General features: G+C 44.1%; 2 protein-coding genes across 2 annotated transcripts in view; both read right to left on the reverse strand.

Moving 5' to 3' along the window:
• Positions 1-4,480, reverse strand: part of cdk1 (cyclin dependent kinase 1) — a 9,498-nt gene extending 5,018 nt beyond the window's left edge. The window contains exons 1-4 of the mRNA XM_076085534.1: positions 4,401-4,480; positions 3,745-3,787; positions 2,978-3,134; positions 2,761-2,884 (exon numbers count right to left, since the gene is read on the reverse strand). Coding sequence (XP_075941649.1) covers positions 2,761-2,884; positions 2,978-3,134; positions 3,745-3,781 — 318 coding nt within the window. The 5' untranslated portion in view covers positions 3,782-3,787; positions 4,401-4,480. The remainder of the gene's footprint in view (positions 1-2,760; positions 2,885-2,977; positions 3,135-3,744; positions 3,788-4,400) is intronic.
• Positions 4,481-8,372: 3,892 nt separating this feature from the next.
• On the reverse strand, positions 8,373-47,249 carry LOC142943981 (heterogeneous nuclear ribonucleoprotein L-like). Its single transcript, XM_076085538.1, has 13 exons — positions 47,117-47,249; positions 45,563-45,672; positions 45,329-45,456; positions 43,229-43,314; positions 43,039-43,135; positions 40,008-40,080; positions 26,369-26,440; positions 25,698-25,915; positions 25,207-25,328; positions 23,535-23,736; positions 19,267-19,324; positions 14,395-14,493; positions 8,373-12,694 (listed from the first exon to the last, which is right to left on the reverse strand). The coding sequence occupies exons 2-13, from the start codon at positions 45,663-45,665 to the stop codon at positions 12,639-12,641; spliced, it is 1,314 nt and encodes a 437-aa protein (XP_075941653.1). The 5' UTR covers positions 45,666-45,672; positions 47,117-47,249; the 3' UTR covers positions 8,373-12,638.
• Between the last annotated feature and the right edge of the window lie 7,690 nt (positions 47,250-54,939).

The following is a 54,939-nucleotide window of genomic DNA, read 5'->3' on the forward strand; positions in this document are numbered from 1 at the left end:
CGGCAGCGTCTCATTGTTTGTACCATATGGTTTACACGCACACATTTATACACATAGTTTGGTCCGGTCTCTATTGATATGAGGTATCGTAGAGCTCTGGGTGAACACAGACGGCTACGGTATTTATTTCCTGATTCAACAACGTAAACATGTTGGAGTCCTTGAGGAGGAGGAAGGGAGTTCAACAGCAGGGTTAGTCACTACAGAATCCTACTTTTGTTCTGAAGTGAGGAACGTAACGTCCCTCCAGTAGCTCTTCTGGTGCTGGTGTTTACTCGTTATCCAGCTTGACAAGTTAGCGTCAGCTCGTTAATAACAGTAGTAAAGCAGGGGTGGTATAGTTTGCAAGACTAAAGACACGTTTTTATTCACTCGCCTTTTTTGGCCCATTAATATCCGATTCATCAAAAAAAAAATAATCGCCAGATTAATCGATTATTAAAATAATCGTTAGTTGCAGCCCTAGTTAGAGTTCCACAAGATTCTGTGCTTGGACCGATCTTATTCACCGTCTATATCAGGGGTCACTAATAGGCGGACCGCGGTCCAGACCCAGGACCTAAAACCGATTTTATTTTGACAGAGCGCTTCTATTTTAACCGCCTTTATCAGCCTTTATGGCACTTGTTCAGCGGTGCAGGAAACACACCGACCAATGCGTTGTAAATCACATCACGTGATGCAGCTCATCCAATCAAATATGGGTATTCTGACAAGTTTCCTGACTCGAGTGAGATGTACACACACCGGGGGAGAGACGAGGAAAGAGAAGGAAGAGCAGGAGAATAATACGTGAGTCAGAGAAGTTATTTCACATGACGTTCTCCAAAAAGAGAAAAGTGGTCAAAGAGACCAGAGTCTTAAGTTCATTCTTGCCACGGGCAGTTTAATACCAGTGTGTCTCATATGTTCAGAAATCATGATGATTAATAAAAGCAGTAATGTGAAGCGCCACTACGAGACAAAGCACAACTCTTTTGCGCAAACGTACCCACTCACATCTGAAATGAAGACACTTAAAATAAACCTAAGAGCCCAATATGATCAGAATACCAACACATGGATTCACTGACCAACAATGATGTTACCAGAGAGAATAGAGCTGAAACAAGAGGTTTAATAACCACAGATAAAGTCCTGAACACTGATTTATCTTGTTAGAAGATGAGAAAAATATAATATTGTGGCTTTTTGATTGACATCACTTCACACCTGAATGAACTGAATTTAAAGCTGCAGGACAATTCAGGGAAAATAATTTTTCTAAAATGAATTACTTTATTTTAAGATGCACATTTTTCAAAAGCTTTCTGTTATGTCAGTTATTCTTTAATGCAGACCTTATTGTACTTGAAATGAGAAGAACATTTATTTATGTATTATTTATAATCCATCCAGTTAAATTTGAAAACTGAGAATAATAATTGATGTGTTCTTTCGATAGATAGATAGATAGACAGACAGACATTTTCTCAATCTGGACCTTTTAGAATTTGAATTGAATACCCCTGTTCTATATGCTTCCTTTAGGCAATGTTATCAGAAAACACTCCATAAACATAGTTATGTAGAGGATACCCAATCATAGCTAGAGGGATCCCTCTCTTGGGGAGATGTGAGGGTCGAGGGACAGAGGATGTCGTATGTGTACAGATTGTAAAGCCCTCAGGCAAATTTGTGATTTTGGGCTGTACAAAATGAATTGAATTGACGGGGTAATTATTACAGAAAGAATCACAAACCGAGAGCTCAAAAGCTTTAAACGAGCCAAGAGCTTCTGTTGGGTTTCTTAACCCAAGTAGGGCAAAGTGCACTGCCTGTCAAGCTATGTAGAGACATTACCAGCCGAGATGGCGAAGGCAACCTAAACAAAGTGACTTTCAAAATGGGCCGATACAGATCATTTAAGATGTTTGAACGCATCATAATGTAACTGAAATGAATGTCCGTGTGTTAGCTGTTAGCACCGGTGCTGTTACTAGCTGTCCTGTTAATGTCAACACTGATTTGTTGTTTACAACGCTTCATCATCATCATCATCATCATCAGGATCTACTAGAAAGCATTAATGCTGATAGAATATTATCTACCGACCATCTACGTTATTTATTACAAGCAACCACGAACACATTCCGCTGAACGTCACCAGTTAACGCGATCACTTGTTGAACTGAAACACCTGTTGCTCTGTTGAGACTCTGCTGATGAAATATTGATTCTGAAGACGTAACGCATTTTGGTGAAATATTTTCAGAATATAAGAGAAAGTTCCTAAACGAGCTGCCCCGTTGATCCCATTTGAGGTCCAGAAGGCGGTCAACGAGCAGCACGTACACTCACTAGCTGTTCGGGGTAAACATTCCCATGGTAACAGCGATCTCCTCCAATCAGAGACGTGACTGTTACATTTTAGGATTGTGGCTAGTGTAGTACTGCTCCATGACAAAGTGCAACTAATACTTTTTTTTTTCTTTCTTAATAACAATAAAAGTTTATTTCATACAGACTCGTGGCTTCTACAGGTGCATACACCATCGCTTCACGAGCTCATAGCTTGTGATGAGTCCAGCTTGGACCGAGGGTGGTTATGATATTATGGCTGATAGGCAAAGTCCTTGATTCACAACATGAATGGGATTTTAATTGACAGAACCTCACTGTTAAGCTCCATTATGACCAACTGCAGTAAACCAACTGTCACACAGACGTTAGATCCGTAAGAAGACCTGCTGAGGGAGCTTATACATCACAAACAGTTACCTTGACCAGCATAGGGTCCATGTACTGGCCAGAGGGGATGGAGTCTAGGTACTTCTTCAGGTCCATGGACAGGAACTCAAAGATGAGGTAGAGACGAGACTCCTGCATCAGCACATCCAGGAGTCTGGGATACACAAACACAACAATTGGCTACGTCCACTCTTTGTGTGCGTCTCTCTCACTCACACACACACACACGCACGCACGGAGAGCGTACCGTACAACATTGGGATGCTTCAGCTCTTGCAGCAGAGAGACCTCTCTGACAGCAGTGCTGGGAACTCCCTCCTCCTCACTCTCCAGGCGGATCTTCTTCATAGCCACAATCTGACCCGTAGCCTTGTGTCGGCCCTTATACACCACCCCGTAGGTCCCTACAGAGCAACGGAGGAATTGTAATGGTATGAAGCACAGCCGTGATGACACCGAATAAACTTTAGTCATGACCTTGTTGATTAAAGTACCTATAATGGCAATAGAAGGGTGCTGAGAACTATTTGACAATGTAACTTTACCCTATTAAGTCTGGGGTGGCCAAACCACGGCATATTTTTAATGAATTACACTGCATGTATATTGCACATCCTAGTTTAAACACTAGATGTCCACTACATTTGGTCATGTTATCTCTGTCTTCAACTCTTGGCACAGAAAACAATACTTTACCATTTCCCCCCCCATTTCTGCACTTTGTGTGTTACACCATAATAGTAGACTTACATCGTAATGTGTGGGCCCTTAGGCCCTGAAAAGAAACAAATCCCTGCCTGTTTTAACTTAAGTACAGATTTACACATAATATTTGAAGTGGGCACTTAGGCCATGCAGCTAGACTTGACTGTAAACTAGTCACTATTGTTTGACCTGTGACCTTTATATTGTTCTGCATAAAGCCCAAAAACTCTGGCCCCCCGTATTATTAAGACCTGCACTCTAAATGTGGAGCAATGCGTTTGTGTCAGAGAGGAAAACAATAAGACCAACCTTCTCCGATCTTCTCTATCTTCAGGTAGTCTTCCATTATTGCCTGAAAAAAACAAAATCACTGACATGTCAAGAGTTGCGTTTCATCCGCTATCGCGAGTAATGCATTTCATTAACTTACTGACATTTCAGCTGATGTTCGTGACATTAAGATAAAGTTAACTTTACTTACAGTGTTAAATATTGCCTAAAAACTAACAAGGCGCTGAAAGGCTAACAGCTTGAACTAGGCACACCGTATGACGAACTGTTAACTCACTTACAGCAAGGCACCCTTTTAACGTAGAGATACTACGTTGGTCGTTCTAACTGTAACGTTAAGGCCAAAGTAACGTTACAATAACGGTGGCTCGTGTCTCTTCAGCATCAGCTGTTAACGTAGCTGTTCACGAGTGTTTTCCGTCTCACTTAACGTTAGTAACCCTCGAGAGATGGGAAAAATATAATAAACGTGTCACACAGCCGATACAGTTGCCGTTTTCTTCACGCTAAGCTAAGTTAAGGTCACAACGTTAGCTTAGCTGAACCGTCGAGGCTAACGTACCTTCTATCGGTTATAGAAGTGTTTCTGTCCAGATCGAAGGGTCAGCTTGTCAAATAACCCGACAACTCGTTTACTTCATATTCTATCCTGTAGAGAATGGACTGGTATTTACCTGACAGCGCCTCGTTTGGTAACGTACGTACTCTCCGTGCACAGACTGCCGCTGGAATGCTGACAGACTTTTGAATCGACCGCAGTAAAGCAGCGGTTTGAAACAGCCCAATGAGCTCACGCGGTACAGTTCAAAACCCGCCAATCAGGGAACGGGAAGCTGACACGTGGGCTGAGCGGGAGAGAAAGCGCCGAAGGTAGATTATGTTGGCGGCCCCGAGTTTTGTCTCCCAGGCAGGGAGCACCTTCTTCTTCAGGGCACTGCAAATCCTTCAAGCGTTGATTGTAGTGTTATAACTGGTAGAATGTGTTGCGGAGGGATAGCATATCATGGAAGTATGTATACAATACACCCATAATAGTGCATTTATCTTGATTACAACGAATGCCCTAATTCAGGTTTAGCCTACATCCCACGAGTTGCCCAGATACCACTTCTCTCATCACCTTGTCTGTAAAGCTAAAGCATAATACTGTTGTTTTCTCACCCCATGTTTAAAGATACATTTGTTTCTTTCAGCCTCGTTTTGTCCATGTTTTTTTCCTATATTACTTACAACAAAGACGTCTTTCAAGGGCGTGAACCAACAAATGATATCTACTGTACAACTAAATGTGGAGCCTTCCTCATTATTTTATTGTATGTGATGTGTTTTTTGCTGAATGCCAACAAAATAATAGTTGTTATGTCTTGCAGCGCAGTGCTCTAATTGAACTAATGAGCATTACAGTAAGACTCAGTCATTTTAGAATATGGAGGACAGCAACAAGAAACACTGAAGATATGTTTTTTAAAGATGAAAAGGTAGTAGTGTGGATGTAGCCTGAGAAAATATATTGTATGGACCAAGCTTGTAGAAACAGAGTCTACAATACTGAATAACACCCAAAGCTGTCGATATGACGGTTAGGAGATCTGTCTTGAACAACACAGCTGGAGTACAGATGTTAACTTACAGGTCCTACCAAAGAGTAGAGTTATGGATAATACTGACAGAGCCCTCACATATACAGCTGCTCTCTGTATATTTATTCTTGTAAACTTATAAATTAAATATGAAATGTTCTATGTGAACTACAATAAAGTACTGTGTAGATATGCAAGTATATTACAGCGTTAAATCCTAATGTGAACAACGAGTTCAATTGACAGTTTCACATGTGGTTACTCAGATCACTGGTACATGTCTCTCACAGGCTTGTACAGGTCCACCACAAGGGTTCAGAATCTATTTGTACTGGTCCACAGCGGTGGAAAGTACATTTACTCAACTACTGCATTGAGTTCAATTTTTCTCAATTGTTTCCATTTTTGACTACTTTTTACTGTGACTCCACTACAACTTTAAGCTTCACTTCTCTGTAGAGCTTGGGCACGGCTGTGTCTGTGAAAAAACGCAGCGACGGTGTCATATCCATGTGTCATATCAATGTGTCATATTCATGTCCTTCTTCCCTTCCTTGTTAAAAAATCCCAAATAAGTCCAGACGTCTGATTTAAACGCGGACGGTGCATTTCTGATTTCTTTCTCCGATGTCTATCTTTGTTTTGACCAACTTCCTACCAATCACGCTGACCCGGCACCTCTGCTGACCTCACCAGAAAACAATACAGCACCATCTAGTGGACTGAAAAAGCAATTGATTTGATTTTTCTAGTCATTTTTTTATTTTTTTTTTTATAGTTTATATAATAAAAGATCGATACTTGGCGTCCGTGTATCGATACAATATCGCCACGCAAAATATCGCGATACTATGTTGTATCGATTTCCCCCCCCCACCCCTATCCAGCAGGGGCCCTGAGAGAGAGAGAGAGATTGACAGACAGACAGACAGACAGGAGGTCTAACATGCCTTTGACTGAATATCTCCAAGTCATGTGTGTGTGTGTGTAGAAAGAACCTGCGTGCATGTGTGTCACTGGTTGCCATGGTGAGGACGCACCTGGTGTTAGAGGCAGACTGATTAAGAAACGTTACAGTAAACAGTGATTTTGAACAAAACTCCTGCCTCCTTTTAACAAAAAGCAGGAGTATGAGTGCCAAAATATGGGTACCATGAGAGAGATAAGACTCTGCCGAACACGGTGATGTGGTTTTTATGTTTGTGGTGTTAAAAATGTGAGCTCCAGAGCAATATACAAAACTGGTACCGTCTGCTTTCTTTGAGAAATGAGTGTTGTCAGATTTAACATGGAGTCTAATGGAGCAGTTGGTTGGAGTTCATGTCGCTCTGCGGCTCTTTGAGCCAAATGTGTAAGTCCGTTGGATTCCAATGACATCTGTGTGCAAAAGCACAACATTTCCAAGCTTTTTTGGCCAAAAATGGTGTATAAAGAGTAAAAATTGTGGGAGCTGGAGCAATTTGTTTGGAAAAATCACAGAATATTGTCATGCTCCACTCCACTCTGTTCAGTTATGCCCTCACTCTAGCGCTGAACATTCCGTGCAATACACACCCATTATAAAATCTGAAATGGACCCAAAATTTTCCTGAAACTTAAACGTTGACTTAATAAAAACTGTGCTAGCTATCAAAATGTCCCTTTGGCTCAATAAAGTCCAGCGTTCTGTCTACGTTTTAAACTTTGAACCATTTTTCTACGTCAATGTATGGCTAGTCAATATGGGTCCAAAGTTAAGTGTTTTTTTTAGCTCTCTTCACGCCGAAACCCCATTCAAGTGAATGGAGAAATTTTGCTTAGTTTTTTGGGATTTTCGGGAAAACCGCTGGGCGAATCTCTGAGAAAAGTAATTGCACACGATTCCTGATCAGGCCGCACGTTTTGATGTATTTTTTGCCCAGGTGTTGGCAACGCTGTGTGAGGAGCAGCGCGGCAAACTTTCTGAATAAACATGACTAAGCCTGATGGATTATATACAGTGTGCTTTGTAGCACAAATGCAGTTAAATTAAGCTATGATGAGTTTTCACTGTTAATTTAATAATTTACCATCTCAATTAAATGTTGATGCCTCCATGACCAAGTTAAGCAGATGAGACTGAGGACAACTTTGTAGAAGAAAAGATGTTCACTTTGTCTAATATGTAGCTTGACAGAGTTCTCCATGTGTGTCCTGGTGTTCTCATGCTTCCTTACTTCCTCAGACAGGTGCTTCATGTCTCTCACTCCCTAACTGTCCATGCTGGATCTGTCCCCGTTGTTTTAAAAAGCTAAATAAGTTATTAGCATGACGTCATCCAGCTAGCCAAACCTGTCTGGTGTACAGTAGAGAAGCTTCGCAGGTACTGCTTCCCTTTCCCGCTAGTCTGCTGTCTGATTGTGAGGTCAGGCTGATCTGGGATCAGCTCTTTCACTGCAGTTTCTCCGCCAAAGTTCTCCTCTCAAACGAGACTTGGGAGAGAAGTGCTCGCGCTCGCCTGTAGAGACTAGTCCTGACGAGAACGCGCAGCTCAGGGCAATACAGATTTGGCCCCAAGCTGAATCTATTTGAGGACGCTGATTGGCTAAATTGTATGTCACACATTTATATCTTTAATCAGCAATTGACTAAACTGCTTCATAGACCCGCCTCCTGTGGGCAGATTCTCCATGGCCCCAGCGCTGCTGAGACATGCACAGGCGGAGAGGATGAGCAGGAAAAGCATATTAAGCATATATTTTGCGCAGATATCATATTTTATTATATACACATACATATACACATATTACTGGGTTCATTCCATATTTCAAAAACACAAATATTGACAATTTGTATAATTTATTATTATTATTATTTTTTTTTTTTTCTGTGGCTCAAGGGGGGGCCGCGCCCTAGCGCCCCCCTATGGGCCAGCTGCCACTGGTGCTGGTCATTTCTAAACTGCCTTAATAATGAAAAGTAACATTTTGACATTACAGTATTAATCTGTTGGTGAGTGTTGGAAAATCTCAGCAACCTCATGTAGTTAAAACAAATAAAGAGATATATTTTTGGTTTGGCTGTAAATGAAGACAAGTGAGAGACAGCTGAGTTGAGCTGTTTGTAGCTGACCTTACAACTGCAAACCTGAATTTATTACATTTGGACATGTACATATAATTTACAACCACAGGGATCCTTAAATGAATGGAACACTAATAGTTCTATGTATGTTGTTAGTGACTACAGACTACTAAACATTAAACCTTTACAGCCTCAAAATCCTGAGAAACATGTGGATTTGTCTCATACTGACCTGTGATGAAAAACTCACCTCAGGTTCAGAGTAACGACAGCCCTCATGTATCAAACCCCCTTAAAGGCTTAAAAAACTTTAAAAGGAATAAATAAAACCTTAGAAAGATTCAAGTGCCGCAAGAGACGTACAAACATCGAAATGAGCAATAATTTAACTGCAGACTAAGTGGGATTCATCTGTCAAAACGTTTCACACCTTTTCCTTATTTACATATTATGTACAAAACATTGTCTTAATTCACAAGTGTGATTTCATTGGAGCAATAAAATGCGCATGTCCTACATGAGACACAGGCTGGAACAAAGACTGTGCTTCACTAAACGACCGGCCTCCACGAGGCCCAGTGTGTCCAATCATCCGCTCTGATGGTAGCCGATTTATTCACATATGTTATGCAAAATACACCAAAAGAATCTTGTATGAGCACTAGATTATAAAAAATAAGACACTTTAATATTATGTATTTTCAGTAGTTTCCATGCGCAATGCAAATAGACAATATACATTTATATTTGAAATGAACATAACCATTTTCTCCAGAGGTGACACTGATCTTAAGGTAAGATCAGCTCATTCTTAAGAAAGGTGAGCATTAGATTCACACCCAAACTGGAGAGCTACTTCCTGGTTCTACTTTGACATACAGATCTTGCAGTTGTTGTGCACTCTATTTTTAAAAAGCAGTGTATATGTGTAATAGATATTTCAGGTGCATTTAAAAGGTTATGCTGAACTGAGGCTACATCCACACTAATACGTTCTCCTTTTAAAACGGGTTTTAAAAGGAGAACGATCTACGTCCACACGGGCGTTCCAGCACCATTGTAGAAATGATTTATGTCCATACTAACACGCCTGACAATGAATATTACATGACTCATGATTCAGCGTGCGTATATCAGCGTGTATCAGTTTCTTAGTTCCAGAAAATACAGTTTTATTGCACTCTTTAATAATAAAAGGCTGCTTGATAATCTTCCTCTACTCAGATCCTCCCTCCCCTCTTCTCTACTCAAACGGACAAAGTTTATTTATTCACAAATAAAATGTACACTCTCATCAAATTTACCATAAAGATGAGCACTTACAAATCAAAGTTTTACTAGATTATGGGTCAAGAAGAAGAAGACGCAACCCTGGAGTTTCAAACTAAAACGGCATCAGCAGCGTCAGCAGACGCCAGGCGTAAACGTAGCAAAAGATACACGTTGTAGTAGTGTGGATGTAACGTTAAAACCTGTCCTGTGTTACGAAGCACCATGGATCCATCTGTAATGCTGAGCACAGTGCAGAAAAAGGGTTCCAAAAGGGTTGTTCCTGAAGGGCTGAGGTTCTACCTACAAAACTAAGTAAGATTAAGAGTTTCATTAAGAACCTTTTAATCCAAAGAAGCCTTTTTGGAAAAAAAGAGTTCTTCAACGATTGTTGAAAGCATGGGTGGTAAAAGATCCTCCCAGCGTTCACATCCCCAAAAACTGTGATTGTGAACCATGATCGTTGTGGGTTGAACTGCATCACCATCAGCCCCGGCCCTCCAGGAGCCTCATTAGGAACCCCGGATGGGTTCTAGATGAAACCCTTGGAATATAATAGAGTTCTCCATAGTTCGGGATGAAACCAGATGGTTCTTGGAACAACCCTTTATGTTGGGATTCTAGGGATAACCCATAACCATTAAGGTCCCTCTTATGGGGGCAGGCCAAAGAACCATACATGGTTCTGGTTGGCAGCTGTATTTCTAAGAGTGTAGGCCTCATGATGACTAAACTGTTAGCATGTGTCCTGGCAGGAATTATGGCCAAAACTATTAGAGATTCCATGAAATGGGCCCTTGAACTTGAAAACTGCTGCATGGTAGAAAATGGTGTGTCTTCAGTGGTGACCTCATGCTGAATCCAACCAAAAAGTCATCACAAATTCTACAACACCGCCTATCTAATGTGAATATTGTGAAATACCCAACATGATTTCTGGAATGATTTCCATCACCAGAATCAAGACTGCAGTAATGCCAAACATCACCACTGATGCAGGTGTGCTATGAATGTGTTATTCTGCTTAACTAATGCATACCTGTATATGGGCAACATCTATTTCAAGCAGTCCCTGTAATATAATACTGATACCATGTCAGAAAAACCTTTGGACCAACAATGCAACACTTATGAAAGATAAAAACGATTGTATATAGACACGATAGAGAGCTATCACATGTTAAAGTGCCATCCTTTAAAAGGTTCCCAATACAACATTCAGAGCTAACAGTGTCTACCGGGGGAAACAGAGGGCTTCCATGCCTTAACCGCCACATGAGAGCAGTGGCCGTGAGCTAACCAGTGGGGCACGCTCACGTGCACGCTCACATGCACTGAAAGTCACGCGGCCGGGCGGCTATGTGAACAAAGAGAGTAGAAGCTCTGATAACAGCACACACAGAGGGAGAGAGACTTCAGGTAGACATTGCTCCTCTATATCTGTACATGGATGATAGTTGTTGATGAGATATTAATGATCTGAATGTTAAATAGAGAACCTGTGAATAAGTGGCGGTCACAGTAAAGTCAGAGGACCCGAACAGATACACTACACTATTCAACAGTTTGTGTGCTACAGCATTCAATTATGTAATAAAGGAAATTTTATAATGGAAGATGTAATAATAAAATACTCAGATTAATATGATTTGTTTTGTCTAGAAGCTGAAACTTTATTTTTCTGAAATAGTATCACGGTTAGCTGGGATGAATGTTCGTTGTATCAGTAGTTGACATCGAGCATGGACGACCTGTGCTGCTCATTATGTCTACTTGTTCTACTGTCATGTTAACAACAGGCTGTGCCTCTGCCGTCAAACTATTCATTACACCCCCCCAATTTGAAAAACAGAACATAAAACACAAAAGCTTTGCTGTTCTTAGGCTGAAACTGTAACATTTGTCCAGAGAGTGGTGCTCGTGAAAGGGTCATAGAAGCATTCCAATCAAAAGGGTTCATCTCTTTGGGAATATCGATGGCAATCTGACAGATATTTCATATGCAAAGTTGATATTTTGGCCGGAGGTGGTGCGAATGGGAGATGATGGAGTGTCCACAATGTAAAGAAGATATCCTCGGAGAAGAATGAATGTGCTCAGTACTTGTCATGACAACCTGCCCATTAGAGTTTGACATTATATGTTTAGGTTAAAAGAACTGGTAATGGTGGGACAGATGAAGGTGCTTAAAGGGAAAACTGTTTGAATTCATCCTCTTGGAAACGTGAATATTCGGGGGAATTTCTTGGAAACCCTGCCATCTGTTTTCCAGGTACCATGCTATAGATCTTAGTTATAGAAGCTGAAGAGTTAGACCTCACGCTGGCTGCAGCGGAGAAGTCAGGTCAGAGGGTCACCAAAGCCATTAGAGTCTTCCTCTGAGGACCATGAATATCCCCGGCAAACCTGACAACTCATCAGTAGTTAGGATATCTCACTCTGGGCCAAACAGCGGAGGGGCTCCTCTGTCCTCGCTGCCGCCAGGGCAAAGGTCCTGTGGCACTAATGAGCCCTGCATGAGAACTTGTGTTAAAACCGTATGCACATTTACTTCATAAGTTCAATGACAATTCAAAACAACACACTGTATTCATCCATTTCCTAAACATTACAATAGTATCGTAGTCACCATGTGCACAAATGAGGATTTTAGAATGTCTGACCGTCACAGAAGTGGACAATGAAGGTTTGTACAGTAGATTCAACAGAGGGGGTCCCTGTCTGTCTGTCTGTCATTAATAGAGTATTTCCGTCTGTCAGCTTGCTGAGTTGTGATTGGACGGTGGGATGATGGGTGTGCACCTGATGTTCAGTTTGGAGACAGTGACGGTGTCTTTGCTCTCCTTAACACGTCTGTTTCCATCTTCATCTCCTTTTAAAGGCCACACCTGTCGCTCTCATTCTCGTCTTCTTTCTTACGTCTCTCCTCCACTTGTCTGTGAGTCTGTCTCTCATGGTCCGTCTCCCTCTCCCAGGTCAGAGGTCGGCCATCATCGGGCTCTTCCTGTGCTCTGCAACTTCTTATAGATGGGACGAGGTGGAGAAACACAGTTTCAGGGTGTATGGGTTGGACCCGTCTGAAACCACACACACACACACACACACACACACACACACACACTTCAACAATTGATTTATGTCGGCATAAAGAAGCTGGACACAAATATTGAAGGTGCCATAGAGTGGCACCAGTGACATCGGTCTTTGAAACAGAAAACAGTCTCCGGCCTACTCAGTTCTCAAGGACAGAAATAGCAGCGTCTCTGCCACTGACAGCAGAGACAGCATGGCACTTTGTAAGCTCTATAGTCCTTTTTAGGGCAGCCCAAGTTGTTAAAGCCCTCTCACGACCAGCCTGTGAGTGTGTCCTAGGCTAGCCCCACACACACACACACACACACACACACACACACACACACACACACACACACACACACACACACACACACACACACACACACACACACACACACACACACACACACACACACACACGTAGTATTAGAGTCTGTCTAAGAAACATTAGCCGCGCCCTATTACAGTTATAAGAACTGAGGGCAGAAAGTGCACTAAATGTGTACAACTAGGACAAGTATAAATGAATAGGTAGAGAAGAATCTGTCATCAGATATTCATTCACCTTCAGGATTGATTTCAAAGTCAAGTGTATCTTATGACACTTCTAAAACTAGTTCTAGTTCAGTGTGTTGTGTCTGTGGGGAGATGATGCATTTGTTCGTGTGTGCCTGTGTATCTGTCTGTCCGTCCACAGCTAGTCTGTCACACTACTGGACCCATCAGCTGTTTGCTTTTTAAAGAGTATATTTATTGATTTTCAAATGGTTGAAGGGCCATGATACAAATAACATTTTACGCCATTATCGTGGTTCAAAAACCGACATCCACAAAAAAAAGTTTGGTCTCATTTTGAACCGGAGCATCTGCAGATGAATTCCACACCCAATATGTTATGATCCACTAAATTTAGGCTTGTTTTTGTTATTTTGTCTGCGATGTGGACTGTAAGGGAGCTGGGATAGACGTTTGAGTGAGATTCCCCTCATCTTTGTTTGGGGGGGGGGGGGGGCACTGACCTACACTCTACGGAGAGAAGCTAGTACTAGTTTGTATTTATTATTGTATAAATAAAAACAGTGAAGTTTACTCTTTAAGATGCCTTATCTCAGGACAATGCTAATGTTTTAGATTTCATACTTAAACACAATATGCTATTTGTACATAAAACAAGGAACAGTTTTGAAAAGTATCCCATAAATATACATTCTAGAGCAGAAAAATATAGGTTTCAAATACATTACACCAAACACCAAATGTAACAGTTCATCTTAAGCATACTGAGGTATTATAGTCAGACATTCTTCATACTGTATATGTACTGACAGTACTACTCATGTTTGATATACAACACTGTGCCTCTACTACTACTGTCCAACACTAACACATCATCAGACATGTATCAGTGTAACACTGGTCAGCTAACACACACACATGTGAGTGAGCTGAAACAAACCGTATGATGAAATGTGACATGTTGGGTTCCTTCTTCCTTTAGTTGTATTATTGTACAGTATGTATTTTACCTTGACATCCTAAATGGGAAAACAAAAAAAAATCCTTGTACCGAGGTCCAAAATGACCAGGAAGTAGGACAATCAGAATTATGGATATACCTAGATTATGGTATAATCAAGCTGTATGAGGTCTTGACAGAGTGGACATTAAACTATACGAATGCTTGAAGGACAGGAAGACTTACTGGGTATCCTGATCTGGTAGTGGTTGAGAACAGTAAGAACCTCCACTGCCTCCGTCTTACTGTCAAACTCTAACAAGCCGGAGATGGTCTTAGAGGAGGCTGAGGGAGAGAGAAGCAACATGTCAGATTAAAAGAGCCGAATCAACAGTACTAATGCCGCGGCTTAAGTTCCGGGCCCCGAGTACCAGGGGCCTCACGGGACAGGAGCTTAGAAAAAATGTTTAAATGTATATATTATAAATGATAAATTTGCACCAGGGCCTCCATGAGCACTATTGGACCGGGGAAGTCACAGAGGTTTCTGTGCACAGCTGTGATGATCAACTTTATGTAGGTTTATATTGTAAGACTACCATGACATAATATTTATATTCACTGTATGTTTGAATGATGACCCTACTGTTAAACCTCACTACTCCTACACAAACATTCCGAGGCCTGAGTCAGTTACAAAGTCAGTAAAACTGCTGCGATGATGGCGCTTTGTTGGCGACGGTGCCGTCTCCGTCTGCACCATGGACAGCACTACACATCAAACAAGCAGGACGAGGACAGCCTGCAGCTCATATCTCATAGCTATCACAAATAGAATGAACCTGTGTTTTTGAACCACCTAAAAGTTGGAGGACAACTCAGGAAGACAATTTACATTTAAAAGATCAGAATAATACGAGTGTGGCCTACATACACTCTTCTTCTACTACTTCTAAAGGTGAGACAGTACACCAGTGTTTACACTGCTTCTGTGCATGTGGTGGTTGCAGGTTTTTAATGAAAAGACTGAGTTTCTGTGGTGTTTCGCTGTGCACACAGAGTGATAACCTAGCTCTGTCCTGACTTATTGTTCATGTAGTGTCTTCTGTTGATGAGTTTCATATTCTGATTAGTAATTAATAATAACAATAATACATTTGATCTAATAAGCACTTTTAGAAAAAAGTCAAAGACACTTTACAAAGAGGATAAAATAGATTTCAAAACATACATCATAGAAATAGATAGACAAGTCAAATGGTTAGACTTTAAAAACAGACCCGAGGTTCGGTGCTAGCTGTGGGCGTGAGGAGGTGAGCAGTTGGCGATCTGAGGGCACGTGTAGGAGGGGGCCATTAAAGCAGTGCGGATAGGTTGGAGGGGGCCATTTAAGCAGTGCGGATAGGTTGGAGGGGGTCATTAAAGCAGTGCGGATAGGTTGGAGGGGGCCATTTAAGCAGTGCGGATAGGTTGGAGGGGGTCATTAAAGCAGTGCTGATAGGTTGGAGGGGGCCATTTAAGCAGTGCGGATAGGTTGGAGGGGGTCATTAAAGCAGTGCGGATAGGTTGGAGGGGGCCATTAAAGCAGTGCGGATAGGTTGGAGGGGGCCATTAAAGCAGTGCGGATAGGTTGGAGGGGGCCATTTAAGCAGTGCGGATAGGTTGGAGGGGGTCATTAAAGCAGTGCTGATAGGTTGGAGGGGGCCATTTAAGCAGTGCGGATAGGTTGGAGGGGGTCATTAAAGCAGTGCTGATAGGTTGGAGGGGGCCATTTAAGCAGTGCGGATAGGTTGGAGGGGGTCATTAAAGCAGTGCTGATAGGTTGGAGGGGGTCATTAAAGCAGTGCGGATAGGTTGGAGGGGGCCATTAAAGCAGTGCGGATAGGTTGGAGGGGGCCATTAAAGCAGTGCGGATAGGTTGGAGGGGGCCATTTAAGCAGTGCGGATAGGTTGGAGGGGGTCATTAAAGCAGTGCTGATAGGTTGGAGGGGGCCATTTAAGCAGTGCGGATAGGTTGGAGGGGGTCATTAAAGCAGTGCTGATAGGTTGGAGGGGGCCATTTAAGCAGTGCGGATAGGTTGGAGGGGGTCATTAAAGCAGTGCTGATAGGTTGGAGGGGGCCATTTAAGCAGTGCGGATAGGTTGGAGGGGGTCATTAAAGCAGTGCGGATAGGTTGGAGGGGGCCATTAAAGCAGTGCGGATAGGTTGGAGGGGGCCATTAAAGCAGTGCGGATAGGTTGGAGGGGGCCATTTAAGCAGTGCGGATAGGTTGGAGGGGGCCATTAAAGCAGTGCGGATAGGTTGGAGGGGGCCATTTAAGCAGTGCGGATAGGTTGGAGGGGGCCATTAAAGCAGTGCGGATAGGTTGGAGGGGGCCATTTAAGCAGTGCGGATAGGTTGGAGGGGGCCATTTAAGCAGTGCGGATAGGTTGGAGGGGGCCATTTAAGCAGTGCGGATAGGTTGGAGGGGGCCATTTAAGCAGTGCGGATAGGTTGGAGGGGGCCATTAAAGCAGTGCGGATAGGTTGGAGGGGGCCATTTAAGCAGTGCGGATAGGTTGGAGGGGGCCATTTAAGCAGTGCGGATAGGTTGGAGGGGGTCATTAAAGCAGTGCTGATAGGTTGGAGGGGGCCATTTAAGCAGTGCGGATAGGTTGGAGGGGGTCATTAAAGCAGTGCGGATAGGTTGGAGGGGGCCATTAAAGCAGTGCGGATAGGTTGGAGGGGGCCATTAAAGCAGTGCGGATAGGTTGGAGGGGGCCATTAAAGCAGTGCGGATAGGTTGGAGGGGGCCATTTAAGCAGTGCGGATAGGTTGGAGGGGGTCATTAAAGCAGTGCTGATAGGTTGGAGGGGGCCATTTAAGCAGTGCGGATAGGTTGGAGGGGGTCATTAAAGCAGTGCGGATAGGTTGGAGGGGGCCATTAAAGCAGTGCGGATAGGTTGGAGGGGGCCATTAAAGCAGTGCGGATAGGTTGGAGGGGGCCATTTAAGCAGTGCGGATAGGTTGGAGGGGGTCATTAAAGCAGTGCTGATAGGTTGGAGGGGGCCATTTAAGCAGTGCGGATAGGTTGGAGGGGGTCATTAAAGCAGTGCTGATAGGTTGGAGGGGGCCATTTAAGCAGTGCGGATAGGTTGGAGGGGGTCATTAAAGCAGTGCTGATAGGTTGGAGGGGGTCATTAAAGCAGTGCGGATAGGTTGGAGGGGGCCATTAAAGCAGTGCGGATAGGTTGGAGGGGGCCATTAAAGCAGTGCGGATAGGTTGGAGGGGGCCATTTAAGCAGTGCGGATAGGTTGGAGGGGGTCATTAAAGCAGTGCTGATAGGTTGGAGGGGGCCATTTAAGCAGTGCGGATAGGTTGGAGGGGGTCATTAAAGCAGTGCTGATAGGTTGGAGGGGGCCATTTAAGCAGTGCGGATAGGTTGGAGGGGGTCATTAAAGCAGTGCTGATAGGTTGGAGGGGGCCATTTAAGCAGTGCGGATAGGTTGGAGGGGGTCATTAAAGCAGTGCGGATAGGTTGGAGGGGGCCATTAAAGCAGTGCGGATAGGTTGGAGGGGGCCATTTAAGCAGTGCGGATAGGTTGGAGGGGGCCATTAAAGCAGTGCGGATAGGTTGGAGGGGGCCATTTAAGCAGTGCGGATAGGTTGGAGGGGGCCATTAAAGCAGTGCGGATAGGTTGGAGGGGGCCATTTAAGCAGTGCGGATAGGTTGGAGGGGGCCATTTAAGCAGTGCGGATAGGTTGGAGGGGGCCATTTAAGCAGTGCGGATAGGTTGGAGGGGGCCATTTAAGCAGTGCGGATAGGTTGGAGGGGGCCATTAAAGCAGTGCGGATAGGTTGGAGGGGGCCATTTAAGCAGTGCGGATAGGTTGGAGGGGGCCATTTAAGCAGTGCGGATAGGTTGGAGGGGGCCATTAAAGCAGTGCGGATAGGTTGGAGGGGGCCATTTAAGCAGTGCGGATAGGTTGGAGGGGGCCATTAAAGCAGTGCGGATAGGTTGGAGGGGGCCATTTAAGCAGTGCGGATAGGTTGGAGGGGGCCATTTAAGCAGTGCGGATAGGTTGGAGGGGGTCATTAAAGCAGTGCTGATAGGTTGGAGGGGGCCATTTAAGCAGTGCGGATAGGTTGGAGGGGGCCATTAAAGCAGTGCGGATAGGTTGGAGGGGGCCATTAAAGCAGTGCGGATAGGTTGGAGGGGGCCATTTAAGCAGTGCGGATAGGTTGGAGGGGGCCATTAAAGCAGTGCGGATAGGTTGGAGGGGGTCATTTAAGCAGTGCGGATAGGTTGGAGGGGGCCATTAAAGCAATGCGGATAGGTTGGAGGGGGCCATTAAAGCAATGCGGATAGGTTGGAGGGGGCCATTAAAGCAGTGCGGATAGGTTGGAGGGGGTCATTTAAGCAGTGCGGATAGGTTGGAGGGGGCCATTAAAGCAGTGCGGATAGGTTGGAGGGGGCCATTTAAGCAGTGCGGATAGGTTGGAGGGGGCCATGTTATGCAGAGTTTTGTCGGTGATGAGGAGTGTGAAATGGATGCGATGTTCTGTAGGGAGTCAGCGGAGGTTCTGGAGGACAGGGGTGGTGTGTTCTCTGGAGCTAGTGTGTGTAAGCATCTGGGCAGCTGACTTTTGAACGTAATGAAGCTTTTTGAGGAGTTTGGAGTGAAGAACAAAAAGAAGGCTACTGCAGTAGTCGAGCCTCGAGGCGATGAACGAGTGGATGAGGAAAAGCAGCAGAAAAGGAGAGGGATGGGCAGATGCCGGCAATGTTTTTGAGATGAAAACAGCTGTTTTGATAAAGTGGTTGATGTGGGATTCAAATGAAAGGATTGATACAAAATGACTCCAAGGTTGCGGATGTTGGAGGAAGGGGAGACAGCGGAGCCATCGATGGAGAAGCAGTTGATGTGTTTGGTGTTTTGGGCCGATGATGATGATGACTTCAGATTTCTTGCAGTTTTGGTCATCAATAGTAATATAAAATAACAATATATTGTTATATATATCTTGGTGACACAGTGGGGTAGGAGCAGTCAAATGAATCCTTTTCACAGGCTACAAAAGTCCTCTGAGCTCTAACAAGAACCTAATAAAACATCTCACAATGAAGTTCTACTTACGTTTGGCATCAAACATCTTGAATTTGACGAAGCCAGGCACGTCATGCTCCGTACACAGCTGCCAAAACACACACAGCAGCTAATATGTGAGAAGGCTCCATCACATGTGACACACACACAAGCCTCCACACATTAAAGACATTTAGACTTGTAAAATATTACCATGCTCATTTGGCTTAACCATGAACCTGCATGAATAATAAAATGTGTAAATCTGATAAATGGCCGTGTCTTGTATGTGTTTATTCATTCTTTCAAGTCTTTTCTCTCTCCTTGCTCTAACTCTGCTGTGGTTCACACCCAGCTCCTCCCTCCAGTCTCTCATGTTGGTCCATCCAGACATGGACTGCACTGCTCTCCAGATATATATAAACTATAAGTGTTAGTAGAAATACTAGGTTTGTATGCAACAACATAACATTTATGGAGGCATGTATGCATTTCTAACACAATTTACAATAAACTGCTAATACGTAAGTCAAATTGAATATGGAAGTAACAATGCATCCATACGTTATATATCAGCATGTATCTATGAAAACGGACTTCTTTGCTTTATGTACTTATATGTACATAAATGTGATTTATATGTTTTGGGTATTGGTGAGAGACGCACATTGACATAAATATTACATATGTCATTTAAATATATGTCCATGCTGAATATCCGATTTTTAATAGAATAGAAAATATATTTGTTAATTGTTTTTGAAGACTCCTCCGCGAATCGCCACCTTAACGTGGCGGAGGAGTTTGAGTGGCTCAGTGATCCTGGGAGCTATGTTGTCCGGGGCATTAGCCCCTGGTAGGGTCTCCCAAGGCAAACAGGTCTCGGGGGAGAGCCCAGACTAAGAGCGGTTCAAAACGACCCTAATGATAAACAGCCCACGGACTTCAGCCACCTCGCACGGACCAGGGAAACCGGGGCACCCTCCCGGAGCCAGACCCAGGAGGGGAGCTAGTCGGCGAGCGTCTGGTGGCCGGGCCTTCGCCCATGGGGCCCGGTCGGGCTCAGCCTAAATAAACAGAATGGAGCAGCCACCCTGTGAACCCACCACCCGCAGGGACAAGCATCGGGGTCGGGTGCAATGCAGGTCAGGCAGGAGGCCTGGGTGAGCCGATCACCGGCAGCATAGACAAGCTCTAGGGACGTGGAACGTCACCTCGCTAGCGGGGAAAGAGCCAGAGCTGGTGCAGGAGGTGGAGCGATACCAGCTAGATATAGTTGGACTCACCTCCACACACAGCGCTGGCTCTGGAACCAAGCTCCTGGAGAGGGGTTGGACTTTGTCCCTTTCCGGAGTTGCCCAGGGTGAGAGGCACCGGGCGGGAGTGGGGATACTCACGAGCCCCCGGCTGAGCGCCGTTGTGTTGGAGTTCTCCCCGGAGAATGAGAGGGTCGCCTCCATGCGCCTACGGGTTGCGGGGAGCAAGGCTCTGACTGTGGTTTGTGCTTATGAACCAAACAGCAGTTCAGAGTATCCGGCCTTCTTGGAGTCGGTGGGAGGGGTCCTGGAAAGGGCGCCGCCTACCGACTCCATAGTTCTCCTGGGGGACTTCAACGCTCACGTGGGCAATGACGGAGAAACCTGGCGGGGGGTGATTGGGAGGAACGGCTTGCCCGATCTGAACCTGAATGGCGTCTCGTTATTGGACTTCTGTGCTTGCCACGGTTTGGCCATAACGAACACCATGTTCGAACATAAGGTGGCTCATAAGTGTACCTGGTACCAGAACACCTTAGGCCGGAGATCAATGATCGACTTTGTAATCGTATCATTTGATTTGCGGCCGTATGTCTTGGACACTCGGTTGAAGAGAGGAGCAGAGCTGTCAACTGATCACCACCTGGTGGTGAGTTGGATCAGATGGCAGGGGAACCGGTTGGAAAGACCCGGCAAGCCGAAACGTGTAGTGAGGGTGAACTGGGAACGTCTGGCGGAGGACCCTGTCTGGGAGGTCTTTAACTCCCACCTCCGGAAGAACTTCTCACACATCCTGAGGGAGGTTGGGGACATGGAATCCGAATGGACCATGTTCAAAGTCTCTATTGTGGACGCGGCCGCTAGGAGTTGTGGCCGGAAGGACATCGGTGCCTGTCGTGGCGGCAACCCGAGAACCCGGTGGTGGACACCGGAGGTGAGGGAAGCCGTCAAGCTGAAGAAGGACACCTTCAAGGCCTGGTTGGCCCAGGGGTCTCCCGAAGCAGCTGACAGGTACCGGCAGGCCAGAAGGGCTGCAGCTGCGGTGGTCACGAATGCTAAAACTCGGGCATGGGAGGAGTTCGGGGAGGCCATGGAGAAGGACTTTCGGTTGGCCTCAAGGAGGTTCTGGCAAACCATCCGACGGCTCAGGAAGGGAAAGCAGGGCTTACCCCAGGCTGTTCTCAGCAGGGGGGGGGGGGGGGGAAACTGCTGACCCGGACAGGGGACATCGTCGGGCGGTGGAAAGAGCACTTTGAGGACCTCCTAAACCCGACCAACATGTCCTCTGCAGAGGAGGCAGCGCCTGAAGATCTAGGGGGAGGCTCACCCATATCCCTGGCAGAGGCCGCTGAGGTAGTCAAAAAGCTCCTTGGTGGCAAGGCGCCGGGGGTGGATGAGATCCGCCCTGAGATGCTGAAAGCGCTCTGTTGGGCTGTCCTGGCTGACACGCCTCTTCAATGTCGCATGGGGGTCGGGATCAGTGCCCATGGACTGGCCGACCGGGGTGGTGGTTCCCATTTTCAAAAAGGGGGACCGGAGAGTGTGCTCGAATTACCGGGGTATCACACTACTCAGCCTCCCGGGGAAGGCTTATGCCAGGGTGCTGGAAAAGAGGCTCCGACCATTTGTCGAACCTCAGATTCAAGAGGAGCAATGCGGATTCCGACCCGGCCGTGGAACAGTGGACCAGCTCTTTACCCTCGTAAGACTACTGGAGGGGTTCTGGGAGTTTGCCCAACCAGTCTACATGGGCTTTGTGGACTTGGAGAAGGCTTTCAACAGGGTCCCTCGGGGGTTCTTGTGGGGGGTGCTGCGGGAGTATGGGGTGCCGGACCCATTACAACGGGCGATCCGGTCTCTGTACGACTGCAGTAGGAGCTGTGTCCGCATTCTCGGCAATAAGTTAGACACGTTCCCGGTGGGTGTTGGCCTCCGCCAGGGCTGCCCTTTGTCTCCGGTCCTGTTCGTGACTTTCATGGACAGGATATCTAGGCGCAGCCTGGGGGTGGAGAACGTCAGGTTCGGGGGTCTCGGGATCGCCTCTCTGCTGTTTGCAGATGATGTGGTCCTGTTAGCCTCCTCGAATCGTGACCTCCAGCATTCACTGGGGCGGTTTGCAGCCGAGTGTGAAGCGGCGGGGATGAGAGTTAGCACCTCCAAATCTGAGACCATGGTGCTCTGCCGGAAACCGGTGGATTGCTCCCTCCAGGTGGGGACGGAGTGCCTACCTCAAGCGAAGGAGTTCAAGTATCTCGGGGTCTTGTTCACGAGTGAGGGTAAGATGGAGCGGGAGATCGACAGACGGATCGGTGCGGCTGCAGCAGTAAAGCAGGCGCTGCACCGGACCGTCTTGGTGAAGAGGGAGCTGAGCCGGAAGGCAAAGCTCTCAATTTACCACTCTGTCTACGTTCCTACCCTCACCTATGGTCACGAACTCTGGGTCGTGACTGAAAGGACAAGGTCGCGGCTACAAGTGGCCGAAATGAGCTTCCTCCGTAGGGTGGCCGGGCTCAGCCTTAGAGATAGGGTAAGGAGCTTGGTCATCAGGAGGGAGCTTGGAGTCGAGCCGCAACTCCTTCGCGTCGAAAGGAGTCAGCTGAGGTGGTTCGGGCATCTAATTAGGATGCCTCCTGGACGCCTCCCACTGGAGGTTTTCCAGGCACGTCCAACTGGGAAGAGACCCCGGGGAAGACCCAGAACACGCTGGAGGGATTACATCTCCTAGCTGGCCTGGGAACGCCTCGGGATCCCCCAGAATGAGCTGGAACATGTTGCCAGTGAGAGGGAAGTCTGGGTCAGCCTGCTTGGCCTGTTGCCACCGTGACCCGACCCCGGATAAGCGGAGGAAAATGGATGGATGGATGGATGGATGTTTTTGAAGAATTGGGGACTTATTAATCCAATCCTAACAAAACTATAGTTTTGCTGAACAGATTTGCAAATAAGTCAACAGTAATTATTCCATAATGTAAAGAGAGCAACTTAATATTGCAAAACCTCAGAACCTTCACTCTACCAGAGACGGGGAAGTACTTTAAAGTACAACAGACGGAGGGGCCGTACCTTCAGTAAATGCTCCTGTGATATGCACGGAGGGACGTTGTAGTAGTGCAGCACTGCAGACGGAGGCTGGATGATGTTTTTGGAGGCCTGTCCGGCGCTGCTGAAGCGGTTGTTCCTCGTCATGGCAAAGTCCTTGTAGCTGCTGCTGCCGTCCTCTAACTCGAACACCTGGCTGGGGATCACTGCGTGCTGCTTCGACACACTGCACACAACACCACAGTCACCTGATCCAATCATGCACGTCTACGTGTTCTACAGAACACAGCCCAAATACCATCAACACACTGACAACATGTCAGGTCTGTATGCAGTAGTGACATCAAAACATCCAAAGCAGTTGAAAAGAATCAAATGTTGAGACTGTTGGCTTTAAAGCGCCACCCACAGGCCACGGGGCAGGGACCTCATCTACTGCTGAAGCATCCAAACCAGGGCTGCACCATTATGGCCAAAATCATAATCACCATCATTTTGAGGGCTGTGGCGTCACTGCCAAGATGGTGACGGCCAGAGAAGCCCACTATGAGCTTCACAACGGCTCCCAGAAACCTCTGGGTCGTGTCACGGAGGCTACGCCCATGTGAGAAACTGCACCTCTGATATCAGCTTTATAGATTTATATATAGTTGATCAAATTATTTGTTTGGTTGACATCAAAGGGATCAAGAACATTTTGATAGTCCCATTGTTTCATTAAATGTATTGTTAGTTGTATTATTACACTGTGACTTCACCTGTTGGGTTGTGGACTGGCTTTAAAGCCTTGAGTTTGGTATTTTGGCTGTTGCCATCTTGTTTTCTGGCCGTCGCCATCTTGTTTGTTTGCAACCAGAAGTGACACTAAAGGGCGGAGCTAATTACAACTGAACGCTGAATAAGACATTTTTATGCATAAAAATGTTACAATTAACTTTGATGAAGTGAAAACATGCTGTGAAAGGGTTAAAGTTAAAAGACGGACAACTACCAGACAGGACAACGCCTTGGCAGAGACCTGTCAATCACAGTAAGCCCGCCCTAAAGCATCCCCTGCTTTATGGTCTGTTTGACTCTAAATGGACCATAATGTACTAAATGAACATCATGCTGTATTGAAGAAGACTGTTTACTGAGGTAATAAATCAAGAGAGAAGTAGAGTCATTTTCTCATAGACTTCTATACAACCAGAGGACTCGCCCCCTGGTGGACACTAGAGAGAATGCAGCTTTAAGACACTTCAGCATCGGCTTCACTTTTCAGAACCGGATTTTGTCACTTGATCCACAAACACAAAAGGTGTTTAACATGTTAAAGTAACATTTGTTTTTATCATCTCAAATGTTTCTGTCCTATAACAGTCAATTAATAATCTTTGGCTTTTTGGATTGTTAGATAAATATCTGAAGACGTCACCTCCGACTCTGGGAACTTGTGACTTGGCATCTACTACTATAGTTTTCCACATTTCAAAAGGCAAAACGAGTTGAAAAGACTAATGAGGAGATGAATGAACCTATAGAGCCGCAGGTCCTTCTATGCATATATTAGACTATTTCTAACACGGACTGAGATAGATGTGAAACATTTTGGATGTATCATTTAGGACATTTACATTTGACAGACATGATAACAAACCTATAAATAATAAATAATGACAATAATAAAGAGTGTGTGGGTTGATCTACTTCTCACCAGACATTGAGTCTCTTGCCGAACACCTTGATGCTGTTGAGGTGTGTGATGGCTCTGTCCACAGCATACTCATCTCCCATCTCAACCAACGCTGTGCCAGGAACACTCTTCATAAACTTTACCTGAACGTACACACACACACACACACACACACACACACACACTCTGTGACCAGCTGTCTTACAGAAGCAACATACATGACTCACCTTTTCAGATGGAACACTAATAAAAAGGATAGGTTCACAACTTTTCGAGTGTATCTTAAAACAATAGCCGGGTGGAGACTGAAACAGGTTTGGCTTGCTATCATCACTCTTTCATTCTGGATATTAACGAGATCACAATGTTAGTGATGTGGACAAAAACCTAATCACCCAAACAGCAGTGGCTGGTGTGACACCATAGTTACAACAGTTTCTTTGTTTCTATAATAGACATTATGAAACAGCGAGCCATCAAAGACCCCCTTTAAGAAATTCAAACACACCTACCTTCTCAATGTTGCCATACAGGCAGAAGAGGTTGAAGATGCGGGTGCAGTTCATCTTGGATGAATGGAGGCCGCTAACCATGGCAACGGAGCTGGGGGTCTGGGCAGAGTATGAGGAGGAGGACTGAGGCAGCGGATAGGACACCATGTCTGGAACGTCCGCTGAGGTCAGCTTGTACCTGCTGTTGCCAGGCAGAGGCAGCAGGGGGCAGGGTGAACCTGAGGAGGCAGAGACGGTAGGAGCTGAGATGCTAACAGCTAGGTAAATATAGCAAAGATAGCGTACTCTTAAACTGATATTGATATTTTTGGTGGGCCTTTCTTTAAGCGGTTTAAAGTCAGTACAAGCTTTCTGCGTTCTGACCGTTATCTACTGTAGCAACACACTGACTATGAATAATGACCTCATACAAACCCACTTCAAAAACATGCAAACTATCTCTTTGCATCAATGAGCGTGGCAGGGATCTGTTTCCCAATGCAGGTGAAGGTATACCCACTGCTGCACCTCTGACCAGTACACGCCTGGCAGACTACACCGATGCTAAGTGAATGTGTGTGTAGGTGAGGAAGTGTCACGTTTCACCTCAGCGGTATGAGGATCTGTCGAGTAAGTAGCAGCCTTGTGTTCGGCAGCAGATTCAGTTACCAGTTTCATTCTAGGTGTCTTACCGTAGCCGTTATCACTGTAGGACGATGGGTGTTCTCCTAAAATGGCCTGTCTCTGCCTTCCCTTTCCACGGTCTGAAACACACACACACACGTTATTAGATTGTGTGCAGCGCCTACATTAATTTTCTTCAAAACAATAGGCTCATATATGTAGATATTGCATTTAATAATTCAGAAGACTCCACAGTAAAAGTGGAAGAGGTATTTATCCAGAACAAGGCCACTTCAGTGTCTCCTTTGTGACACCACAGAGGGCTAGCAGCTGGCTAACTCTTTTTTTTGTTTGACTAACCTGTCTGATGGTCTGACTCACAGGTTGAATATAAAAATGGTTGACATGAGGCTCCCCCAAAAGTGAAGCCAAAACATCTCGATCGCCCCCTGGTGGCTGGCTGCAGTATACGTGATAAACCCCGCCCCCTTCACATGAGCAGATGGGACATGGGCCAAAAGTACACATCAAATGCATTCTCCCCAAAGATGGTTTCTGTCATTTTGAGTATATCTTAAATAACTGATTGTCTGTTTCAAACATAGACATAAACTAACTAGCTTAGCAACGTTTCCACTGACAGTAAGGCTAGCCAGCACTGTGGACTGGCGTGTGTGTTCATATCAGTGTCAGCAGTTTGACGAATCCCGAGTCTGTGTAACAGAACATGCATCAGTTTGATCCTTCATGTACTGTATTTATAGAGATATTATCATTATCATCAGGAATCAAGCTGTGGCTGGGCTTGGTTTAAGATGGCAGCGGCCATATCTGGACTATTTTGGCTTCACTTTTGCACAGGAGAGGGAAGTCTATATACAGTTTCTTGACCCATTGACTAATCTTTACCGATGTTGATATGTTCCCAGATCTCAGCAATTAGCTTGGTTATTACAATATTCCTTGTTATTATTAGAAATGGCACACAAAACAACAAGAATAAGACCCAAGTTGTAAAACAATATATTTCGGTATATCCTTAAATAAACATAGCCAAAAGGTTACACACAGCAGCACAACATCATGTTTGAGGTGGAATCTGGAGGGTGAACTGATATTGTAGCACCAAGTGGTCGTGGGAGCTGTCAGTTATTAGTCAGGCATGAAAAAGGAATACTAATAGAGCGTTCCTCGAAACATCTTATTAACAGTGATCTGATTATTGTGTAAACATTGCCGGGTTTTGAGCGCACAGCACAGTTGGTGCATTGTGGCCCGAGGTACAACGTGAATCAGCAGCACCTTGCTCTTGTGTAGCACGCATATCTATACAGAACCGTAGTGGGGAATTCCAGCTTCACACCACTTTGGTCTTATTTTCATGGCTTTGTCATTTCTAGTCATCCTGCCAATCCATTTTCTGACATTTCCGAGGGCCTCTGCAACAAGTCCATTCGTCTTTCTTGTCCAGCCATGTACTCCAGCTCCTCCTGGGGATCCCAAGACATTCCCAGGCCAGATGGGATATGTAATTCCTCCAGCCCTGGGGTCTCCTCCCAGTTGGACGAGAAAGGCTTCCAGGAGGCCTCATAATCAGATTCCAAAACCATTTAAACTGGCTTCTTCTGAAGCGAAGGAACAGCAGTTCAACTCCTAGGTCCTTCCAGATGTCTCAGCTCCTAACCGGGCCACCCCGCCAAGGACACTGATCTCTTCTGCTCATGTCCACAATGTCCTTTATGTGGTCACAACTCAAACCTTATGACCATGAGGCTTGGAACGTAGATTGACTGCTAAGTGAGAGCTTCACCTTCAGGCTCCACTCAATAGTCCAGCACAATGGCCACACCTGAAGCCACACCAATCCATCTGTTGATCTCATGTAGCATCTTACTCTCACTTGTGAAGACCTTTTGCTCATTGCTCAGCAACTGAGGACCCCCTTGTCCAGCAGAATAATAGCAATAATAATAATAATAATACTCTATTTGTGAGGTACTAAAAGGCACTTGATATTGTAAAACCAGCAAAAGAAACAGTAGAAGCAATAGCAAAACATTATTAGGGCCTGTGTCCACATCACGTCTTGACAACATATCACCACTCTAACCTCTTGTATGGTAGATTAGTGTTGCTCCTTTGCTTTTATATTATCTATTTGGGCTATAATTTATTGTTTGACAATGTTTTTTAACTATGAGGACAAATTAGGGGACATGTCCTTCATACTTTGTATGAATGAGCTTGTCAAAACTCAGTCTGACAGCCGTACCGTTGAAGCAAGGCCAGACGTACAGCGTTAAAAGCGCAACACTCGCAGGCAGCATTCAGTGTCCGCCCGGATTATATGCTCCCACTAATAGCCGTTTCAGTCTTTGACATGAGAGTGTTTATTAATAAAACATTTGTCTGACGTATAAAGTTTAGGAGACACGGCTTCTTCCATTTACTACAGTGACGTCAGCAGTGCTTTTCTGAAAAGTTCAGAGCTTTTAAACTGGAAGCTCAGAAATCTCAATAAGATGTCGGGTGCAGCGCTTTAGCTCTAGGCGGCCGCATGCGCTCTCTGATCATTGGGAACAATTGAAAAAAAGACGCTCGACGGCTAGACGGACCATAGCAAACAAAGGGAACTGTTATTACTAGGGCAGCAACTAACGATGACTTTGTTCATCTGGTGGTTACTTCGATTATTAATCCAATACATTTTTTTCCCAGTGTTTTATTTTTTTAATTTCAAAAAACTTTAACTTTAATGCTCTTTTACTAAACATTGGGGATATATTTATTTAATAATTCTATCATATTTATTATCTTAAATGTCTCTGTTTTCATATATTTTATTATTTCAGTATATTTGAGCATCTCCTGTTTTTTATGGTCTATTTACCCTTTTTCAAATGTGGGCAAATAGACCATCAAAAACAAATAAAAGGGGAGCATGAGTACCAGGTGCTCTCAGGAGCATGAGTACCAGGTGCTCTCAGGAACATGAGTACCAGGTGCTCTCAGGAACATGAGTACCAGGTGCTCTCAGGAGCATGAGTACCAGGTGCTCTCAGGAGCATGAGTACCAGGTGCTCTCAGGAGCATGAGTACCAGGTGCTCTCAGGAACATGAGTACCAGGTGCTCTCAGGAGCATGAGTACCAGGTGCTCTCAGGAACATGAGTACCAGGTGCTCTCAGGAACATGAGTACCAGGTGCTCTCAGGAGCATGAGTACCAGGTGCTCTCAGGAGCATGAGTACCAGGTGCTCTCAGGAGCATGAGTACCAGGTGCTCTCAGGAGCATGAGTACCAGGTGCTCTCAGGAGCATGAGTACCAGGTGCTCTCAGGAACATGGGTACCAGATACTCTCAGGAACATGGGTACCAGGTGCTCTGTCAGCCCAAGTGAACATCCCTTTCAGTTACCAACGGTCCAAAAGAAGAGCAAACAAGCTACAAGCACCAGCGCTGGGGACTTGGAGGTCCTGACGCTTCACATTCGGCTGCAAACCGACCCTGTATGTGGAGGTCACAGGTCAATGAAGCCAGCATCATTTGCAAAAAGCAGAAAGGGCTATGCTATTGCATTCTGTGTACTAAACAGAATCCTGGCAGAGCCCTGTGGCTTTTGTAAATGATGTTTTCACCTTGCTAATAGCTGAGATCTGAGACACAACAACTTGCCCAAATCTCTGCCACACTGCATCCCAAAAACAGAAGCCTTGGAGCGCACCAAATCTGAACCATTTAAAACATCATCCAAGTATACCAGTGAAGGGATGGACAACAGCGGATGATGATGCTACAGGAGAGATTCGAGACGTTCTTATGGATGCTTTCATAATCTGATTACTTGTCACTTTAAAATCCATTATAACAGCTGTGAATCCAGCCTGCATTCTCCATGATTTTAAATTACATTAATTTCTATAAACCACACTCATGAGTAATTATTCCACACCCCAGAAATATAATAAATTCAATCGACTTCATGATTATGAATGTAATGATGGAGGTGACTAGATAAGAAATAAACAACTTCAAGGTGGATTTATTCAGAGAGAGGCAGGTTTAGTGATACAGAGAAGGTCATGTGATCAGAGATATTAAAGAGACAGTACCTGTGAAGCATCAAGTTTTCTCTTTTTTCTCCCTCAGCACGAATGAACATCACCTGCATTACATTATCATCATAATGATAAAAACATCACCATTATAACTGTGGCTGCCAAACACATTGAATTATTGTGTCTCATCAACAACACAGTGAAAGCATCACATTATGTAGTATATACAGTAGACTACATACAAGCCACACAGCACATTAGAGGCACATTGAAAAGACACAGACTTTTTTTGTCTGTGATAGGAAAAGGGAGAAGTATGCCCCCCCCCCACCCCTGAACCTTCTGTGCAATAATTCATATATTAGTGAGTTTAATTTATATTTCTTATAGTTCATAGTCTGTATTTATTTAACTTATTTATTTCTATAAAGTGTATTTCTCTTTTCTAGTCTTCTGACCAATCAAAGCTCTTCAACACTACATGTCATCATTCACCCATTCATACACTGATGGCAGGGGCTACCATGCAAGGTGCCACCTGCTCATCAACTATCTAACATTCACACACCGTAGGCACAGCTACGAGAGCAATTTGGGGTGTCTTGCCCAAGGACACATCGACATGGACTAGTGGAGCCGGGGATCGAACAGCCAAGTACAAGCACATACACACCCACTTCAACTCACACAGCAATTTGGAGGAGAGATGCTACAGCAGAGAAAGTGAGAAGGCCAGGGGATCATCTAGACAGCAGGATGGCCATCTACACTGAGCTCAGTGCGTTCAGAGAGACACAAACAGCTAAGGTAACGTGTGAACCCACAAAGAGGAGACACCATCATTAAATGTTCAACTCCTCAGTTATACATCACAACGTTTTATAAGGATACAAAAGTAGTAACCGGGTAAACCGCACCAATGCAAACAGAAGCCGATTAACCACATTATGTCATATTTAGTATTGGGAACATACTGAGTGTATGGGAAAGACATGGACACAGCTCTAGAATGGGTATGCTGAGGTTTATATGGACGTTTTGATACTTCTGTAAAACCATTGTAACTGTGGGGAAAGCAAACTGACCATAATGTCCACTGTCCTCAGGGAAGAAGCTAACTGGACACAGAGAATGGTACGAAGGATAGTTGAGCTGGTTCTGAACATTATAGAATTCAAAATCTAGACCATGAATATGCGGACCGTCAGACATTTAGTGTCGGAGATGTTCAGAATCTTAAATATGCAAAAAAAGACCACCGGCAAATTTACCAGAGAAGGATCTGATACCCGCAGTATAGGCATATTCTAGGAATGCCAAGGGAGTGTAAAAGGAAGCAGGAAGCAAATGACAACAATACATTTGAAAAACTAATAATAACTCCGTCATACAAGCAGAATGCAGACCCATGTTGTTGTTCAGTCCACCGACTATCCCAAACACACATAAACAGCTACAGCTGTGGCTTGCTGACAGAGGCGTGGCCTTCAGATACGATGACCTCGACCTCTTTCACTTTGATATCTTGGTTAAATGAATGGCTCATTCTTACCGACACTCATTCCCGAGAGTCTGCAGTGACTCCTTTATCTTCTGTTCATTATACATGTACCTGTAGTCAGCAGCTGCATTTTGCAATGCATCTGCTGTCTCTAACTTACACACAGCTAACACAGCATGGGTACCTTAATTCATTATTGAAATCTTCTGACTCGGCAAGGATCTAATTGACCGTCTCTACTTGACACTGGTGAGCTGACACTGCTACCTGTGACGGTCCCCTGGCTTGTTTATTTGTAGATGTGTTTTTTTTCTTTAATGCAACAGGTACCTGGAGGAGTTTGTCGCCCTAGTTGGAGGCACCTGCTGTCCTGCTATAAAGCTCCGCCTTTTTGGCCATTAGACACTCCCATTCATTATCGTTTTGTTCTCATCAGGCGACAAACTCCAGTTCTGACAAGTGAGGCCGATGCAAATGTGTTTTAAAGCTTGCATTCTCTCTAGTGTCCACCAGGGGGCGACTCCTCTGGTTGTATAGAAGTCTATGAGAAAATTACTCTACTTCTCTCTTGATTTATTACCTCAGTAAACATTGTAAACATGAGTTCATGGTCTCAATCTCTAGTTTCAAGTCTTCTTCAATACAGCATGATGTCCATTTAGTACATTATGGTCCATTTAGAGAAACATCATTTGGAGTTGAAATAGCCAATGAGTAAACCATCATGTTTCCTTCTCCTCTTTGTTTAAAGTTGCACATGCTCAGTACCAATCAAACAAGGCGAGCAGTGTAGCCAGCGTCGGAAATACACGAGGGCAAAGGGCAAAACTGCCCCTAAGAAATATAATGTTGCCCCTGATATCACTAGGAGAGAGACTTTGAAAGTTAGCGGAAAAATTAACGTGAGACAACATCCGGTTTCTTCAGACGAACATCCGGTTTTCAGAATAAGATGCCAACAAAGTATACATATTGCATAATGGAAATTAGATTAAATGAATTATATTCACATTAAGTATAAAACATGCTACCTGCATCTCGTGAGTTAAAGGGAAAATACACCTAAATTGTGCGTAAAGTGTCTTTATTCTTTGATTTGAGGGTTGCTGGAAATGAATAATACCTGACTGACAGTCAATTAAGATATTTTACTAAGTAAAAACTCTGAACTGAATTTGTACCTTCAAATGGCACATTATTTAAATTTTTAAGGTGCTATAAAAATGTTTTTCTCAAAAATTCCATACAATGACTAATGGATATGTTCAGGACAAAAATGGGTAATATCACAATGTTTGAGGTGCTACAAAAATCTTTCTCAATAATTCCAGACAATGACTGATGTATATGTAATCAAGGCATCGTTGACTTAATAATTGTTAATAGTTGTTTAAAAAATGTAATAATAACAATAAATAACCACAAAGAAATAATAATAAATTGAATATGATTGTCTGATTTATGTTTGTTTTTTGTTCAAAAAATCTAAGAAAACACTTTGAATCTGTAGACTACTGCCTAATAGTCTTATTGCCATTTGATGACAATTGCTCATATACTGTAAGCCTAAATAAGTATATTTATTAGGGGTGGGGAAAAAAATCGATACCACATAGTATCGCAATATTTTGCGTGACGATATTGTATCGATACACGGATGCCAAGTATCGATCTTTTATTATATAAACTATAAAAAATAAAAATATATATATTTTTTTGAAAAATCAAATCAATTGCTTTTTCAGTCCACTAGATGGTGCTGAGTTGTTTTCTGGTGAGGTCAGCAAAGGTCCCGGGTCAGCGTGATTGGTAGGAAGTTGGTCAAAACAAAGATAGAGACATCTGGCCTCACAACGGGGTTAAATCTGCCAACAGTAGCCAGGCTCATGGGGAGAGTGCAGCGCATAACTGTCTCTCTGCCCTTGACGTCCACGCATCGCAAGTTATACTGAGTTATATAACTCTAATATCCTACTTATATAAGTTATAGTTCATATACTGAGTCCACACGTTTGCATTCAGTTAAATTGGACTATGTAGTAATACAAACAGTTCAGTTTGTCAGGTTCATGCAACATTTATCACATTGTTGGTCAGTCTGTCTGCTTGACAATCATATTTTGCTGCAATAAAAATGATTGAAGTGAGATGAACAGACTGAAAACTTTATCTTATTAGATAAAACATGTTGACACAGTTTTCCTTTGGGGACATAATTTGAAGTTGAAAAAGTAATAAATCACAATATAGCCCTATATTATCGCAATACTCAGAATATCGCAGTATCGTGATAATATCGCAGTATCGTGATAATATCGTATCGTGACCTAAGTATCGTGATAATATCGTATCGCGGGACCTCTGGTGATTCCCACCCCTAATATTTATTATTTTGATCAAAGGTTAAATGTTATTTCACAAGTTTCAAAAAGTGCCCCCAATTTCTTTTTAAATGCCCCTGGATTTCCTTCAGTGGGGGCAAAAATTGCCCCCTAAAAAATATGTAAATTTCCTACCCTGAGTGTAGCCAATTCTTTTTTAGGGATACAGTGGCGACAGGATCCACCCACATACTGTCAAAAAGAATACCACTCTCGAGCGAGCAGGTGAAAGATTTGCATGCAGGACAGCAATGATGGTAGCTGTCTGCTCGGGGCTAACAGCACGTGCTCAAAGCCTGGTTTTCTCCTCGCAGACTGCAGTAGTCCACACACAAGCAGAGGTATTTTGTGTGCTAGGCTCTTAAGGTTTAGCTGTTTTGGCTTCTCTACTTCCGCCTGCTTGGATCCCATTTGCGCCACTGAATTTTTGACATTGATTTGCCGCCATAATTAATAATGAAAAAAGTAATAATGTTGAAAAAGTTGGCTCCTAACCCAATGCTGCATTTCCACTGCATGGTAAGCACGGCTTGTGGACAGTACGTGGTACCTGGTACTTTTTTTGTTCCCCCTTTAGTCAAGGTTCCAAGCAAGCTGAGTTGGTACTAGAAGGTGTTAAACACCGTAGACCCCTGATTGGTCAAGAATTGTCACCAGCACGACACAGAATATTCTGCACAAACCAGCTAAAACCAACCAAGCTACTACCTTCAACAGCAGCTGCAAGTTTTTTATTTACTTGACCCAGATTTGTTTTTAAAATGGCAACCCTGCACTTCACAAAGTGCAGACCTTCCTTTGTTTGGTTTCCTGTTAAAAGCATTCGGCCAGTGTCGCATGAAGATGAAACCAAAAGGGAGCCGAGTGAGATCAGGTAGAATCACGCAGTGGAACTGAGGCACTTTGTGAGTGTCTTTTGATGCTCTGGTGAATAAAGTGGTGCAGTCCTGCTTTGTCCAACTGAGACATTTAAGCAAGATCAGGTCGTTCCTTTCATCAGCAGATTTAGAAAAGGTCATCCATGTTTTTATTAATTGCAACGCACTTCATTCTGGTGTCAGTAGGCAAAACACATCACCAATCATTTCTGCTCTTCAGAGAAGTAGAGTCATTTTCTCATAGACTTCTATACAACCAGAGGAGTCGCCCCCTGGTGGTCATTAGAGAGGATGCAGCTTTAATGACACTTCAGCATCGACTTCACTCAGCAGAACCGGAGGTTGCTGTCTGATAAACCCCCTATGAGCCAGACCGCTGCTGACATCCTCCTGCAGGGCCCGACTAATGGCTCCAAAATCCTCGTCACTAAAGGGGACTGGGAACACACCCCGGTCCTTCGCAACCTCCACTGGCTCCCGGTCAAATTCAGAATAGACTTCAAAATACTACTCACCACCTACAAAGCCCTAAACAACCTGGCCCCTCCCTACCTTTCAGACCTCCTCCCCCTCCACGCCCCAACCCGTTGCCTCAGGTCAGCCGGTGCAAACACTCTGAAGACCATCAGGACCAAGCGCCGGACCTGGGGTGACAGGGCCTTCTCAGCTGCTGCACCTCCCCTCTGGAGCGCCCTCCCCATCCACATCCGTGAGGCTTCCTCCCTATCATCATTCAAACAAGCCCTCAAAACCCACCTCTTCAACCTCGCCTTCACCTGCTAACCCCGGCACCCTACCCTCCATTACATGACCCATTCAGCACAGCTTCTCCAGTTATTCTTTTTTTGTTTTTGTTTTTGTTTGTTTGTTTGTTCTGTTTGTCTCTGCCTTGTAAAGCGTCTTTGAGTATCTAGAAAAGCGCTATAGAAAATTGATTTATTATTATTATTATTATTAACTTCAAACTTTATCTCTATCCTCTTTCAAATATCCTCTTAAAAATCACTTTTGTCTTTTAGCTTTTTCCTAATGGATGGTATTTGCTGTAATTGTTTAAATGTTTTTTTTATATCTTGTTTTATGTTATGTTTTGGAATGTATCTACTTTTATACATTTTTTTTTACTGTAAAGCCCTTTATTTTGAAAGGATCTCTAAAAATAAAGAGGAGGAAGAGGTATTCTGGATCAGAGAGAGAGGGGAGGGGGAGAGGACGAGCAGAAACGAGAGGATGAGAGTTCAAAAGACGGAGAGGGTGAAAGCAGGAGGAAAAACAGAGGTGGAGGCGGATAGAATGGTGGACGAGCTGAAAGGAGAGGAGGAGGAGGAGAGTGACATAGAGATGAGGATGAAAACAGGATACCGGTTATTCTATCCTCTACACTGTAAGTCAGGTAGCATGAAGAAAGCACCTTATACGCCTCATAAAACACAATGGCAGTGCATTTTGCAGGCTTATTGTATCCCATAGGTTTCCATTACATTGAACAGTTGTGTCCATCCCTTCACTTCTAAATTACTACAACATGTAGAGCCTTCATTAAATCTCACAATGAAGGGAAACATGTGGAGTTGTTTTAACATACAGGTGCTGGTATCTGCACAGTAGCAACAAACTTCCCACATCCCTGAAGCCCCTGTGCACACAGCAGGCTACCCGAGGAACCAATCAGCATCTATTGTCTTGGTGTGTGCTTTGAGTGACATTCAGGATGATCACTTTTCATAAACACGTTCAATGTTTTACATGTGAATACAACAGACATCGGCAGCAACCGGCTCTAGTCTGCCTCAGGAGGTGTAAGTGGATAAGGAGTTGGGCTCCAGTCATTTACAGATCTGCAGAGATTCAAGTGTGATCGGGTTATTGTAGTCTGCAGCGGACATGAGCAGATCTTTTTCATTTTCAAACCGACGCTCGCTCAAGTGATGTCCCTTGGGGACATTTCTCAGACCTCTTCAAGGAGTTTCCCTTTGAAGCCTGATAGGGTCTGAACCAGCCTGGTGTTGTGGTGTGTGTGACCAGTGTTCCCACTGGGAGACAGTGTTCAGTGACAGCTCGCCCCCGTCTGTGTCCTTGCAATGTGCCGCCATTGAAATAAAAAAACACCGTAGATGTGCATTTATTTAGTGAATATTTCATCCGTAACAGAGTTGGGACCAGTTCACAATGCTATCAATCATTTCATGAATCATTGTGTAAAGGCGTTAGTGATCCTTAAAGGCTCCCTGTGGAGCTTTAGACCTCATCGTATCAGGTGAGCACCACTGAATGTAATTACAACTCCACAGGGCTCCTTTAAAGCTAAAATATGTTGTTTGTTCTGAGGGTGATGCAAGGAAGGGTTGAACTATTAAAGCCATAAATGCTACAACTCATTTCATGACAATCTGCTCATTAAAGGAACACTTCACCCACAGAACGACGTGTTATTTTGACTGATGGAGGAAAAGCTTTTTCTGTGGAGCCTCTGCAGTGAACCAGTACATAGTTGGATAGTATATTCTGCGGAGGTGTTTTAGTGAAGATGCATGTGAAGCAGTGATCGTACGGCTGGATAAATGACACTTTATACTGGACGAGTTCTATGAACAGATGTTTTTATATAGTTTTGCTGTAAATGCAGACTTTAATTCATCAAGATTTACATCTCTTCCTGGATTCTCCGTAGAGACATGAGAGACAACTCAAGGTAACAGGGGGAGTCATTGGTTTACAAATGCTCATTTTGTGGGTGAAGCATTCTTAAATAAAATGAAACAAATCTGGTGAGAAGGTAGCACCATGACGAGCCAGGGCAAATGTCCTGATCACAGGGCAGTAGATGTAGATATCTTATCTCCATCCTCGGCCCGACTGCTAGAGGAACATGAAGGGGGAAACAAACAGGACATCTGTTCTTCAGTTTTGAATAGTTTGACGATTATGAAGCTTTAGACATTTTCAATGATGGCGAATGAAAGTCAATCTAATTTCCTGAATTAATTGAATTAAGAATGAACTGAGCCCAACATTCATCTCATCACACAGTTGAAGAATTCCCAGCTCCACACCACATAGAGTAGACAGGACCGTGCACAGATTACATGGCTCACATTACAGTAGAAGTCTTGTTCTGTTGGTTTTAAACAAGGCACTGATACTTTTCTACGAGTCTTTATATCAATCATTTACCATCCAACATGATGTGAGAAGCACATCCACGCACGTGTCTGAATGTACAGCTACTGTAACAGCAGGGCATTCAGATTAGAGGTGTTTACTCGAGGGGTGTAAGAATATATGGATACACTTGAGTATGGCCATATCATGTTTTCTGTTATTATATAGATTTTGAATTAAAACTTGTGGCTCCGATTGCTGAGATGTTGGATGTCACATGTTGGACTGTGATGAATACTGATCCCACTGTTCTGACTGCAAATAAAGTGTCTTATGCGTATGGAGGTGTGTTCTTTATACTGCATCACTTTCTATTATATCTAAAAATTGACATATATTGCCTTGCTTACAGTAAAATATACCTCATTATACTGAATGTTATACGCAGCCCTAGCTTTCACCAGCATCACACACACACACACACACACACACACACACACACACACACACACACACACACACACACACACACACACACACACACACACACACACACACACACACACACACACACACACACACACACACACACACACACACACACACACACACACACACACACACACACACCCTGTCATTTACAGTGTAAACTACTCTCTGCTCATTCTATCTAATATATCTCTACGTGCAGCGTTTGCACAAAAGAGGACGTCCTTTTAAATGTGGTCAATTAAAAAAATGTGAAATAGCATGTTGAGTATCAATTCAAAATCATATTTTGACGATGGCTCTTGTTATACTGTTATTCACAGTATTGAGATGTTATCATTGTGATATTTTGTGCCTCACTAAAGGTCTAATGAGAACGTGATCCCGTGACATCACTAATCCAAATGAAGTAAAGTGAGACTTCTGTACTGTAGACTCACATAGCAATACGTCTGGTCCACAGTGTTGAGCTTTGAGTCAGAAGGATCACATTACTCACATCTTGCAGTGAAAACAAAAAAAGGCAGTTTAGAGCATGCTGTACATTCTCACTTGTGTGGTGGAAGACCTGCATGACGGTCACAAAAGAACCACTGAGAGTCGAATCTGGAGGCTGTGAAGGGCTTTAAGGCACTGTGTGTCAGGCCATGCGAGACTACTCCAGAAAGAAAAACAAGTGTGGAGCAGACAGAAGGAAGGAGGTGCTACTGGAGTCCTGCAGAGAGAGCTGGGGCTGAGGCCTCCTGGGCATGTTGAAGCAGCAGCTGCATGGCGGTCAGCAGGAGTGAGATCCATCTCTGTCTTTTGTTGCAGATGTGAAGATTGGAAGAAAGCTGCAGTGCATGGTCAGCCTGACGTCCATCCCTCTTTCTCTGTTCTCTCCCTCAATGTTTCTCTCTCTCTCCTCATGGTAAGCGGAGGTGCGGGCTTGTGAGAAGCCGGTGATTGGCTGGTGTAAGAGTGTTGAGATTGGAGATGGAGAGACAGGAGTCGGAGGAGTCTTGGTGTGATGGAGGTCTACGGTCTATGACTACACTCTTAGTCCATAATGACTGAGGATCTGGACTCAGTTTCACAAGTCACTGACCATTTTCATCTATTGGTGTAACGCGAATCAAGGACGGCTGCAGTGGAGGGAAATGTAGCACTACAGAGAATTCAGCCTGAAAACCTGAGTCCTACCTTCCACATCACAGGATCTCCCATATTGTAAACGATAAGGGTCACCCCAAACGGCCCCGTTGTCATAGTCTGCCTTCAGTATAAGTATGAGATAGAGAGAAAAGAGAGGAAGTCCTACCTCGTCTGACCAGGTATGGTTTGGTGTAGTCCCAGCTCTCGTTGTCGTTCTTAATCACGTTCAGACGGGTTGGCTGTTGGTAGAAAGATGGAAGAATGAATCAGGATCCAGTTAAATGTATCACAGAGATACAGGAGCTGCATTCTTGGTCCACTTGTAGTCACTATATACATTAATAACATCATCTCTGCCCATCCACACTGTAAGATACTATTTTATGCCACAATTCTCTCTTTACATAAACTCATTCTTTAGAGGAGAATGCAACCAGTGCTCCAAACCATCCAGAGTCAGAAATGAGAAATTGTTGAATGCTACAAATATGTAGGTATGTGGCTATGTGTGTGTGTTTCTTCCTCTATTGTTCAATATATCCTCTGTCTGTTTTATTATAGTGATATTGTACATACAGTAATTACAATTCATTTTGTCAGTAAAGTACTGGTGGTCTGATTTCCATCATAACAACTCAGACAGAAATTAAAGGTAATCAGCATTTACAATATAGAGAGAGAGAGAGAGATACATAGAGAGAGAGAGAGAGAGAGAGAGAGAGCGATACATAGAGACAGACAGAGAGATACATAGAGAGAGAGAGACAGACAGACAGAGATACATAGAGAGAGAGAGAGAGAGAGAGAGAGAGCGATACATAGAGACAGACAGAGAGATACATAGAGAGAGAGAGAGACAGACAGACAGAGATACATAGAGAGAGAGAGACACAGAGACAGAGAGAGAGAGAGAGAGAGAGAGCGATACATAGAGACAGACAGAGAGATACATAGAGAGAGAGAGAGACAGACAGACAGAGATACATAGAGAGAGAGAGAGAGAGACACAGAGACAGACAGAGAGAGAGAGAGACATAGAGAGATACATAGAGAGAGAGACAGACAGACAGAGAGAGACATAGAGACAGACAGAGAGAGAGAGAGACATAGAGACAGACAGAGAGAGAGAGATACATAGAGACAGAGAGAGATACATAGAGAGAGAGACAGACAGACAGAGAGAGACATAGAGACAGACAGAGAGAGAGAGAGATACATAGAGACAGACAGAGAGAGAGAGAGACATAGAGACAGACAGAGAGAGAGAGATACATAGAGACAGACAGAGAGAGAGAGAGAGCGATACATAGAGACAGAGAGAGAGAGAGAGATACATAGAGACAGACAGAGAGAGAGAGAGAGCGATACATAGAGACAGAGAGAGAGAGAGAGATACATAGAGACAGAGAGAGAGAGAGAGATACATAGAGACAGAGAGAGAGAGAGCGATACATAGAGACAGAGAGAGAGAGAGAGATACATAGAGACAGACAGAGAGAGAGAGATACATAGAGACAGACAGACAGAGAGAGAGACATAGAGACAGACAGAGAGAGAGAGAGAGCGATACATAGAGACAGAGAGAGAGAGAGCGATACATAGAGACAGAGAGAGAGAGAGAGATACATAGAGACAGACAGAGAGAGAGAGAGACATAGAGACAGACAGAGAGAGACATAGAGACAGACAGAGAGAGAGAGATACATAGAGACAGACAGAGAGAGAGACATAGAGACAGACAGAGAGAGAGAGAGAGAGATACATAGAGACAGAGAGAGAGAGAGCGATACATAGAGACAGAGAGAGATACATAGAGACAGACAGAGAGAGAGAGAGACATAGAGACAGACAGAGAGAGACATAGAGACAGACAGAGAGAGAGAGATACATAGAGACAGACAGAGAGAGAGAGCGATACATAGAGACAGAGAGAGAGAGAGAGAGAGACAGAGAGAGAGAGAGAGAGATACATAGAGACAGAGAGAGAGCGATACATAGAGACAGAGAGAGAGAGAGAGATACATAGAGACAGAGAGAGAGAGAGCGATACATAGAGACAGAGAGAGAGAGAGAGATACATAGAGACAGACAGAGAGAGAGAGAGACATAGAGACAGACAGAGAGAGAGATACATAGAGACAGACAGAGAGAGAGAGAGACATAGAGACAGACAGAGAGAGAGAGAGAGCGATACATAGAGAGAGAGAGATACATAGAGACAGAGAGAGAGAGAGCGATACATAGAGACAGAGAGAGAGAGAGATACATAGAGACAGACAGAGAGAGAGAGATACATAGAGACAGACAGAGAGAGAGAGAGACATAGAGACAGACAGAGAGAGAGAGATACATAGAGACAGACAGAGAGAGAGAGCGATACATAGAGACAGAGAGAGAGAGAGACAGAGAGAGAGAGATACATAGAGACAGACAGAGAGAGAGAGATACATAGAGACAGACAGAGAGAGAGAGATACATAGAGACAGACAGAGAGAGATACATAGAGACAGACAGAGAGAGAGAGATACATAGAGACAGACAGAGAGAGAGACATAGAGACAGACAGAGAGAGAGAGATACATAGAGACAGACAGAGAGAGAGAGCGATACATAGAGACAGAGAGAGAGAGAGACAGAGAGAGAGAGATACATAGAGACAGACAGAGAGAGAGATACATAGAGACAGAGAGAGAGAGCGATACATAGAGACAGAGAGAGAGAGAGAGAGATTTTATGCTATATGAATAAATAGAATTTATGTTATCACGTAAGAGTCCAAATTAGAAAAGCACATTCCACATTCTCTCAACATTTCATCATATTTTAATATGATTTAATATTCATATTTTATTGATAGTGATTTGGTTTTGAAGCACAAATTCTCAAATCACTAAATGTGGGATTTTACCACTAAGAAGAACATTATCACGGTCAAACCATTCCTCCTGTGGGCCTGGTGCGTCTCATACTAACTCTAAAGTGTGCCGTGGCATGTTGCTATCAGAGTATGGAGAACAGGTATAAAACTGTATGAAAAGAACTGAAAATATTCATGCTGTTGTTTACGTGTCTTGATTATTGTCATGCTCTTTACTGGGCGTTCCTAGGAACCTATGAGGTGGTTTCTGTGACTTACTGAAGCTGATATCAACCTCACAGGATGACTTGTGACTGCTGATGCGTTCCCTGTCTCTTACCCGTGCATATTCAATCTTGAGCGTACAACAACCAGCGTAGATGTCAGCTCCGTTCAAAGCAGCTTTGGCCTTCTGAGCACACTGAACAGACTCAAACCTGAAGGAGTGGGGCTAAGGAGAAGGCTCGGTACATTCTGACACACAGGTACACACAGACACACACACGTGTTCACACACGCAGTCAGGATACTCCACCATGGCCTGGATTCCATTTCGTTTGAAGATGACGATCCTCAGCACGCTGCCGATGGGGTTACACACTGTGTACAGGACATCCTGGACCCAAAAGGAGGAAAGAGAGAGAAATTTGACATTCAACACAATCCGTACACTTCTATCGCTGCAGTGTGTCTTGACCTGCACAAAGCGCAGACCTTAGCATTTCATACATACCATGAAGATACTGTAGCTGCTAAGAGAGAAATAGAACTTCCCGCTGAAACATCTTCTGGTCGGTTTTCAGGGTTCTGGTAAATTCTCTTGTTTTTTAAACTCAGAAGCTCATATTCTAGAAAGAGTATTTTTGGTTGCAGCTGTTTGTTTGACACTCAGTAAATCAATTATCACTCTGTCAGATGATGCAAACAGACATCGCCAAAGTATCTAGACATCCCAACACTCGTTCATCCGTCACTGCCTGCAGAGAGGTTGAAAGCACTGTTTCCCTCACCAAGAGATGCTTGAGCTACAGACCACATTGATTGTGCTTTGACAGGCACGTCTCACACTTAGCAGAAAGGCCTTGGCAGTCTTCTGGAGTGAGAGACGCAGAAAGAGACAGACGTCCTCATGGTGAGGAATGAAAGACAAAGACAAACCTCAGAGGAACGAGACATGTGATGCTTTTAATGGACGCTTATTAAATCTAGTTTGTTTGATGGGCGGGGAATGACAAACAAACAGACAGTTTGTTGTGTTTTTTTAGACTTTTCAAGGTGTTTATATAAAAATAATTATTTATCAAGTAGCACAATATTTTCACTCTCTTGCCTTGTCCTGTCCTCATATGGACATGTAATCCTACACAACTAAGCAAATGGTTAAATGCTACTTTAACATCCCACAGTTAAATCCCCCTTTCAGGGCCGTGGACAGGGCCACTCGGCAAGGCGTGACAAAACAAGTATTTATAAACTTCTATATTTAATAGACAGTTTCAATTAGTTCCACCGTAGCTATACACCAGTGTAGCGGTTATGCTGCACATGGAACAAACTGCAAGAAGACCTCAGATGAAATGTGCCTATGATTATGTTCTATGTTTTTATTGTATTTGATGTACTTTGTATTTTCTTTAATATTGCTTATCTGTTTAATTAACAGTAGATGTTAAGCTTTTATATGTTGCTTTTTGTCTTTATTTATGTAAAGCACACTGACTGCCTGTGTACGAAATGTGCAACAGAAATATAATGTAAATGCTAATTACTTCTGTGAATGTTTCAACGCATTGTGCTTTAGTGTCTAAAGAGGATAAGGAGTCAGGCTCTGTGTTTCTATCTCTTCTGTGGACGAACGTCTGCTCCTGATTGGAGTATAACCCATAGAGTCCATCAGAGGACTCCACCCAGCACTGTAGACTGTTCTCAAGTGGCAGCGCTTTACTTACACATGTGGGACTTTTAGTAAATAATCACACACGTACGTATTTGCATCTTGTCCTCCGTGTCCCTTTCAACCCCTCATGGTGTGTGTGTGTGTGTGCGTGCGTGTGTGTGTGTGTGTGTAACTGAGTGTGCGGGTGGAGGGAAGGGAGCAAAACATTTCCAAGGGACCTATTAAAACAGGCTCTTATTGAGAACGGTCACAGCTAATGGAATATTGTTCTTCCTGTCCATTGGGACTTTTAGTCTGCAGCCTGATAGCAGCAACTGAAATGCTGGGTTGAGAGGATGGGTGGGGTCACTGGAGGTCTGGATTGAGAGAATAGGTCCAGGAGTTGTCCTTGTTTGTCTCCAATGATCTTGCTGGCCTGTTGATGACCTGTGTCAGCTTGTGCTTTTGTCTTGCTGGGAGGTTATCATTCCACTAACACTGCTGGTGGTTTGTAGACCATGGACAGGTTGTGCTGTGTTCAAACCCACACGTTTCCTGAGATGAGGGAGGCCCTGTCTTGCTTTCTTGTAGATGTTGTCGACATTGTCCTCTAAAGTCCTTGGAAGTGGGTGACCTGCTCCACTTCCTGGCCCATACATGCAGCACATTAGAATTGTATTCACAATGAGTTCTAGAACAAATCCACTTACGATATGAAAAGGCCACAGATACAGATATGTGTGTGTGTGTGTACCGTGGTTATAGGGTAGAGGGGATTCTGTATGGACAGCAGGAGGACCTTGTTGCCACTGTTGGGGTTGTCAGCGTTGGTCGGCCTGGTGATTCTCTTGGAGGTGGAGTAATTAAAGTACGCCTGTTGGCCTGATGAACAGATGGATGTAAAGATGAACGCACACAGCCTGCTACACACAAGCACTAATCAATGACATCAGTGAGTCTTCACAGTGAAGAACGCTGGGAATCAAACCTGCGATGTATACGGGCTCCTTGGCACCACAGGACACACAGCGGTCGGCACTCTCCACCGCAGAGAACTCCACCAGGGCCTGACGCTTGAACGGCATCATCATCACATAGCTGAGAACATTAAGACAGGACACACACATGCTGTTCAGATCTTTTTTCCTGCACCGCTGAACAAGTGCCGTAAATGCTGGAATAACTCCGCTGCATAAAAAATGCCCTTCAAAATAAAATCACAACATTTAAAAAAAAAAAAATTTTGTCAGGCAAAGGCCCGCGACCCACTGAAAACGGGTCCGCGACCAGTTGAGAATCACTGTGCTAGATGACTATGCTTAACTCTGGGCTAGTATCAGATGGTTATAACCGGTGGCGGCTGGTGGAACATGTTCTAGGTAGGGCTGTGCCACATCCAATCAATTTCAGCAAACATCCCAGAATGATTTAATGCAAAAAAATTAAGGTATCAAACACGTATTACTACTTTGCAGTTAAATATTTAACTTTTATTCCAACATGAAAAAAGCAGTAAATAACACTTTGACAAACACGTCAGGACATCTTATTTGTGTCACCCACACAGGGAATTCAGTATAATATAATAATATATAAATCATATAATAATATATATATCATATAATAATATATATATCGTATAATAATATATATATCGTATAATAATATAATAAAATATATACCTCCATCAACCGTGGAAGAAATAACCTCTATTTCTGCTTAGTACTTGTTGTGGAAGTCCCAGATATCCCAGGAAACTAAAGGCCTTCTTGTCTGGGTTCATAACATAGTCCAGAGGTGTATTCACTGTGTCTAGAAGCCACATGTCGGCTGTTTACTACAGCTGTATGAACACAAAATAAACTGATTTTGCTGTGATTTAATTGCAATAAAGGGATAAAAAGAATGCCGAAATAACTACTTAATGATGCAGATTTATAAAAAGTCTGAATTCATGTTTTGTTATTTCTCTCTGCAAGATAACAAGCAAATAACTTTTAAAATGGTTTTCTCAATGGAGCTCGGATAGATCGGTGCTATTCTATGCAAACATTGTAGCAGCTCCACCAACACTCACAATAACTTCATCTAAATGTAAATACGGCGGCGATGTTTTCATTATTTCTACCATATGGTCTCTACACATTTAAACACATAGTTTCTTCTGGTCTCTAAAAATTTCAACTCACGCGAATGAGGCAAATGTCAACTGACTTTGTATGTGAACTAGTTGCGCGAAAAAATCCCATTGTGTTTGGTGTGAACGCAGCATTAAAGTGATAAATGAGGGGACAGCACCACTTTCTTGCCTTTCCTGCAGGTATTCTAAGAAGAGAGAAAAATATTCTTCAAGTGATATTTGAATTTCTCTATATTTTTGTCACCTTCTCTTTCCATCCCTCTCTTAAACACACTGTGCACTGTGGTCCGTCTCTGTCCTTGTTTCAGATCTCAGTCCTGATGGATAATCAGGCATGCAAACTCATCAGTAATGAAAAATGTGACAGATGCACAAGCACACACACAGAAGTTGCTGTCTCACCATATGGACCCAAACTTCTCCAGGGCATCTATCAGGTCTGCTTCCACCACGGCCTCACACAGACCCCTGACATGGACCACAGGGCTGGGAGAGATACGATGGGAGTCCTCGCCATTATCCTGCAACACACACAGTCAACCACAGTTACACACACATCCAGCTCGTCTGCAGCTTGCTTCATTTGCCTACCAGAGGACCCAACATACAAAGATGCTCGGTCATGCAGCAGAAAAGTTCAACCTGCTTCAGCTTTAGCCACAATGAAATGCAATGTCATACAGCAATGCACTGTGTTGCCTTTCAAATGCATAGAGTTGCACATGTTAACATTATAAAAAATATCATGCTACTGTTCCTTAGGGATGACCCCCAAAACCCTGTTTTAAATGGAAACCAGTTCTAACTTAATCTAAACACCTGGAGTATCGATAAGGTCCGGAGTTAACGGTTCTGCTATCAGTATTTCACAAGCTATGGAGGGACATCTCAGAGGAAAATAACAGCGTCAAACGTCCTCTCTCTGTCTTTGTCTCCGGCTCAGTACAGCGTTAGACTCACTTCATGGCAGAGAGAAGAAAACATTTGACTCCAGTAGATGCTGAGAACTCTGGCTGTCTCTGTGGTAGTGGGCGTGGCCTGTGCTCAGCTCCAGGGGGGAGATCTGTAGGAGTGGTTAATTGGCACAGCTGCAACCTGTTGCTAATTATCCCTCATTCGTTTAAGCAGTAGCAGGCTGGAGCTCTGGTGGCCGGTGACACACAGAGAGGACAAAGAGAGAGGAACACTAGCCCATGAGGAGCAGACCGAATTGTGGACGCTGGACTGCGTGTGCTTCGAGGATCTGGGCAGCGTGAGAGAGCGCACGGCAGTTTACATTTTCTGTTTGCAATAAAGCACGTTTGTGTGAACATTGGCTGCTGTAAAGTGTGTTAGTGTTGAGGAGGACCCGCGAGTAGCAGTGAGACGGCTACACTGGCACCTGAACAGGGACTCAACAGAAGATGACAGAGCCGCAGCAGTTACAGCCAGTGGCGGCGTTGGCGCAGATGCTGGGGGAGATCGCGGCCATGCATCAGGAGCAGTCGGAGGCAAATCGGCGGCACTTGGAGGCTCTCCACACCCAGGCGGAGAGACAGACCAAGGTCCTGGAAAGACTGCTGTCCCAGTCGGGGGCCGCGTCATCATCTCCTCCTTACCAGCTCTTGGGCATCGCTCTGCATAAAATGTCCGTGATGGATGACCCTCAGACCTTTTTGGAGATGTTCGAGGGGGCGGCGGCATGCAGGTGCCCAGCGGGGGAGTGGGCCATGCACCCGCTTCCCTTATTGTCAGGGGAGGCCCAAACCGCGGCGCTTGGCCTGCCGGCGTCCTCGCGGGGGAATTTCCAGGACGTCAAAAAAGCTGTCCTGGATAGAACCGGCTTCTCCCCTGAGGACCACAGTCGCCAGTTCCGGGGCACCAAATGGACACCCCGCTGACCGTCCCTTCGTTTATGTTCAGCAGCTGAGGGACGCAACGAGCAGGTGGCTACAGCCAGGGGAGTCTGCTGGTAAGCAGAGGATGGTGGAAAAGGTTGTGATTGAACAGTTTGTGGAGGGACTCCCGGCCGGGACATCTGAGTGGGTGAGGTGCCACCAACCTGGGGACATGGGGGCTGCCATCATCCTCGCCGAGGATCATCTGGCCGTCCACCCCAGGGGTCAGGCGGAAGAGGGGCGTACACCAGCGCCTGCCCGACCAACTCCCCGCAGAAAGTTCCTCACGCCAGCCTCAGTCCAGCACCCCGCACCAGCTCACCCTTTCCAACCCCGCCCTAACTCTCCCTCTGTTTCCACCCTTTCCCAGGCTCCAGCTGCAACAGGCACTGTTCCCAACCCACAGGGGGCCCCTCAGGTGTCGGGGCAGGAGTGTTGGAGGTGCGGGCGGCCCGGTCACTTCCGCAGAGAGTGTCCACTCATGGAGGTTGGCCAGGTGATCCGGGTTGCCGGCCTCAGTGGTGATGCGAGGTTGTCCGACACTGCTGACAGGGAGGGGGAACTGGCGGGGCCCCGCAGGTTCCCGAAATACACTCCATGGAAGTTTTTCCACTTGAGCAGTCTCGCGACAATACTCTACGCTTTGCCTTCGACCAAGTGATGAAAATTGATGGTCATGTGGTACACCCTGACATATCCACACTTTTCATTGGTTAGGGATAGACTGTATAGAATGAGACTCGGATAGGAGAAGATAACACCCAATTGTTGGTGCCGGGAAGCCGTCGGGAAATGGTTTTCCGGGCGGCTCACTATAACCCAATGGCTGGTCACATGGGGTATGACAAAACACTAGACCGGATAATGGCCCGATTCTATTGGCCTGGGATTCGGGGAGATGTGCGCCGTTGGTGTGCCTCTTGCCCCGAATGCCAACTAGTGAACCAACCGGCCATCCCAAGAGCGCCGTTGCGCCTATTGCCACTAATTGAGGTCCCGTTTGAGCGCATTGGCATGGACCTCATCGGGCCATTTCACCGGAGTGCACGGGGATATAGCTTTGTGTTAGTCCTGGTGGACTACGCAACACGATATCCCGAAGCGGTGCCGCTGCGCAATATCTCGGCAAAGAGAGTTGTTGTCTTTTCAAATTGAATTTCTAAATGTTTCTTCATTGCCTCCATGTAAAAAGTAATTTTTGCACCACTGCTGTCATGTAATGTTACACCATGCATCATCATCATCATGTTGTCATTCAGCTCTTTTATATTTTCAGTTTACTTTAACGGCCATGTATTAGTGAGAAAAAGGCTTTAGCTGACAACAGTTGTTACAGTCTGTAAATTGCTTAAAATATTTCCCTTGCCCCACATTGAGGAAAAAATACATTTGATTATCTTAAGTGATGAAGTACTTAAGTACTGATTCTCTAGTTCAGGGAAAAGGATGTTATGACATATAGTGATGAAATGAATCTGTTTGTCACAGCAATCCTTTTGTATTTCAAATCCAGTATTTTCTGATCAAAAATAGGATCTATTATCTTGTTTTTAAGGGAAGATATTTGAAAAATATATATTGAAATATTAATCTATAATTCTATTTTGGGTATATTGTTATATTAAATCGGGTATTTAAATAAACATCTGTAGAATAATCAATAAATTAGTTGTTAGATCGGTTAATTAAAAAAATACCATTACGAGCAGCCCTTTGATAGGTAAATGTCTAATTGCATTGCAGCAGTCAATGGTGACCAAATGTTTGGCTTTGGTTTTGAGAAAAAACAGACACAATTCAGGCTTTTCTTCGTAAAACTTCACAAGACTCCTAGAAGGGACCAAGGCCTATCCTGGACCCCAAGTGTCCGTGGTCTGTGGAAAGGTGAACCTCGTAGAGTGATCACCGAGTGTAAGCAGTGAAAAGCTCCACCAAAGCTTCAGTGCACCATCAGGCTGAGATCTACGAGGAAAAAGCCTCCCACACCAGTTTGAAAGTGATGCAACGTATTTTAGCAGTGAGCTGAGAATGCTTAGCAGAACAATAGACTTCTTTCTGTTAGAAAATAAATGAGTGGAAGTTTGAAGAAGCTCCATATCTCCCAGTGTTTCCGCTTGAGTAAATATAAGACATTGGTGGCAAGCAGGAAACCAGTGGTCACTAAAGAGCACAAGGCCATGCTGCAACACAACAAGGCTCTTTTGGACTGTCAGTCATAAATATGGAGTATTATCGAGGAAATGAAGACAGGACTGAGAGAGAGAGAGAGAAAACATGTGGAAGGGAATTCAAGTCTAATCCTCACACTTCTCTTGTTTCATATTTTTATCATATCTTTCTCATGTTTTCTGTCTCTTTCCAACTTTGATCTTTCCCTTTTCTGATTGTCTCATTCTCCCTCTATCAGCTATCCCTTCCCCCATCTTCCTCTTTTGCGTCCTTCTCATTCACATTCCTTTTAGTCTATTTATAGACGGCTCATCTGAGTGTTTGGAGAGGAAAGTGGCATGAGACTAACTTTAGTCTGTTGAGCAGGCTGCTGGCTTCTCTGTTTCAGACACATTAGCATTATTTATGGTCAACACCTAGCATTCACACTGTTTATCAGTGTGTTCTGTATTATCTGCATCTGAAATTAAGTACTTTGATAAACTGGCTGATGCAGATTTGAATAAATGAATATGACAAAAATCAATGTTTCTTATACAATATATCCTCTTATTTTCCTTCAATGACTGTTATTGATACATGTCTACTGTTGATGCAAACCTTTCTCTCTGCATCGTGATTCCTTCCATCTAAACCAAGTCTTCCTACAGTAGCTGTGCCATATTCATCTATCAATAACACCAGGACATGGCTGTCCTTCAGGGAGAGTCAGTGTGGGCCCTGGGTGTATTATAAACGTCTCACCTTCGTTTTGTATGTCAACAACACAACAGTATGGAAGCAGGATGCTTTGCACACACACCAGTTATATTCTTCCAAGCGTGAAACCACTTCAAGTTTCGGACCAACTGGGAAATGTGTATGGCTGGACCATAATGTTGGACTGATGGACTTCTAGCTTGTTTGGTAGGTATTTGGTTTCTGATTTTAGAATATTTGTTAATGTTTTCTTTATACCCCTTTGGATTACCATCATGCTTACAACACACCAAAAAGCGGAGACAAAACGCTGGCGTTTAGGGAGAAAACAGGATTATGAGGGAAGGTGTGCACACACAGAGGAGAGAGAGGACACGCTGAGTGCAGTACAGAGTCCACACGACATGTACTCATGGACTCATCACGACACCTTTTGTCTCCGAGTGTGACAGAGAAAATGTAGTGCTTTAAAGTGACAAAAGTCAGTGCTGCATACTGACACTAATGCAGCCGCTTTAAAACGAAAACGATCTCCGTCCACACGCCGGTTCAGCATCGTGTTCGAGATGATCTCCGTCCTGACTAAACGCCTGAAAATGAATATCACGTGAATATTCACGTACACTGGGCATGCGGGGGGAGGGGGGGGTATTTCTCTCTGCTAATACACAACAATATCATCAATTTCACCCCTACGTACTTTTTATAAGAAAAAACAATAATCAAAGACATTAAAGATCGTTTTCAGCTGAGTCTTTTAATATTACATATTATTACTGTAATATACTATGTTGTCCCTGTGTTTTTGTCCGACATTTGTAGTATTGTGTCATATGGAGTCTCTTCTGGTCTGAGTCTTCATGTTGAAAGCCAGCAGTGCAGTCTGAAAATACATCTTTGTGCTGCAGCCTGCAGAACAGCTGGACAGCCACCATCTCCTCACTGCTCTCAGAGATGTAGTCATGCTCTTAGTCATCAGCTCGCACATTAACACAAATAGCGAACACTTTAATTCCCCGAGCAACAGTAAATCCAATCCAGGATTGAAAGTCTGGACTCATTAATAGCAAACCAAACCAAGAGGCTGAGTAGCTTTGCAGTATTTAGTGTTGTACTCTGTGTCGGTAGGTTCTGATTATTTCACACAATTCTGGATGTTTCAGTTCTTCCCTACTGGCTTTAAATTGATCTGGAGCTGTCATCGTAATAAGTAGTTAAAGTTAACTAATAACAGTTACATGGTTGTATGCCTCCACCAACCAGTCATGTGACAGTTTACATCCATCCGTCCAATCATCATCATCCTGTGTCTGTGTCTACTGATTGCTTTCATTCTCTTCACCTGTGCTCAATCACCTGCCCCTGGCTTTTTCCTCTGCCAACCCCACACTGCACTCATTCAACTCACCTGCCTGCAATCTACTCATCACCCCACACACATACTGCCCTGCTTTCCCTGTTCTGGTTGTCAGATCGTCTTTTGTTCTTCCCCCCGTGTGCTTCATGTTCCGGCCTGGTTCCTCCCCGTGTGCTCATCGTGTCTCCAGTGTTTATCCCTCGTGTTGTCTCTCTACGTTCCAGGGTTTGTGACTTTGCTTTTTTTGTGACTTTGCCTTTTTCGGGTTTTTGCTCGCTCCCTGTTGGCGTCGCTTTAAGTTCTTGTTTATTACTTTCTTTGGTGACCAGTAAAATACCTCGTTTTCAACTTCACCTCGTCTCAAGTGTCTGTGTCTGCGCTTGAGTCTCTGATCTGCCCCTTGGACTAGACATCATCACTTCATCTTTTTTATACCATTAGACATTTGTGTAAAATTGTCATAGTTGGCATATTAATTCTTGAGTTATGAACAAAAATGTATTTGTGAAGTAACGGTGAACTTTGACCTCCACTTTGTTATCGTTTCAACCTTGAGATCAAGTGGACGTTTGTGCCAAATTAAAATAAATTCCCTCCAGGTGTTGCTTCAGGAGACTGGACCAGACAGACCCACAAACATGATGCCGTTTGCTGATGACATGCAGTGATAAACCGCTTATATGGATCAAACGGCTCGGGACAAAAGCATTCCTTTACAAATGCTGTTTAAATCATTTGCTTATAATGAACAATAGAAACAAAATGAATTGATAATGCCCCAAAAGTGAATCTCTGCGGATCCTCAACCGGCTCCGTGTCACTACAGCGTGGGCAGAAAACCTTCAAAGCCTCACTCCAAGTGAGCCCTTGGTGACGGAAAAGGCAGAAGAATTGGCAGCGAGCCAGTAAATAACAAATCTGTCCGTTTCAACGAGATGGCCCTACGCTATGCGCTTTGACTAAACCGTGCTGAACGGTAGTTATTTTATTTTTTGCCAGTCACATTCACACACTTGCCGCCTGCATGGTAGTTTTACAACTACAACCTTTACAACTTAAAAACATTAACTATGTTAATCGGACACTTGTGTTGTAATTCACAGCACAACAGCACAGAGCTAAACGGCTAACGTTAACGGAGGTCGCGCTGACTTGGTGCGTTCAAGCTATGCTCAGTAAAAATGAGTATTGAAATCATTGATCTTTGTGTGTGATAAACAGAGGAATGAATTGAATACCAAAACGCACCATCCTCACACTGATTTTATTGCCGGTGCCATTGCCTCATGACCACTTAAGAACTTATTGACGCCACTCATCTATTCTTACCTTTTGTGGAAAAAGTGAGTTTGTTTTTAATACAACAATGTGGAATTTTAATTTCTTACATTCAACTTAAAGTGAAATTATATTATATTTATTTTATATTGAAACACGGCTTCATTTGTTTCTTGTTTGTGCTCTATAGCGATGTATAATGCATAAATCTACTTATGCCGTTATACTTTAAGATAATGTTCAAATAACATTTAGAAGTATTAATAACTGCAAAGCCTTTGGTCATCACTGAATGTCTGCAAATGTCAACCTCAGACTGGTATTCAAGTGATTCTTGGTTTGACACTTCTGAAGCTTCTCCACAACAGTTGCTCCATTCAGTGCTAGAACACATTTTTCTGGGGGTGTCATCCAAATAATTTACTTCAAAGTTCAATTACTGTCCTCCGGTTGCAAAAGGAAGTCTGGTTGTATAGAAGTCTATGAGAAAATGACTCTACTTCTCTCTTGATTTATTACCTCAGTAAACATTGTAAACATGAGTTTATGGCCTCAACCTCTAGTTTCAAGTCTTCTTCAATACAGTATGATGTTCATTTAGTACATTATGCTCCATTTAGAGTCAAACAGACCATAAAGCAGGGGATGCTTTAGGGCGGGGCTACACAGTGATTGACAGATCTCTACCAGACTTATACGGCGTCTCTACGTCACTCCTTCATATTTCAAATATGGAAACATCTTGGACGTAATCCAAGATGGCGATGGCAAAGTCGCCGAACTCAAGGCTTCAAAACCTCAGTCTACAAACCAATGTGTGGCGTCACGATGCCTACATCCACTTC

This window comes from Anarhichas minor, unplaced genomic scaffold (genome assembly GCF_050575085.1).
Source record: "Anarhichas minor isolate MPS153535 unplaced genomic scaffold, ASM5057508v1 ptg000168l, whole genome shotgun sequence".
Lineage (NCBI taxonomy): Eukaryota > Metazoa > Chordata > Actinopteri > Perciformes > Anarhichadidae > Anarhichas > Anarhichas minor.

Excerpts from the sequence above, each read along its gene's own strand:
- LOC142943981 (XM_076085538.1), bottom strand. The coding sequence starts at position 45,665 with ATGATGATGCCGTTCAAGCGTCAGGCCCTGGTGGAGTTCTCTGCGGTG. Across the intron at positions 43,315-45,328 it reads CCCTCTACCCTATAACCACG|GATGTCCTGTACACAGTGTG; the intron begins GTACACACACAC and ends TTTTGGGTCCAG. Across the intron at positions 23,737-25,206 it reads GGCAAGAGACTCAATGTCTG|TGTGTCGAAGCAGCACGCAG; the intron begins GTGAGAAGTAGA and ends TGTTGTGTGCAG.